We start from the raw sequence: 72,089 nt of genomic DNA on the forward strand, positions 1-72,089 counted from the left end.
TTTTGTCGCAATGTGCAACGATAGCTACTTTCGTCACAAACCCATAAGCGCTAGAACTCCCATCCAATTAATTGGGTATGCGACTAGAGTCCAATTTGTCGCAAAGTAGTCTGTGTCAAATGTAGTTTTCAGCGCATCCTGCAACGTATTTCGCTGTTGTTACAAATATTATGCGATGATATAATTTTTCATCATATAACGTCTACTACGATTTGTGTTAATCTTCGCGTTTTGCGACTTATTATCGTTTTGTTTTATAGGTAGAGATGAAAATTGTAGTTTGTCACTAATGATGCGACAATTATGACGTCGCTAATAATTCGTCGCTAAAGGCTTGATTTCTTGTAGTGATTCTACTCACATCTTTCAAGAGAGGTTCCCACAAACTAGATTCTTGCTAGAGTCATAACGAGTAAGATCTCAAGGAAATGGAAGACTTTAAGGAGGAGACTACTAGTTTGAGCAGAATTTTTTCTGTAGTTACATATCGGCAATGATATGATGTTTAACATTATTTTAGTTTTTTTTCTATTTTTATTTCTTTCAAAAAAATCAAAGAACGTAATTCCATTACTTTCGTTGCGAGATCGAAGCGTTTCACCCTTCATAAAACACTCTACTTCAACAAAGAATTTAGATTGAGTTATATATATACACACATGTATATAAGTATGTATGTATATGTATAATAAAAGAAACTAACACTTAAGTGAAAATATATCTGTAATTAGGTGCCTTCTGATTTAGGAAAAAATGGAGGCCTAGCTCAAAAGATTTTGAAAGTCGAATTATAGCTTTCAAGTGGGCAATTTTATAATATCATTGATATTATATAAACATGTGGGCCAATATGTCCAATGCATGCAATATCTATAATTTGGTTTTACCAAACGTCTTATTTTCTTTTTATTATTATTTTTTTTTGGGATATGAAATTGGATGAGATGGATGTATATTGTGTTAAACTACAAACTCTTATGTTATTGATGGTTTGAAGATTATTTCACTAAAAAGTGACTATTTTATATTATTGATACGTTTATATATTTTTGTGATAGTACCCACATACGGTTGGTGTTGGTGTTAGGAAAAATTTTCCAATACTACTTTATGAATAAGCAAAAAAATAACAGAAAAATTAAAAAAAAAATAACGAAATAAGAATCACAAGAATTTACATAAATAACTCCCAAACTGGGAGAAAACCATGAGCCATTAAAAGGAAATCCACTATGTAAAAAATTATTACAATCTCATAGAATAATTATTCCCTCATCTCAATTATAAAAGCATTCTCTCAAAACTTTTATATCACTTAAACCTGAAGTAAATGTTATCCAACACACAATAAAGCTTGTTACACATGATGTTACAACATTTCCAGAAATATCATAGATAAATGTAGAAAACTAAAGCCAGAACGAAACATAGAGTTTGGTGCAATACCGCCTATGCTTGGGGGGCAATGTGCCCTTGGAAAAATATATTCACTAATATAAAGTTAAACAATTACAACGATGTACTTATCTATAAATAAACGAAAAATTACAATGACACCCGAATAACCCAACTTAGAGAATGATCACTTATGCGCCCACTAAGTGTGAGACTCTCTCTCAATGAAACTTAGACTCTCTCTAAGTATGAGATCCCCTCACCTTAAACATACTTAGGCTCCCCCTAAATATAAGAATATTAATGAATGATCATTTAAGCTCCCCTAAGTACGAGGGTCCTTCTCAAATGTAATCTTCCACCTTCTAGTGAATGCACATTCACTTGAAAAACTTAGGCTCCCCCTAAGTTAGAGAAATCCTTCTCGAGTAATGATGACTTAGGTTTCTCCTAAGATAAAGAATCTCTTCTCAAGTAATGATGACTTAGACTCCCTCTAAGACTGAGACAATCTTCTTTTGAAGAAAGCTTCAATGATGATTTGGAACAATAACTTCAAGATCAATGATAATTCAAAATCGAAATTGCAACATTCAGCCACCACAAAAAACAAAAGGTTTCAACAAAAATTATTCAAAAGAAGCCAACACTAAAATTTAACAGCAATATATATATGGCTAGTTTCAGGAAGATATTCGATGAAGGAATAAGTCATCTTCCTAGAAAAAAATAAGCAGATCACAAAATTTCATAACAATCTTGACAAATAAGGAAAAATATTCTGCAGAATTTTCTATCTGTCACGTTACAATGTCCTTAACAATGTCACACATGTTGTAAGATATGTCACTCATGTTACAGATATATTGTTACAGTTTTGCCTGTAACAAATAAACCAATCATACTGCAATGAAAAACACCCTAACAAAACTATTTTCTCAATCTCAATAGCTAGATAATACATAAAAGGAATTAAATTAAAGTTAATACACAGAGCTTAAAAATGTTTCTTAATAGGACGACTTGAAACCAAAGTCAACCCTCCTTTTATAGTGTTTGAAGCTTATCACTTCCTTGAATATTTCCAATATAGTACGATCACTATCTAATATTTTACCAAAACCTCAATTTCACCTTAGCAAGATATTTGAAGAATCCATGGTTTCCGTTGCGTCTAATAATTTCACCAACAATCATAATTCTCTATCCTGGTAAAATAGACATATTATAAGGATGAATTTTGACTTTTTCAGAGGTAGTCATTGTCTCTTATGATGAGAATGACAACATCAACATCCGATCCAAAGCCATTTGATGAATCTATTCTTTAGGATAATCCTTTTTTCATGTGACAAGTTTGTCAATAAGTCCAACAACCTTTCTTCTTAGAGAATCTACTAGCATTACTTTTAAGCTCCATTGAACTCTCATCACTGCTTAACTCTTGAGAAATACCATTGCTCGATCTTCCATCTAGTCCCTTGTGTAACCTAGGTTGCATTAGTATGACCTTGATTTGCATTTGCCACTAGTCGAAGTTCATCCTTCTTCCATCAAATCCTCCACATTAAGCATTTATTGAACTCATAACACTTGAAACATCAACTTCATTCCTTTCAAATTTGCAAAATAGTGAACAAAACCCACAATATTAACAAACACCATAATACGTTTCAAGAGTTTCTTTCAGATGTGGAAGTAGGGTGTATAATAGCATTGAAAATATGCTATCTTGCTTCACTTAACTCGAGGTCATTTCTACATTTATGTGCTTATTTGATGATTTTATAGGTTTCGTGCACCTTTGACAAAATAAAGCTAAAAAAACCCAAAATGAAGCTTAAATCCGTCAACCAGAGTAGAAGAGGTAAAAATTACGATTTTGCCCCTACATTAGAGCACGAGGTGCCGTAAGACAAAATGTCCCATTTTCATGCAAGTGAGCACTGGCACAGTGCTCCGAAGTCTCCCAGCATGCAACTTTCCGTCAATGCTATGGCGTCATGGCGATTTTTATAAAAGTAGGTTAAATCGGATACCATTCCAACTGAATTCTATGAGTTCTCTCTACTTCCTTCTATATTTTGAGTCATTTAGATTGTAATCATCAACATTGGACCTCAATTGTGGCTAAGATGATTTGATTTTGCTAGCTTAGAGAAAAACCTATTTTTGAAGATTGTGAGATTTTGTTCTTCACTAAACTGATTTATACTTCTCGTTCTTTTAGTTTTCATCTTAATTAAATTGATTATTGATCATGTTTCTTGGATTATTTGACAAACTCTTCTTAATTGTGTGATTAGTAGCTTTAAATTGGCATATAATACATGACATGTAATTATATATTAATCTCTAAGAAGCAACATGTTAGATTATCTTGTGAAACTGTAAATCGATAATAATTAGCATCGTGTAATCAATCTAGAGGAAACTATGTTAAATTTCTATTTAGGCAATTCCTATAAAAAATTTACCTTAGCGTAATCTCTAAAACTTAATGCTATTAGACCACTTAAATTAGGATGTGTTTCATCTAATCAATTAGCTAATTAGATAATTAGGATCGTTGGTTACTGTTTCTAATCAATTGGGTTAGGCATAGATAAGAAGTTAAAATCAATACTATTGGGAGTTCCTATGATCAATCGAACAAATGGGTGGATCTTATCTCCTAGGCTAGGTTGTTCCTTTTATTTGTTTGCACTTTTATTTTCTGCAATTTATAATTCCCCATTTTTATTTTCCTCTCCTAAATTCTCTACGCCACACTAACCCCTTCCCCCTTCCACCCAAATTACCTCTTTAGCTAGAAACTTGACTCGTTGAAACTAATCTTCGTACTTCCCTGTGGATTGTCCCGATCTTGCCATTATTGCCACTCCTTTGTAGAAGTTGTATAGATCGATAATTATAAATTTATTTGATTGATTCTTTTGGAAGCATCACCAAAAAGCCTACATCGAATTGACGCCATTGCCGGGGAAGCCAATTAATTTCTTATTTTTCTAGTTAAAGTTTTCTTTTGCTTTGATTTTGTTTTCTTTGAGTCTTTGTTCTAGTATGGCAGATGAGGCTTTGCATCAGTATTATGCATTGTATGCATGGTATGCCACTCAACGAGAACAAGCTGAGATAAGGAAGCTTAATGAGATTAGAAGTTGTATTTTTTAGCGTACCTCTATTATTCGAGTTTTGGTTGCTAGGGAATTATAGAATTTGAAGGTATGTAGAGTCTGTTCGCTTTAAGGTCAAACTTTCAAAGCATGTCCTCAGCTGCAACGTACCTTTGTGCATGATGCCTCCCCCTTATAGGAGTTTCCTAGCCTGTACCTCTCTTATGGTGATTCTTATGCATACCATCATGGATAGAAGGATCGACCTGGGATGTGCTGTGGAGGTCAAGATGAGTAGCCAATTCCTTAAGCTTCAAACAAGGTATGACATTAAAACAAATGATTTTTGAACTTGCTAAAAACTCTTTTTAGTTTCAGTAGGAGCATATTTAGTCTCAGAAGAAGATCTAGGTTGAGTTGCAAAGCTCAATTGAATTCATTGCCAAGCTAATTGACTTAATGCTGAGGTTGAAAAGAGAAAAAGAGCATCCTATCATCTATACCACTGGGGCGAGTTCCTTGCAAAGTATCCATTCAATAGTGACAATGATGCATACTCCCTGCCATGCCAAGAACAAGTATGTAAGGTTGAGTATGAACCTAAGTTTCATCTTGAGAAATCCTAAGTAATAGAGTTAGAGGTTACAAATCCTCATTTGTTCTTCACTCTGGTTTCTCTCTTAATTTTTAATATTGCTCTTCCCATCCTTATGAGTTCGAGTTTTTATTTTTAGTTAAGTCAGTTCTTAAGTATTTTATTTTATTTCCCCTTTCTTTTATAAATTTAAAAATCCAGAAAGACTTGTTTGGTGCCTTTCAAATGCAGAAGCGATTGTTGGCCTTTGAAAGCTATATTGACTTAAGCAAGAAGGGACCAAAGAAACACAAGAATTTTTATGTGCCTGAATCTCGTCGAGCATAGCGATGTTAAATATGTTGCGCTACCTATAGGCAACCAGAATTTTAAATTTATTTACTTTCTTGATTTAGATTTTTTAAAGTTATTTTTAATTTTGATTGAACTTAATTTTTTCCACCTTTCTTGATATTTAGATTTTTATCACCCACTGAGGAGTTGGAGAGGATTATTTTCATGAGCCAGATATCGTCGCCATCCTTTGGATAAAATTTCAACGAAGTTTTCTGTTTTCCTTATATTTTATCCCATACTTTTATTTCTTTATTACATCAGGGATAATGTAGATTTTTAAGTTTGAGGTGGGGATGTTTGTGTTCTGGCTAGAGTCCTTGAGCATCTGAGCTTGGACTATATCTATATGGTTTATATCATGTTTGTTCATCTTTGTTTGGTTTGTTATGATGATGGTCTATGATGCACTCCCTTGTGATTTTATTTGTATGAAATGATGTTTGAAATGAATAATCATGATTTTAACCATTTTTAAAATTTTTTCTTACCTTTCATGCATGCTTAAATTCTTTGTCTATATACATTAGGGCTTACATGCTTAGAATCATATTATTTAGCTTGTATTCTTGTTATCACTTTGATAGGCCCCACTAGTTAGAAAGTCCCTGCATGATAGGTTGTAATGTAATACTGAAGGAGAAAAAATGATTTATATGTGTACTTAAAAAATTTGTTGATTAAATGTGCTGAAAAGAATGTCAGGGAAAAAAACTTAATCTTGTAATATTTACGCATGACTAGCGGTAGAAAGAGTTGTCTTTATTGTGATTATTTTGGACAATCTAGAGAAAAGAGTGAGTATAATTCCTTCTAGTGATAGTTACTTGAGTATTGATTGAAATACTTCAAATTGAGGGTAAATGGTCAAAAATAGAAAGTTTCATAACTACAATACCTCCTTATTACATTTGTTATACGGGCAATATTCTTGATCTATGAGAATGAGATTGTTGACATTGACCACAATTATATCTTCATAATACATATCGAAAGTTGTTCTAGCAAAGGGACAAGCTAGCCATGTTTGAATTCTCAAGCCATTTGATGTATTCTTTAATGTACAATTCTTAACTCGAATTCCCTCAACTGGTTCTTCAATAGCATCCTTCCTAAATTCCTACACTTATACCATGTCCAAGCCCACATGTTACACCGGTGATTGTTACTTCTTTGCTTCCATCTCCAAGTGAGATATAATCATCTCCAATACCAATATTTTTATATATTTATTATATTAATTCCAATTGAATTCTAATGTGAATTCTGTTAATACTATTTCTTGGTGTATCTATATTTACATTTTTGAATGTAAGGTTATTACAACCCAACACTTGGACATGAAAGTTCTATCACTCACAATTTAATTGTGATAAAGTTGAAATTCAAACTCTGTATATTTTCAAAAAAGAAAAATATTATTAATAATAATAATAGAATAAAAAATACATATTTAGTTGAAAAAAAGAATTATGAATGTTTGGTTTGATATATTAAAATTTTAATCACGATATAGATTACAATTTGATTGATATACACACTAGAAATGAGAAAGACGCTTAAATTGTAAATCAGATAATTTAAGTGTTCTTACCGTGGGAAATCTTGCACAATTAGGGTTTTTATAACAATCATTGTTTCTCCAAGCATCCTGTTAAAAAATTCACTACTTGTTAATGAAAAATTATCGATATATTTGAAATGAATCCAACCTTCACCTATTAAATCTACTGGTGTTTGCAATATCCTTTGTAGTTGAATTTCAATTTTGGACTTTTGTAAGGGCTTATTAACTCGATTGCACTTAATTTGTAAGGAGCCTTTGAATAATTATTGTACTTTGATTTGTTGATGCAACATTTGTTAAAGTCTGTTTATAATATCAAATATAATTAGGCATGATCTATCATGTGTGAGATGTTGTTCCCCTCTCTCAAACAAAAATATATTAAGGCTCCATTTTCGTAACCATTTTTTTATTTATATTTTTAAAAAGCTGTCCTTATTTTCTCACATACACTATATCTATATATGAAGAATAAAAATTAGGTATATATAATCGGGACGGGACAAGGCCAAGGCCGAGGACGGGGGTGGAAAATATAAACCCCATCCCTATCCTTGTTCAGCCAATGGGAAAAAAAAATTTTGCTTCCTCCCTCATTCCCCATCTAATTGAGGGTTTTCCATCACATTCGGGTCAAAATTAGGCTTTGATTTTTTATATATATACTCACATATACACACATATATATAAAACTCATTGTGCACAGTGAGTTTATAATATAAAAGAGTTTTATATATAAATTAAAATTTTAGAATAACATATATACTAAATTATATATAAAGTTAATTATATATATATATATATATAAATAAAAGTAGAGATTATGATATATTGTTATAATATTTTAATTTTAATTTTTTAAAATTGTGAAAATCAAACACTTTAATTATAGGTTTGTCACATATGAGTCAGACATTTAACTATTTAAATAAAAAATATTGGTATACTGATTTAGTTAATTTTTTTGTAAAAAATCCCAACGAATTTTTTTTTGGGAATTCGATCCTCGAGAATTCTCTGTGAAGAATTTGGCGGGGATAAAGAATGAAATGGGTAGTGGAGACAAGGGACGGGAAAGTCATCCCCGATCCCACTCCACCCCGTGAACATCTCTATTTGTAAACTAATTATATTATAAAAATAAATTATAATAATCAAAATAGTTATTCAACGAGGTCAAAATATTTAGTTTTTATTGAGTTATATCGCCATTATGCATAGCACCATAATTTATCACATAAAAAATGCTATCACTAGATTGGGCTTTCCCACATCACTATCTGAATTATATTTCTTTTTCTTTCATACTTTTCCTTTAAAATGAACCAATTAAATAAAAATTGATTTCATAAATAATATTTTCCTTTAAAATAATAAAAAAAAAGTTTTTGCAAAAGAATTTTTACTAATATCTTTTTATGAAGTAAAGTTTAGGTTGATTCTCTAATATTCTTGAATTGATCAATTTATTTTGGAAGACCAACTTAAATTTAAATAAAATTTTCTAATGGTCTTTGACCATTCATGATTGTTGTTCATTATTTATTTTAATGGTGATCAATAAAATATGGGACATTAAAAAATCAACATAAAAACCATGTTTTTCTACCAATGTCATTTTCTTTAAATTAACACACAAAAAATAAACTCGGTTAGTGTTATGGGGTGCTAATATCTTCTCCGTACACAAAAGACCCCGAACCTTTGATCTTTCTTTACAACCGTTTTAGCATATTTTTGAGTGTTCAATCACATCCTTTAAATCAAGATTAGTGGTGATTCTATTTTTCTCCTCTCCAAGATAAAGTCAACCGTTCCACGTCACAAACTTATAGTGATATATATAAATTAGCATTTCGTAAATTTCAGCCGTAAACCTTAAAAAGTACCCTTATTGAGTAAATAATGTTAATTTATTGTGATTAATCATAATGATTAAATAGGACCTAGTATGTCTAAATTTGCAGAGGTTTTTCTTGTTGATAATTTTTATTCTTGAATAATTATTTAAAATATTATATCATTTATGTTTTCAACTTAAAGTAATATATTTTGTTTACTCTAGATTATTTAATACTTTTTTTTCTCTAGATTATTTTTTAAATATAAGAGAAACATATGTGTAATTTTTTACGTAAAATGATACGATTTATTTAAAAAAAACAATTGGTGACAATAAACTAAACAATTTGAAAATTTAGGACATAGAATTTAGTGGTGTGAGGAATATACTAAATATAAAAAATATCAATTTTAATTCATATGAATAAAAGTGAAAATTTATTAGGAAGTAATTGTATCAATTCTACTTTTAAAAAAGTAATAAAAAATAATTTTAAAAACTATGAAAATGAATGTGATCGTCATTTTTTATCATATTCATTCATACATAATCAATCTAATGAGTAGTTAAGATTTTTACATGAAAAATACTTAGGTGCAACCATCTATTGTGTAACTTCTATTTCATCCAATTAAATAATAAATTTAAAAAAGGAATTATTTATTTTATTTTTCAAACGAAAGGAAACATGAAATTAAATGCACTAATAATTGCTCTTTTTATATAATCATTTTAACACATTAAAAAAAGAGAGAGAAAAGAATAGCCCATAAGATAATAATGCCCCCCACACCTATTTCCTTGTTATTTACATTATTCATCGCAATCCTTCCAACGTCTTGCACTTCTAAGTCATTGATATATCCTCAATCTGCACTATAACAACTAAAGGTGGCATTTCTAGCACAACACTCATATTGTAGTATACTATTCGTAAGCATAATTTGCTCATGGATATTTAAGAAGGTCCATCATCAGTATTTATACTTCTTGTTGAATGTAACACATTGGAATCGTTGAATATTGACTTAGCTTTATTACTTAGAAAGACCACAGATTACTATACTGTTCATATATATTAAATTACCTATTGATCCAAAAGCTTAAAGTTAATGGATGAAAGTAACTTTAATATTATATCTACACTTTAACACAATATACATCATATTTAATTAGGAGATAACTTGGAATCAAATTCTTTATTTGAGATCTAGTTAGCACGTTATTTAATACATAAGAAAAAGAATTTTGCTTTTGGGTCTCATGGAAAACGTAAGGAAAATAAATGAAACAAAGGGAGACAAAAGAAAACATTTGAATTTTGCCATGGCATCCATCTGATAGAGCCCGAGCCTCCCTTTTAAATGACCAATTTTCATGACATACTTGTCATGACGCTTTTGACACACAACTATGCATTAGGTCCCTCTAACTCACATAATATAATCACATGGCCGCACACCAAAATAAATTTTCTTTTGCTCGTATTGATTGTGGAGAATTAGTAATATGATGATAAATTTGCTTTCACATGCATCGAGTATCTAACATTAAGCATTACAATAATCATTAACACACACAATTTTATCAAACACTTCAGATCCAGATATCGTTATCAAAACAACCACTTATATGGAATTAAAATTTCAGTAATTAGTAAAATTATCCACAAAATCACGTTTGGTCTAATCGACTCGTGTCCATCCTAATAGAGAATTCAAGGTTATAACAAAGTGAGCAATCCAAAAATTAATTCTAATCTATAATTTTCCTTGAATCTAATTTAATCAAATTACTTAAGCAAGTTGAAATTCAAGGTAGACTTCAATTTAGGGCATTACGGAGATTTGGTTCTTTGTTGACCCTTTTGTGGTGAAAGATGGTAAATTGGATATAAATTTTTCTTGCCACCCCATATGAAGACGCCCAAACGTTTTATAGACACAAAATTTCAACTTTGCCCTTATTTTATTTTGAAATTTTTTCTCATATTTTAGCATAACCACAACGAAAGTTTGTCCCCTAATTTACGTTCTATTTAATAATCGTTTGATTTTTTATTTTTATTTTTTTAAAATTAAGGTATAGACACTATTTCCACATCAAGATCTATTCCTTTTAAATATTTATTTTTGTTTTTGAAATTTGACTAAGAATTCAACTATCATAATTAAGAAAGATGCAGAGTGAATATACTTAATTTTCAAAAATAAAAAACAAAAAACAAAATGATTACCAAAGAGTTCTAATGTTTTATCCATTAATTGTGTGCTGTACTTATGAAAACAGTAGAGAAGTAAAACAAAAATTGTAAAGAGATAAAATTATGGGACTTTTTTAAATATAAAAAAATATTTAAAAATATTCACACTTCAGTAAGAAGTTCCAAGATTGTTTATCAACGACAAGAAAAAAAAAAAAAAAAAGAATTAAAAAAATTTATGAGGGATTTGCACAAACAAATCCCAATACCTAACTATGCAATAAGATTTGCACCCAATACCTACCAATCTTTCGAAACATAGATGGGTTAAATAGTATGCCATGAGAATTAACAGTGAACGATTCTAAAAACGGATTTTAGATTTAAAAAAGTTCTAGAATTTTATTCTAAAAAATCTATTGATAACAAATTCAACCTTTTAAGTTAAAAAATGACATTTTAAATGAAAAAAAAAAAAAAAAAAAACAACAACAACAACAACAAAGGGAAAGAGCACCAATTAGTTATTAAAAAAAATACCCTAAAAAATATATGAAATGCATCCATGTTATCCAGGATAACATTGTAGGACAAAAATTTTAGTTACAAGATTGTTTGGTATAATTGATAAACGAATATTGAAGGAAGAAATGTCTCTTCATTTAAAAATTCAAAAGATGGAAAGCCTACGTTCTCTCCAAGTTTATTCTATAGAATTTGAGTGCTTAAACAATGTGCACATACAAAATTCTCTGCTTTTTTAACCAACAAAATTCTCTTACATCATATAGACTAATAAATAAATAAATAACATTAAAAAAATTGTATTCAATGGTCATCTTTGTAGAAATAGCCTAAGCTGGTGGTGAAGAATTGGGAGCAAGGGAAGAACAGGCCGGAGGATTTTGCTTTCCAGAAATAATAGGCTTCACATTTGCACATTGAGATGAAATAAGACCTTCTCTTCCATTGTAAGTAAGGCCAATGTCAGCTAGCTCTACAGTTTTACATGGAACACTAGAACTACAAACAAGTTTTACTGCAAGTGCATTACTAGAAGTACCTCTAATATTCTTGAAACTAACTTTACTAATCTTGACTTTAGATGGAATCTGAAAAGTAAGAAATAAAGCATGGTTACTTGAGTTTTGACTGAGATAATTCAAATTGAGGGGAAAAAAAGTCTCATAATTACATACCTCCTTATTACATTTGTTGTACGGACAATATTCTTGATCTATGAGAATGAGATTACTGACATTGACCATAATTATATCTTCGTAACGCATATCAGAAGTTGTTCCAGCAAAGGGAGAAGCTGGCCATGTTTTAATTCTCAAGCCATTTGTGTATTCATCAATGTACAATTCTTAACTCGAATTCCCTCAACTGGTTCTTCAACAACATATCTTCCTAAACTTCCTACACTAATACCATGTCTAGGCCCACAAGTCACATTAGTAATGGTTACTTCTTTGCTTCCGTCTCCAAGGAGATACAATCGTCTCCAGTGCCAATGTTTGTATTAATGATATTAATTCCAATAGAACGTCCAATGTGAATTCCATCAGTGTTAATACTACTGCCTGGTGCATTTATATTTACATTTTGAAGGGTAAGGTTATTACAACCCAATACTTGGACATGAAAGTTCTTGCTATCTTTAGAAGTTATGTCACTCACAATTGAGTTTTTGATAAAACTGAACATTAAACTCTGCATATTACCAAAATATATATATATATATATTAATAATAATAAAATAAACATGAAAAAAAACTATATATGAATGTTTAGTTTGATACAGTTAAAATTCTAATCACAATATATAACGTAATTCGATTGATATATACACTAAAAATGAGAAAGCCACTAAAATTGTTAATTAGATAATTTAAATATACTTACCATGGAAATTCTTGCGCAATTAGGGTTTTTGTCACAATCATTGCTTTCCCAAGCTTGTTTTCTTTGTCCGTCAAAAATTCCACCACTTGTTAATGAAAAATGATCGATATATTTAAAATGAACCCAATCTTCACCTGTCAGATCTGTTGGTGCTTGCAATGTCCCTTGGAATTGAATTCTGATTGAACTATTGTAAGGGCCTACTAACTGGATCGCACTTAACTTGTAACTCCCGTTTGGAATAATTACTGTACTTTGACTTGTTGATGCACAAGCATCCTTCCATGCATTTGTTAGGGCCTATTTAAAATATAATTAGGCATGATATATCACATGTAGGGTGTTTTTTCCCTCTTGAACATTGATATATTAAATATTCGTTTTTATAATAATTTATTTTTTTTGTCTTCTTAAAAATTGTTATGGTTTTCTTACACTTTTACTTTCATAGCTTTTATCGCTATTAAGTAAACAATGGAATTCTAAGTATAATTTCCAAAACAAAAGTAAGTTATTACTTTTCAAAAAAAAAAAAAAAATTACTCATACTTTAAAAACAATCCTAAAAGATAAACAAGATAATAAAGAAATCAATAGATGAAACTAGTGTTTGTAAGCTTACATTTTTTAAAAAAAAAAAATCAAATAGTTATCAAATAGATCTAAACATTTGGTTTTTACCTGAGTTATATCACCATTAAGTATAACACCATACTTTGTCACATCAAAAATAGCATCATTAGATTGAACTTTCATAATAGAAACATATAATAGTATGAAGGTTAGAGTCACCAAGTTCAACTTGTTGGTACTCATCTTGTTCTGCTTCTTCCTTGTATTCTTTTCTGATCTGTTTGTGAGTATTTTTTGAAAGTGTTTGAATGTTCTATCTTCATTTTAAAGTATTTATAAACTAAGGGAGAAATCACACACCATTCAGAAGTTTCTATTATTAGCTTGCTCCATTGCTCCAATTATTCATAACTAATTATGCTAATTGTTCTCTTAAATAATAATAATAATAAATAAATAAATCTCATTTAACAATCTTCAAATCTAATTTATCCCAAATTAGATTTCGGCCAACATTTCAATTAACCCAATTGAATCCAAAAATTAACTCCAATCAATAATTTTTCTTAAATCTCATTTAATCAAATTACTTACCAGGATGAAATGTAAAGTAAACTTCGGTTGACAAAAACATATGAAAATGTAGGATATTGTTAATTTGGTTATTTGTTGACCCTTTTGTGGTGAAAGATTGGTAATTGGACATAATTTCTTCTTGCCACCCTTATAGTCACAAAATTTTAACTTTGCCCTTGTTTTATTTTGAAAAGAATAATCTTCTCTTGAGATTCTTCTAACCAAAACCAAAGTTGTCCCACGGTTTAATGTTTTATCTATTGATGTTGTGAAATTTCAAAAACGTTTATGCGAGATATGTGGGTACACATTATACAAACAAGACCAATACTTAACTATGTCTGGCCGACTAAATCTAGTGCAAATATCCTACAGATCTTTTAAGCATAGATAGATTAAGTAGTATGCGATAAGAATAGATTTAAAAATTTCTAGAATTTATCCTAAAAATTCATTGATAACTAAACAAAATTCGATTTTTTAAGTACCAAAAAGAATCGACGTTAAAGAGAAAAATAAAGAAAAAGAACGCCAATTATTTGTTATAAAAAATACCCTACAAAATATATGGAATGCATCCATGTTATCCCAGGATTTTGTGAGAAAAATTTGAGTTACAAGATTATTTGGTATAACTAATAAACCAAAAGAATACTTAAAAGGAAAGAAATGTCTTCATTTAAAAAATTCAAAATAGGATATGTTCACTCCAAGTTTTTTGTATAAGAACTTGAGTGCTAAAACAATATGCAAATACAAAATTCTCTCTCTCTTTAACAAACAAACTTCCTTAGTATATATGTAAAGAAAATAACATTCAAAATTTTTGTATTAAATGGATCATTGTAGAAATAGCTTAAGCTGGTGGCGAAGAATTGGGAGCAAGAGAAGAACAAGTAGGAGGGTTTTGCTTCCCAGAAACAATGGGTTTCACATTTGCACATTGAGATGAAATAGGGCCTTCGCGTCCATTGTAAGTGAGGTCGATGTCAGCTAGCTCCACAGTTTCACATGGAATACTAGAACTACAAATAAGCTTTACTGCGATTGCATTACCAGAAGTACCTCTAATATTCTTGAAACTAACCTTATTAATCTTCACTTTAGATGGAATCTGAAAAGCAAGAAAGAAACCATGGTTACTTGATTTTGATTGAAATACTTCAACTGAGGGAAAATCGTCAAAAGTAAAAAGTCTCATAACTACATTACCTCCTTATTACATTTGTTGTATGGACAATATTCTTGATCTATGAGAATGGGATTGCTGACATTGACCATAATTATATCTTCATAATGCATATCAGAAGCTGTTCCAGCAGAAGGAGAAGCTGGCCATGTTTTAATTCTCAAACCATTTGATGTATTCATTAATGTACAATTCTTAACTTGAAGTCCCTCAACTGGTTCTTCAACAGCATACCTTCCTAAACTTCCTACACTGATACCATGTCCAGGCCCACAAGTCACATTGGTAATTGTTACTTTTTTGCTTCCATCTCCAAGTGAGATACAATCATCTCCAGTGCCAATGTTTGAATTGATGATATTAATTCCAATAGAACGTCCAATGTGGATTCCATCAGTGTTAATACTATTTTCTGGTGCATTTATATTTACATTTTGGAGCGTAAGGTTATTACAACCCAATACTTGGACATGAAAGTTCTTGCTATCTTTAGAGGTTATGTCACTCACAATTGAGTTTGTGATAAAACTAAACTTCAAACTCTGCATATTCCCAAAATAAAAATATATATTATAATAATAAAATAAACGTACATATTTAGTTGAAAAAAAGAACTATACATGAATGTTTAGTTTGATATAATTAAAATTCTAATCACAATATAGATTGCAATTGGATTGATATAGACGCTGGAAATGAGAAAGCTACTAAAATTGTTGATTAGATAATTTAAATGTACTTACCATGGGAATTCTTGCGCAATTAGGGTTTTTATCACAATCATTGCTTTCCCAAGCTTGTTTTCCTTGTCCGTCAAAAACTCCACCACTTGTCAATGAAAAATGATCGATATATTTGAAATGAACCCAATCTTCACCTGTCAGATCTATTGGTGCTTGCAATGTCCCTTGGAGTTGAATTCCGATTGAACTATTGCAAGGGCCTACTAACTGGATCGCACTTAACTTGTAACCCGCGTTTGGAATAATTACTGTACTTTGACTCTTTGATGCACAAGCATCCTTCCATGCATTTGTTAGGGCCTATTTAAAATATAATTAGGATGAAATGTCACATGTAGAGTGTTTTTTCTCTCTCAAACATTGATATATTAAAGCTCTATTTCTATAATCATTTGATTTTTTTTTTTTTTGTCTTTTTAAAAAAATTTCTACTTTCTTACACTTTTCTTGCCATGCCTTTTATCATTGTTAAGTAAACAATTGAATTCTAAGTAAAATTTCAAAAATAAAAGTAAGTTATTACTTTTCAAAAAAAAAATACTTATATTTTAAAAACACTCCTAAAAGGTAAACAATAAAACAAAGAAATCAATAGGTCAAACAAGCGTTTGTAAGTTTAATTTTTTTTTAAAAAAAAATCAAATAGTTATCAAACGGGTCTAAACATTTGATTTTTACCTGAGTTATATCACCATTAGGAACAGCACCATACTTTGTCACATCAAAAATAGTATCACTAGATTGGCCTTTCGTTTTAGAAACATATAATAGTATGACGGTTAGAGTCATCAAGTTCAACATCGTACTCATCTTGTTCTTCTTCTTTCTTATATTCTTTTCTGATCTCTTTGTGAGTATTTTTGGAAAGTGTGAATATTCTATCTTCATTTTGAAGTATTTATAAAGTAAGGGAGATATCAAACAACCATGCAAAAGTTTCTATTATTAGCTTTCTCCATTGCTCCCATTATTCATAACTAATTATGCTACTTGTCCTCTTTTTTTTTTTTTTAAAAAAAAAAAAAAAAAAAAAAGCTTTGTGCTACTTGTCAAAACTTTACCAATCTATTGGTGTCTAAGATTAAGCATTTCCCTTCATCAAAGTTTATTCCATAAATTTCTCTATGCACTGAAGATAGGTTTGTGGGACAAATTAAACAAAAACAAGTGGTGGGCATTTGTTAAATCTCATATTTTCTTTATTTATTAAAAAAACATTTAAAATGAAACTTAATAATAAAAATTTGTACTATCCATCATTAAACACTTCCAAATTTAAACCACGTGCAAGTGGTGTAGGGAGTGTTGGAAGGGGATAAGACGGGAAATTTATGATTTAAAGTGTTTGGTTTAATTTTTTTTAGTCGTCAATTTTAAACCTGTCATTTTGAAAAAAAAATTAAAGTGTTAGAAACAATTGAAAATAGTATTAGAAGCACTTTCAAAATATATTTTAAATAGTCTTGATGAAAAGAGTTTAAATAAAAATGATTTTTCTAAAATACTTTTTTTCTCTAATCATTCCAAACAGACCTTTAGTTTATTTTTTAAATGTTTTTATTAGTTTATCTTTTTTCTTAAAAAAAGAAGGGTAATTGTTTAAATGGAATGTGGAAATATTTACAAATATAGCAAAACGTTACTATCTATCAGTTATAGACATTGACAGATACTGTCTATAGAGCTCCTTGCTTAACAATCTTTAAGATTGATAGACGATCATGTCGTACGACCACACACCAAAACAAAGACTTCAATTTGAGGACTTAAATCAACAACCCTCGTAAGAAAACTACTTATTCTTACATAACAACAAAGGAAAAAAAAGGAAAACATCCCTATCCAGGATTTGCAACGCATAAATAAGGAAAAAAATCCAAGGGGGATAATAACGCATAATTTTCCAGATAAGGAAAAAAATCTGCAAGATGAACATTCCGAGATTCTATAAGATATTTCCAGAGACAACCAGCAAAACAATTATGATATCAAACGACAACCAACCTTAAATAAATATAGCCACAATCAATTCTTTAACAGACGCCAAAATAAAGACAAGGAAAACACATTCAACCTTCATATATGACAACAACGATAAATTTATAATCTAGGGAAGAGAGAACTTGTAAAAGAAAAAAAAAAAAAGAAAAGAAAGAAAAGAGGCTCTGATGCCAAATTTGTTGGGCTGATATTGAAACAATGTGGGTTTTTTGTGTAGAAAACTCGAGGCCCAAGTAAAGAAAACCAATTGGTCTTTAATGAAATACCAGCTGATTAAAAAATAATGTGCTGAAAGCACAATCCGTGTGAAACAATCTCTTGCCCTACACGTTGACGGCCAAGATTAGAGTCTTGCACTTCACTGATCTGAAGTCTTGAATGACTACTCCAATTTCTTTCATTTTGTTTCAGAGTGCTCAAGAGAAAAGGAGAGAACCGATGGGGAAATGTTGCTGGATTTGCTTGGAAGAGCTGATGAAGATTAAGATCAAAGACAATACAAGAAGAATAATCGAAGAAGAGAAGAAGGAAGACACAAAATTTTTAACGTGGTTCGGCCTCCATATGCCTACATCCACGGAGAAGCTGTATTCAAGTCTTGGAGAATTTCTTGGAGAACTACAGATGAGTTTAGCTAGTTTTTTTCTTTTTCTTTTTTTTTTTTTTTTGTATTTTTAGTACATCTATTTAGTATCTAGCTACATATGTATTTATACAGAAATTTGTTCAAGTGCAACGATTACAACGAACATTGTATAAGTTGATTTCATCATATTTCTTTAACAATCTCCACCTTGAAATTAACTTCAATAAGTTTCTTCCAACTCCTCATTTGCTAACTTTTTTCTTCTTCAACCTTTGTCTCTCAGCTCAAACCCAATGATGTTGAAGCACTTCTGAAGTTTAAGTTGGGTGACAACTTTGGTTAACATGTCGGAGACATTCTCAGAGGTATGAACTTTAAGAACTTCTACTTGTTCTCTATCTGTTCTCGTATGAAATGATACTTAACATCAATGTGTTTAGTTTGGTTATGATATTGTGGATGTTTTGATAAATGTATGGTACTTTGATTGTCCCAGAATAACATTATTGTATCTTGTTTAATACTAAAATCAAATAGGAGTCTTTTTAGACATAATCCTTCCTTTACAGCCTCTGATAATGCTATAAATTCAGCCTCAGTGGTAGAAAGGGCTACCACTGATTGTAATGTTGCCTTCCAACTTAATACAAAACTTCCATATAGGAAGATATAACCAGATAGGGACCTCTTTTTATCTAAGTCGCTTGTGTAGTCAGAGTCAACATAACCTATCAATCTTGGTTCACTGCTTAGAGCTTTTTGATACAGTAGTATGGCACTTAAAGTGCCTTTAAGGTACCTCATGATCCACTTTGTTGCCTCCTAATGCCTCTTACCCGGATTAGCCATGTACCTACTTACCAGACTTGTAACATAGGCAATATCTAGCCTTGTAGAAATCATTAGGTACATGAGACTTTCCACAGTTTGGGAATATGGAATTGTTGACATTAGCTTTAGGTGTTTAATGTCTGTTTCTTTAGGTGAGTTCTCTGCTGAAAGTTTGAAATGATGTGTAGTTGGAGTACTGACTGCTTTAGCTTCTGTCATGTGATATCTTTTGATTAGTTTTTCACAATATTGAGTCTAATCAATACATAGTTTGCATGATTTTCTCTCTCTTCTTATATCAATGCCTAATATTCTGTTTGCACTGCCTATGTCCTTCATTCAAATTATGATTTCAGTAGGTCTTTGACTTGTTTTAAGTCCTTCATAGTAGTTCCTGATAGCAATATATCATCTACATATAGAAGTAGATAGATAGGATGAGCATAGGTTTTAGTGTTTATATAAACACAACTATCATAAGAACTCTTAACAAACCCAGTCTTCTGTATAAAATCATTAAATCTTCTGTTCCAACACCTAGGTGACTGTTTAAGGCCATAAATAGACCTTTTAAGTAGACAGTAATGGTCTTCTTTCCCACTTACTTCATAGCCCTTAGGTTGGCTGATATAAATGGTTTCATCTAGGAAGCCATGTAGGAAAGCTGTTTTGACATCAAGTTGCTCTAGCTCTAGGTCTTGTTGAGCCACAATGGATAGTATGAGTCTGATAGATTTTTGCTTGACTACTGGGGAAAAAAATTTCATTGTAGTCAACACTTTGTCTTTGATTGAATCCCTTTGCAACCAGCCTAGCTTTATATCTAGGTCCTTGACCATTAGGAATACCTTCTTTGTATTTATACATCCATTTGGATGCAATTGGTTTGCACCCTTTAGGTAAGAGAACCAACTCCCACGTGTCATTCTTTAAAAGAGATTCAACCTCTTCATTCATAGCCTCTATCCACATTTAGCTTTAGCACAACTCACTGACTCTTCAAAAGTAAAAGGTTCTAGCTCATTATTCTTAAGCATTTAGAGCTAAGTTGATCATCATATCTTGAAGGTGGCACTATAATTCTTCTTTGTCTGTCTTTTGCTAAGCTATAATCTCTTAGGTCTGGTTCCTCTTGCTCAGGATCAAAAGCAACCTCTTCTACATCTTCTTCATGATGAGGCAATTGATAAGTATGTGAATTTGAGCTTGAGGGATTAGAAGTAGGATTTAGAAAGTGCTCCACCTTAATTGTATCTGTCTTTCCTTGTGGTGCTGAATCATTTGAATAAGGCTTTTGCATAAACATTTCTATCTCTCTTAAAATGATATCTCTGCTTGTTACACACTTTTTCTTAGTAGGATGCAACAATCTAAAGCCTTTCACCCCTTTAGTAAATCCCAAAAACATACATTTTACTGCATGGACAGCTAACTTCCCCTTGTTCTGGTGTATAAAACCTGTGCAACCAAACACCCTTAGGTTATTTAGGTTAGGAGGATGTTTGGTCCACCTTTCTTCTGGGGTAAGCAGATCTAGTGAGGTATGAGGGCATCTGTTGAGAGTATAGACTGTACAGGATGCTGCTTCAGCCTAAAACTTCTCAGGAAGGATGGCATCTGATAAGAGACTCCTGATTCTCTCCATGATTGTTCTGTTTAGTCTCTCTGCCACCCCATTTTGCTGAGGTGTGTACCTCACAGTCTTGTGTCTAATAATCCATTAAACTCTTCTGCACAAAACTCAAGCCCATTATCAGTCCTTAGACACTTTATTTGACAGTTAGTTTGCTTTTCAACCATAATATTCCAATCTGTGAACTTTTCAGACACCAAATCCTTAGTTTTAAGGAAGAATATCCAACATTTCCTAGAAATACCTGGCTTCACTTAAGGATTTAAAAGGTGAAGGGCCCCAAAGGTCTGAATGCACATAATCAAGGATGGCCTTGGTTGTATGCTAAGCCTTGAAAAAACTTTGCCTGGTTGCTTTGCCTATCACATAATGCTCACAGAAGAATAGGCTTTGATGAATTCCTTTAGGTAGAATTCCTTGATTGGCAAGAGTTTGAAGATCTTCGACACTAATGCGAGAGAGTCTTTTGTGCCAAAGATCTCCTTTAGTAGGCTCTTTAGAAGTCATAACTAGGACTGAATGAACTTTCTGAACTCCTTGAACAACATAGACCCCATTTATCTTTACCCTTCTGAAAATAGGCTTACTATTCTTCAATACTTCATAATAGCCTTCCTTTCCTCTGTATTCATAGCCTATTGAGTCAAGCATGCCTAGTGAAATCAAGTTTCTCTTTAATTTAGGCACATGTCTAAAATTTCTTAGTAATTTAACTGTCCCATCTTCTAGCTTAAGTGAGACAGAGCCAATTCCAATCACTGGACATGAGTTATTGTTACCCATGTATACTGAACCTCCATCCAGATCTTTATATGTGCTGAACCAGTCTTTGTGAGTTGTCATATGAAAAGAACACCCTAAGTCTAGAACCCAATCTAAGTTCTTAGCTGGTCCAACATCATCAGCCCTTTGATTTGATGTAGCTAGGGCATCTGAATAGAAAAAAGAGTCCTCCCAGACTGATTGACTTGACTGGCCTTTCTGTTGTGGTTGTGGTTGTTGTTGTTTGTTCTTCTGTTCATTTTTCAATTTCAAGGTTCTGCAATCCTTGATTAGATGCCCCAACTTCTTACAATACTTGCATCTAACCTTGGATTTTTCTTTACCTTCTTCTGTAGAATTGTGCTTGCCTTTTTCTTTATTGTTTTGCTTAGTTTTCCCTTTAAATATCCTCAACACTGGGTTTCTCTTTTGTTGGTTAGAAGCTCCATTTCTCCGATCTTTAGAGCTGAAATGATTATATCAGTTGATATTGAACCTCTTCCATAATTTAAAGTTGTCTTAACATCCTTGTAAGAGTCTGGAAGTGAATTAAGAAGCACAAAAGCTTCATTGTCAGCCCCAATCTCTTCACCTTGAGTCTTAAACTTTGTTGTAATTCTTTTAAATTCATCAAGCTTTTTTGTTAGTGTCTTTGAGGAGCTCATCTTGAATGAGAGAAAACTTTCTCTCAAGAAGAGTTGTTCAACAAGTTCTTTGTTTCATAAAATTCATTCAACTTAGTCCACATCTTGAAGGCTGTTTATTGATCAATGACCTGTCTTAGTACACTGTCTGATAGGTTTAGGACCAAAGTACCATTTGCAATTAGCTCCATATTCTCCCTTTCTTCTTCTATTGCAGTGGTAGGTAATTTAGTTGGGTCTTCAAGGCTTTGTGGGCCCTTTGTTGCCCCAAAATCGCCTTAATCTTGGCTTTCCACAAGCTAAAATCTCCTTTCCCATCAAATTTCTCAATGTCATATCTTGTTACTGCCATCTTTAGTTTTCTTTAAGATTCTGAATGCTCCAAGATCTTCTTTCTTTGGTTCTTGACTGATCTTGAAGATTTCTTGCAGGCTCTGATACCACTTTGTTGGGTTGATATTGAAACAATGTGGGCTTTTTGTGTGGAAAACTGGAGGCCCAAGTAAAGATAACTAATTGGTCTTTAATGAAATGTCAGCTGATTAAAAAACAATGTGTTGAAAGCACAATCCGTGTGAAACAATCTCCTGCCCTACACGTTGATGGCCAAGATTAGAGTCTTGCACTTCACTGATCTGAAGTCTTGAATGGCTACTCCAATTTCTTTCGTTTTGTTTCAGAGTGCTCAAGAGAAATGGAGAGAACCAATTGGAAAATGTTACCGGATTTACTTGGGAGAGCTGATGAAGATGAAGATCAAAGACAATACAAGAAGAATAATCGAAGAAGAGAAGAAGGAAGACATAAAATTTTTAACGTGGTTCGGGCTCAATATGCCTACATCCACGGAGGAGTTGTATTCAAGTCTTGGAGATTTTCTTGGAGAACTACAGATGAGTTTAGCTAGTTTTTTTTTTTTTTTTTTTTTTGTATTTTTCAGTACATCTATTTAGTATCTGGCTACATATGTATTTATATAGAAATTTTTTTCAAGTGAAACGGTTACAACAAACATTGTATAAGTTGATTTCATTATATTTCTTTAACAAAATTCATAGACAAAGAACTATGGAATGGAGATGAAGTCTAAAATTTAAGTTCTAGATTCATATCAAGTTATCTCATATGAAGTTATAATAATGTATTTAAATTGAGAAAGACTAGAAGTTTACCTAGTCCTCGGCCTAGGATTAGGATGAGATGGATTTTTCTTTACCGTACATACAGTAGGATTAATTCTGATTGGATCAATAATTAGTTGGCACTTAGACCCAACTTATGCAGTCTCAAGTCCACTCTATCTTAGATTTATCTTTCCTCATTCTTTTTCTGACTTTTTGCCTATTTCATCAAATCTAAATTCACCCATAACACTTATATTAATTCATGTGAATTAAACTATTAAATCATTACATGTACTCGAAGGAGCAATTGCAAGAACCAAGACAAAGAAGATTCAAGTGGCTTTTACACTACATCTTCAAAGACTAGCAACTTCATAAGAATCGACAAATAATTTTGAGCCCAAATTATATAGAATGTTAGTTCAATGAGTCAAGAAGAGAATGACATAAAGATGGCACGAGAAAAATCCTATAGTTTTGAAGCTGACATGGAGATAAAAAAAAAATGTGTAGATTTTGTGAAGAAAATGCTATTAAGTGAGTGTTTGCAAGCATCCTAGAAGGACCTCTAGCTTTACATCCAATGAACATTGCAGGCACTTCTCATTAATAAGTAGGTCGTGTTAAGGAAGCACACTGATTTGGCCTCTTTTACATTTATTTTTCCTCAATGTAAGCCCATGTTATAAGGGCTCAATATTAACAAAATTTGTTATTCTTTAGTCATTTTGTTACACGAGGAATTATCTTGTGTGTTTAGAGCAAGAGTTTTTCCTCCCAGCCTTTATATATATTGTGCCTCTGATTTTTATAAATATATACAAAAGCTAGGATTTTCTCTTGCACAATTATCTCTCTAATGGCCTTCCTCTTTTTGTTCTCTTATTGCCTTTCATTTTGTTAAGATGGTATAAGAGCTACCGTCAAACGATTGGGGGCCTTCAATTTTTTCCTTCTTTTGTCGTCTTCCTCTTATTGCTATAGTCCAGTTTATGAGCACTCAATCGTTCATATTAGGAACTGAGGAATCACAGGCGTCGACTTCATCTTTTCCACAGATGTTTGGGTCGGGTAACAAGATTTCCATTGTCAAGCTTAGTAATGATAACTTCGTTTTCTGGAAATTCAAGTTACAACTACTTTATAAGCGTATAATCTTGAATAGTAGCTCCAATCAGAACCTCCTTCTGAATTTCTCACCATCGAAGAAAAGATGGATATGGTTTCGTCCTCATCCATTCGAACTCATATTACCAATCCTGCGTAAAAAAATGGAAGCGTCGGGATCACCTTATTTCCTCATGGCTGCTTAGATCAATGAACGAAGATGTGTTGAATCAAATGTTGAGCTACCGTTTAACCAAAGATATTTGGTCCACTGTTCAAGGTATCTACTCTGCCCGATGTCTTGCTCAAGCTATACAGTTCAAAAGCAAACTTCACAACATGAAGAAGGGAGCTAAGCCTCTAAAAGAATACTTATGGCGATTCAACAATGTGTGGATGCTCTTGTATCCGTTGGTAAGCCCGTATCCAAGGATGATCAGATATTACATTCTGGCTAGGTTAGGTTTTGATTATAAATCCATGATCTCTGTTATTTCTGCTAGAACTGATTTCCCTCTCTATCCAAGATATCACCTCTTTGTTGCTTACTCAGGAATTTAGAAATGAAAGTAAGATTAGTCCTGAAGGAGCTTTGCCATAAGCTAATCTTATGTCACATAACTCAGAAAAGGATGATGAACAGCCCACGAAGATAAATGCTTCTCATTAATCTGGTCCCAATAGTCCGAGGGGCCATGGAAGTGGTCAAAACAGAGGGGGATGCTCCAATTGGAATGGTCAAAACAAGCCTCAATGCCAAATTTGTTCTAAATTTGGGCATATTGCAGACAGATGCTTTATTCGATACCTTCGTCCTCGGGTAACCTTGTCATCATCAAGTTATTCTAATAATGACGTCTCTTCAACTTCTGCTAATAATTTCTCTCCTATGTTAGCTATGTTTGCCTCTCTTGAACTGAATGGGGATAGTAACTGGTATCCTGACTCTGATGCTACAAATCATCAAACAAACAACCTCAATAACCTATTTACAAGATCTACATATGGAGGCGAAAGTCAAATCTATCTAGTAAATGGATCAGGTTTGTCGATTCTTCTTTATGGTTCTGATTCTTTTCTTTCCTCAAATTCATCTAATTGGTCCTTACCTTTGAATAATCTACTTCATGTTCCTTTAATTACGAAAAATCTAATTAGTATTTCTTAATTTGCGAAAGATAATAATGTTTATTTTGAGTTTCAACCTATTTTTTTATTTTGTGAAGGTTCATCTTCTGGCCAAATTCTTCTCCAAGGGTTGTTCCATGATGTTTTGTACCATTTTAATTAATCTATGTCTCCTTTTACCTTCCCAAAGCCTGCCTCACCATCTCTCCCTTCTCAAGTGTTGAACGCAGTCTTCACTTTATCTTTTGTTAATGTTTCTTCTAATTTATTGATATTTGGCATAAACGATTAGGCCATCCTCATTTCTCTGTTATTCAATCTGTTCTTAAAAATTTCAAGCATTCGGATGGAAGTATGAATAAAATAAGCTTTTGTGATGCTTGCATTTTGGGTAAACATCATGCTTTTCCTTTTACATCTTCTACTACTACATATACTCAACCATTGCAACTTGTTATCTATGATCTGTAGGGCCTCGCTCACACTTTATCTTGCAAGGGCTTTCGATAATACATTAGCTTCATGGACGTTGATAATAATTATACATGGATCTACTTCTTCAGACAAAATCTGATGTTTTTTCTACATTCATGGAGTTTAAAATTCTAGTTGAAAAATTATTGGGTCGCTCTCTATTAAGACTTCAAAGTAATGAGGGTGGAGAGTTTAAACCTTTCATTCTTTTTTTAGCACAACATGGCATAGAACATCGTATTACCTATTCCTATACATCCCAATAAAATGACATCATTAAAAGAAAGCATAGACATATAATGGACATGAGACTCACATTTTTATCTCAAGCTTTTCTTTGCCTCTTAAGTTTTGGGATGAAGCTTTTTCTATGTCTGTTTATCTCATAAATCGTCTTCCTAGCTTGTTCTTAATCGTGTTAGTCTCTTGGAAAATCTTTTTGGTCTTAAGCCAAATTATCCTTCCCTTCGAACTTTTGGTTGTAAATGTTTTCCATATTTGCGCCCTTATCAAACTCACGGACTATCTATTCGCTCCGTTCATTGTACATTTATTGGTTATAGTAACTACCACAAGGGATATAAATGTTTATTTCCTGATTGTCGTCTGTATATTTCTCGTCATGTCTTATTCGATGAATTGTATTTTCCATATGCACCACCATCGACAACCCACACTTCAACCTCACATATCTTTGACACAACATTTGTTTCTCCTATGTCATTTATTCTTGATTCACGCTCACAGAACTATAATAATATTTTCTTTGGTGGGTACCTCGTTACTTAGGGTTCCAAGAAGCAGTCAATTATATCTCGTTCCAACATGGAGGTCGAGTACCAGTGTTGCCCTTATGGCTAATGAAATGGTATGGATTCATTCCCTTTTAATGGAATTTTGTATTAATTTATCCCACCCTCCTATTTTATGGTGTAACAATCTCAATTCAGTTCATTTAAGTGTGAATCCTGTCTTACACTCTAAGACAAAACATGTTAAACTTGATGTATATTATGTTCGTGATCTGGTTTTCAAGCAAAAGATTCAGATTCGTCACTTTCCTATATCTGAATAAATAGTTGATGCTCTTACCAAACTGTTTTCCGCTGCTATCTTTTTCACACTAATGAGCAAGATAACTATTTTCATTGCACCCGCCATCATCTTGCAAGGGTGTTAAGGAAGCCCACTAATTTCGCCCCTTTTACATTTATTTTTACTCAATGTAAGCTCATGTTATACGGGTCCAATATTAACAACATTTGGTATTATTTATTCATTCTATTACACCGATGAATTATCTTGTGTGTGCTTAGAGCAAGAGTTTTTCCTCCCAGCCTTTATATATATTCTCATAAATATATACAAAAGCTTGGGTTTTCTCTTACACCAATTATCTCTCTAATAGCCTTCATTTTCTCGTTCTCCTATTGTCTTTCATTTTGTTAAAGGTCGTATATATTTTGACACCTTGAATCAAGCTATATATGTGAAACTCTTATTCAAGAGAACCATTGAGCAGAAGCAAGATCGTTCCAAACCCATTGTGAAAGAATAAAGCATTTACAAATATACAAGAACAGTTATGCATCATAGAGTAAATTATAGCATGCTTTTAATTAAAACAAAGGGAATCGAGTGACATACCTTTGAAGAACTCTTCTTCAAGTATTCCCTCGATCTACACCAGTCATGCATCCCAGCAAACTCGATCATGAGCACGAACGCAACGAACAACCAGTGTAATTCCACAAACTGTGAGATCCTCGAACCCAATCGAGTAATACTCGATCCTCGACCCTCGAACAACAACACTCGACATTACCACTCGGTTGCCTTGGTATTCTTGGTGTGAAAATCCATGAGGTGTAGGCTCTGTGTGAATTTGGTAGAGAGAAGGAGGAAGTATACGATCGAGTAAGTGGGAGAAATAGAACGTCTATCGATAGACATGGTACTCGATCGTCTAGTGAACGAGGGCTATCATCTAGTAAACTCGATCGTCATTCACTCTCCCAAAGGGCTATCGTATAGCTCTTCTTTTCTTTCAATCAAAATGTGATGTGATCATGAAAATGAAAACAGTTTTCACTTTTATTCATCAGTTATTAAAACTGAAAGAAACTTCCCATTTAAACACGGTTAAAGGAGAATAAATAACCAACCAACAATTATCTAATAATTATTTTTATTATAAATAAATATAATAACTAATTTATCATATTATATTTATAACCTTTAGTTTTAATATCACATCATATGTAATATATAAACCATAGTTCATTTCTCCTTTTTGACATTTAATATAAATCATATTTATATTAATTTCTCCAGTCAATGTATCGAATACATTAAATCAATTATATCACATATAATTGAAATAATTTGATTATATCATATATAATCAAATTCCCTCTTGTTAATTTGAACATTTCAAACTAACTCAAAAACTGATTCTCAACTTAAATCCATTGAGCTACCAAGGGGACTTTATGGACCTGTAGCTTGAAGCTCCAACAATACATGAATAACTGAATAAACTTTTTAATCATGATATCCACCATCCATTAACTGTCAGACATTCTACTAAAAACAGACAGCTGCACTCTTCTCACTACAAATATATTTCTGTGTCCATTGGATATAATTAATCAATAGTACGATGACCCTTCACAAATTGCTCGTAAGTACAGCTGAACCAATTTACCGTTTTACTCCTGTCGTTACATCTAACTCCTTAAGTACCACTGAATTCTCTAATGAACAATACATCATAGTCCTATTATCAGTGAACACTTCTCGAGCCATGAGAAGGTGTGGCGTCACATAGTTCAAGCCCCGGAATTAGCCTTTAAAAGAGTAATCTATCTTCTTACCCCTGCTTCGGGAAATGAGTGAATTCTGTCTTGTGTAGCTGAGTTCCCAGCTCCCCAATCAGACGTATCCCCAAAGTGGTAGGTTTTAGTCGTAGATCTAACCACTTGCACCCATACAAATCAAAGAACCGCCCTCATAGACAGGAGTTCCCAACTCACTCATGATTAAAGTCATGTTACCTATGGTCATCTTAGTGGAATGAAAGTCTCTGTCATGAACATCGTTATATAAAAAGACTAAACATTTCATGGTCCGGTCTTATACAAACTCCTTTCTATAGGATACCCCCGCTTGCATGTCTCTACATGAATGATCAGGATCAGACCATCTGTAGCACTTTACAACACTTGTAACATCTACAAAGCGAGTCGTATCCGTAGTATCACCAGGATAAGGTTTCCCTCCTTTATCCAATACTATAGACCATTTAAGTTATCACTTAAGACATGATCCACTTGTATGTCTCCACGTACATGCTTCAGTTAGAACAATAACCAGGGATCTTAGTTTATTGGTTTGTGGTTAATGCAACTAAAATATCTCATATTTTATAGACAATAATGAAGAAAATATCTCATATTATTACATCACAAATGTTTGTTCATACATGTGTTTACAAAATACAGTACCCTACGAGATTTAGGGCATCAACCCCAACAATATGTGTATTGCATCTCTCACTTCACTAATTTTAAATGGTAAAGACCTACACAAAAAATGAAAAAATAACATGTTACTTATGCCACGAGTTCTACTCAAAATTCCTATTTATAGAGACTTGAAGCATAATTGTTGTAAAAATTAAATAATATATTTTTTAATAACTTATGTTAGGAAATTGAGGAGCACAACGAAAATATGGATATGGAAAAATATACTACAATAATATTTTTATTTAATAATAATAAATAAATAAAAACTAAAACTATAAAATTGGACAATGGAAAATTTTAGTGGAATTTGGTTTGGATTTCTTACTAATGAGTATATCATTTTAAGATCCACCAAATGCCACTATTTATAGGCAAAGTGACAAGTAAGATGTGGACTTATATGGACACCAAGCATGAATTACTACAAGGCACATGGACAACACGAATGGTGACACATGGCCTTTGGGACACTAAGCACTGGGCATCTATTTTTATTATAATATTTATAATACTCCCCCTTAGATGCTCATATATATATATGAAATATGCCTCGTTAAAACCTTACTAGGAAAAACCTAATGGGGAAAAACCCTAGTGAAGGAAAAAGATTACATATTTCATATAATACATACTCCTAAAAGAATACAATATATTTACTCCCCCTCATGAAAACATTACTTAAGATCTCTGAGTCGCCGCATTCCAATGTTGTGCACCAATTTTTCAAAAGTTGTGGTTGGTAATGTCTTTGTAAATAAATGTGTCAGATTATCCTTCGAACAAATTTGTTGTACACTGATATCGTCATTTTCTTCAAGATCATGAGTGTAGAAAAGCTTCGGCGAAATATGCTTTGTTCTATCTCCTTTAATATATGCTCCTTTGATTTGGGTTATGCAAATTGTGTTGTCTCAGTATAATATTGTTGGAAGATTTTTATTAGAAGACAAGTCACACGTTTCACGAATGTGCTAAGTCATTGACCTTAGCTATACACATTTTTAACTAGCCCCGTGAATTGCAAGAATTTCAGCATAATTTGAGAAAGTGGTTGTTAAAGTCTATTCACCGATTGCCATGATATAGCAGTTCCTCCATATGTGAACAGATAACCTGTTTGAGATCTAGCTTTGTGTGGATCAGATAAATATCCAGAATTTGCATAACCAACTAGATCAAAATTTGATTTATTTGAATAAAACAAACCCATATCGATTGTTTCTCGGAGATAACGGAGTATATGCTTAATTCCATTCCAATATCTTTTTGTAGGAGGAACTATATCTAGCTAATAAATTTATTGAAAATGCAATATCTGGTCTTGTGTTATTAGCAAGATATATAAGTGTACCAATTGCACTAAGATGGTACTTCAGAACCAAGAATTTCTTTATTATCTTCTCGAGGTCAAAATATATCTTTTTTTATATCCAATGAACGATCTTCCATTAGAATATTTAATGGATCTTTCTTTAGCGGAAGCTTCTCGTGTGAGATCGCCTTGGATCCCGCGATTCAATTTTTACAATAAAAAAATCGTTATACTAAACTGAATGAATAAACACGTAAATTAGCATGCTATTGGGAAATCCGTTAGAACGATTCTTACCTTTGTAGATTCCTCAAGTGCCTTGAACAATCCTCTCCAAGGTTCCAACGAACAGATCTCCAAACAGTCATGATCACAAACATCTCCTTGAGCGATCTCAAACACTCCTAGGTGAATTACCTTGTTATTCTCTAGGATTCCAATAGAGGGAAAGGTGGTATCCAACTATTGGGAGGGGGAGAAGAGAAAAGTGTTATGGCGAGTTGAGAGGATTTATGGCTTAGAGAAAATTTTGCACAATAATACTAAGGAGTTGTGTTTGTCAGAGTTTTTTTGGCAACCAAAATGTGTGTTGCCAAAGGGCCATAGGGAGGTCTTTATATAGATAAGAGCCAAACATTTTTTCCAATATATTTTTCTTTTATATAATTAATTAAATAACATTTATTTAATTAATTAGTTCATTTAATTAAACAACACTTATTTAATCAATTAGCCTAATTAAATAACACTTATTTAATATGAACAATTAAATAACACTTATTTAATTTTTTATTTGCACAATAATTAAATAACTACTTATACATTAAACCTAATTTAATATATACATTTAATTATCATATACATCCTATGTCTTTGTGCAAAACCTCTCTATTAATTCACCTGAATTAATTTGAATCTTATTCAAATATTTCTCTCCAATTTAATTATAGATCATATCTACAATTAATTATATATTAATCTCATTAATATATAGTTTCCTCAAATTAATTTGAACAGTTCAAATATCCCTCTTAAGTGTCCTCTAGTGAGCTAACGAGGGGACCTAGTGGACCTGTAGATCAGAAGCTCTAATCATATGAGATTAATTGGTTAAACTCATTAACCAAGTTAATCAATATTCGTTAATTGTGGGTACATTTAATTAAAGATCCACAACTGCACTCTTCTCACTACAGATATATTTCTATGTCCACGGATATAGACCAATACCAACAAGTTAGTCTTTCACGAGTGTTCGCAATTCCAACTAGGTCAAATTATCGTTTTACCTTGGGTTACTTATGAATCCTTAAATATCAGTGCTCCTCTAGTGAACAACCTGTTTATGGTCCAATCAATAAACAGAAACCTCTCTCGGGCTAATGGGAGGATAGGTCTCTTTGTTCAAGTCTCGGAGACTCCACTTAAGGGAACACTAATCTACTCACCCTCAAGGAGGGAATGAGTGAATTCCATCTTATATTATTATGTTCCCAGCTCTCCACTCGGTCTCGTCTCGAAAATGGTAGGCATATTGGGTCAACGAACTGACCACCCTTACCCATTCAAATCAATGGAAAATTCCTCTTGAACAGGAGTTCATAATATAATCAAAATTAAGACTAAGTCGCCTAAGTCATCATATTAAAATAGAAACCTAACTAGTCAATAATATTACATATAGTGGTTACTATTTTGCGGTCCAGTCTTATGCAAACTCATTACATAGGATACCCCCACTCGCGTGTCACCTACACAAACACTTTGGATCATTACGTATGTATCAAATATAAAGTGGGTCGTACTCATAGCGTTACCAGGATAAGGTATCCCGCCTTATCCTTATACTATAGACCCTATAGGTTGTATCTTGAACATTGATCCCTGTATGTCTCCACATACAGTTCAAGATTCACAAGGCAGCCTTGGATGTTAATTTATTGGATTTAGGGTTATTTAGAAAAAATAGACAACAATACAAACAATAACATTTATTGATTTATTGTCTATAACTCTTTATTGATGACGGTCAATTAATAACATTTACTATCTACGAGTTTTAGGGCATAAAACCCAACAATCTTACCACCCTTTTTAACGAGCTACAGACTTACAAGTCCTTGATAAAAGTTAAAGGACAATACGAGGAGGCAAATGTTGGCAGTTCCTCAAAAAATTTCTACAGGGTTCTACCTCTAAGACTAAGTTCGCGCCTTCTTCCGCTGGCTCTAAGAAATAGAAGAAGAAGAAAGGTGGTGAGGGAAAGAATAAAGTTGTCTCACCTGCTACTGCCCAAAAGGGCAAAAAGTTCAAGGTTGCAAAGGGAACTTGTTTTCATTACAACTAGAATGGGCACTAGAAACGTAACTGCTCAAAGTACTTGGCTGAAAAGAAGAAGGCAAAAAAAGGTAAATATGATTTACTGGTTTTAGAAACGTGTTTAGTGAAAAATGATAATAATATATGGATATTTGAGTCAAGAACCACTAACCATATTTGTACTTCTTCACAAAAAACTAGTTCTTGGAAGCAACTTGAGGCTGAAAAGGTGACTCTATGGGTTCGAACAGGGGAGGTCCTCTCGGCGATTGCAGATGGGAGCTTAAAGTTATTTTTGAATTCAAAGTCTATATTGTTGGACAATCTTTACTATGTTTCTAATTTTAAGAGGAAACATGGTTGAAGAACATGGTTGTGGGACTGAATTTTTAGTAAAAGATAGGATGCAAAAACTCTTCTTGCATGGCCGCCTCAAACTCCATTAGCATGAAAAATTAGGTGTTAAGTTTTGTATGAAACAGTTCATAACCCACTTAGTTAGTGGGAAAATCCAATAATTGAATTTTTCCACTAACTAATTTTTTATTAAAATAAATTTATAATAAATCAATTTTTTTTACAAAGTATTAAATACATTTTTCATATTTTAGAAATTATTTAATTAAATAAAAATAAAAATTTAATATCACATATTAAATTGTCTTTGACACCTAATTGTGATTAATCACATTAATCAACTTTTAAAATACTTTCATGCTAATATTTTATTTAATATCTTATATCAAATATACTATCCAAAAATAAATAATTAATTATTTAATTGTAAATTATATCTCATATAAAATACAATTTTCTCTAAAGGTCGAATTTGAACATTTCAAATTTTCACTTCGCCTAGTTCTTCAATTTTATCCGTAGTGAGCTAGCAAGGAGACCCAATGAACCTATAGATCATGGACCCCAAGGATCCGAGACTAACCAATCAAAATCTTTAACCTAGTTAATCAACATTCGTTAACTCACAGGACTGTTCATTATAGCCTGCAGTTACACTCCCCTCACTATAGATATATTTTGTGTCCATTCCATATAATCGTCATCAATAAGTTGATCCTTCACAGGTTGTTTGTAACATCAGCTAGGTCAATTACCATTTTACCCCTGAGGTTCATCTTTTCTCCTTAATTGTCCCTCTAATGAAAAATTGATTTATGATCTTAATCACGAAATACATTCCCTCTCAGGCCAGCGAGAGGATGGGGCCCCTTGTTCAAGACCCGGGATCAGCCCTTAAGAGAACAACCTTTCTACTATTCCTAAAATGGGTAGGAGTGAATTTCATCTTGTAAATTCTATGTCCTCAGCTATCTACCTGATCTTATCCCTGAAATGGGAGGCATATTGAGCAGTGCTGCTGAGCTTACCCACACCTATGCAGATTATGGGACAATCCCAAATAAACAGGAGTTCATAGACATCTTAGGATTCAGATCAAGTTATCTAGGTCATAAAGAAGTGAAATTAACCAATGTTAACAGTAAACGGTGTTAATACGTAACAGTGATTATTTCATGGTCAGTCTTACACAATCTCATCGTGTAGAACACCCCCGCTCATATGTCTTTACATGAAGGAACTGATCACATCGTTTATGATACTTTATAACATTTGTAACAATCATAAAGTGGGTCGTATTCAATGTTATCTCCAGAAATAGGTACCCAACTTAATCCAAGTACTATAGACTGTTTAGGCTATTTTACTCAAACTTGATCCAGTTTATGTCTCCACATAAAGTCCAAGTATTCATGACAATAGTCAAGGGTTCATAGTTTATTGGATTTAGAGTTATTAAACAATCAATTCATTTTCATTTAACAATATTTGTCTGAATAAACTTCATATATGTTTATTGTTTACAAAGTACAAGTTTTAGGACATACAACTCAACAAACTCCCATTTGGACTAAAACTCCTAGTGGGTTACAAAAAAGTTGAGTATTGTGAGAGAAATCTAAATACAATAAACTAGGGCATCTTATACCCACTATTTCTCACACTTGCCCTATTTATTCTACCCGTAATCCTAAATTCTTCAGATGACCCTCAAAATTCTTAACCTTTTTGTAAACAGATCAACAATATTGTACTCATATGCTATTTATCTCACAATAACGTCTCCTCTTAGCATGATCTCTCTGATGAGATGATATTTGCGCTCAATATGTTTTTCGCGCTTATGGCTTCTAGGTTCTTTGGAGTTTGCTACTGCCCCACTGTTATCGCAATACAAAATGATTAGCATATGCATGTTTAGAACAACTTCCAAATCAGTTAGAAACTTCCTAAGCTATACTACTTCTTTGGCTGCTTCACATACAGCAACATATTCTGCTTCCATTGTGGAGTTTGTAATGCAGCTTTGCTTAATACTTCTCCATACTATTACTCCTTCATTTAGAGTGAACATCGATCCCGAAGTAGATCTCTTAGAGTCTATATTGATCTGAAAATCGGAGTCAGTATATCCTGTAAGGATCAAATCCTTATTTCCATATACAAGCATGTAGTTTCTCGTTCTCCTAAGATACTTAAAGACATTCTTAACAGAAGTTCAATGTGCATAACCAGGATTGGGTTGATACCTACTGACAATCCCTACTGCAAAGCATATGTCTGGACGAGTATATAACATTGCATACATTAGACTTCCGACTGCTGATGCATAGGGAACCTGCCTCATATCCTCAACTTCTTAAGGTATCTTAGGACATTATTCCTTTGACAAATGTATTCCATTCCTAAAAGGTAAAAGACCTCTTCTGAAATCCTGCATCTTAAACCTAGACAATAACTTGTCTATATAAAATGTTTGAGACATAGTTAGCATTCTATTCTTTCGGTTTCGAACTATTTGAATCCCAAGAACATACTGCGCTTCTCCAAGATCTTTCATCTGAAATTGGGTTGCTAGCCAATTTTTTATGTCAGTTAGGCATCCTACATTATTCCCAATAAGCAGGATATCATCTACATACAAAACTAAAAATGCTACAGTGGAGTTGATGATCTTTTTATATACACACGGTTCATCAACGTTCTGTTCAAAGCCATAAGATTTGACCGCAGCATCAAATCTTATATTCTAGGATTTGGATGCCTGTTTCAATCTATAAATAGATCTCCTCAATTTCCAAACCTTTTTCTCCTGACCCTGTTCAATGAACCTTTTTGGTTGGACCATATAAATACTTTCTTCAAGATTGCCATTTAGAAAGACAGTTTTGACATCCATTTGCCAAATTTCATAATTATAAAAAATGGCAATGGACAAGAGTATCCTTATTGATTTAATCACAGCAACAGGTGAGAAGGTTTCTTCATAGTTTACCCCTCAACCTGGGTATAACCCTTTGCTACTAATCGGGCTTTATAGATCTATACCTTCCCGTACGGTCTCTTTTATGCTTATAGATCCACTTAAAACCAATAGGTCTTACCTCATCAAGTTTATCTACAAGTTCCCAGACTGAATTAAAGTACATAGACTCTATTTCAAGGTTCATAGCTTTGATCCACTGATCTCGATCAACATCATCTATTGCTTATTTATATGTTAATGGATCCTCTAAGCCATCATCAGGTATGGTGACTACGGTTTCAATTAAACTCATATAACAGTCAGGCTGTCTCATAACCCTCCTACTATATCAAGGCTCTCTCAACTTTTGAGTAAGATGTGATGGACCAAATGTCCTTGATCTATCAACAATTCTTATTGATGAGCGAGCCTGGTCAACAACTTTTGTTGATCCGTCTGTAGCATCTTTTGAAATCTCTTCCAATATCAGTTTACTGTGGGGTTTATGATCTTGTATGTGGTCTACCTCTAGGAATGTGACATTTGTCGATATAATTATCTCTCATTCCTTTAGGGTAACCCACAAACAGACATAATTTTAAACGATGTTCCAATTTCTTAGGATTTTGCACCAACACGTGTGTCGGGAAACCTCAGATCCGAAAATGGTGTAAACAAGCTTTACACCCTATCTATAACTCATAAGGTGTTTCTAAAACACTCTTAGAGGGAACATTATTCAAAATGTAAGTTGCAATCTCTACTGCATACCCCCAGAACAAGTTAGACAATTGAGCATAACTCATAATGGACCGAACCATGTCTAACAAGGTTCTGTTGCTTCGTTCAGATATATCGTTCTGCTGAAGCATTCTCGGTGCATAGAGTTGTTACTGAATCCCATTTTCTATCTTATAGTCCTGGATTTTCAAGTCCAAATACTCCCCACGTCGATCTGATCGAAGTGTCTTAATAGATTTACCTAATTGGTTTTCAACCTCGGTCTTAAATTCCTGGAACTTTTCAAGAGCTTCATACTTATAATGAATTAGATAAATGTAATCGTACCTTGAATAATCATCAATAAAGCTAATGAAATATTCATAACCTCTCTGTGCTTTAACATTCATCGGTTCACAAAGGTCTGAATGCACGAGCTCAAAGGTTTCTTTAACTCGAAGACCTTTTCCAAAAAAAGATCTTTTTGTCATTTTCCTTCGAGACATGACTCATACGGCGGCAAAGAGTTATCTTCTAACTTGTTTAGAAGTTCACTTTTAACCAATCTCTCAATCCTATTGAGATTAATGTGATCAAATCTCAAGTGCCAAAGATAGGTACTTTGAGAAATGTGTTGCCTTTTTCTTTGAGTTTCAGATATTTTACACATTTATGTATTATATACAGCTTCAACTTTAGATGGTTTTAACTTGTATATGTTATTTTCTAAGTTTGCAGAACAGATTTGTACACATCTTTTTATAGTGAAGGCTTCATTATAACTAAAATTTACATTGTACAAACGTTCCAACAAATAGGGAATAGATATCAAATTTCTTTTACAAGAAGTTACATAAAGAACATTTTCTAAATATAGATATCTTTCCAAAAGTTAACTTAACTGCTCCCTCTACTTTTGCTAAGATGTGCTCCCATGATCCAACCCGGAGAGTAATCTCATCATCTTCAAGCTGCCCCCAAGAACTAGTTTCTTAAGAAGAAAAACAAACATGATTAGTAGCCCTTGATTCCAATATCCAGGTAGAATCTTCATTCTTCACTATACATGTGTCAATAACTAGTAAATATAATTTACTTTGTTTTTCTTTTTCAGCTTTCTGTGTAGATGGAGCCTTCCCCTTCCCAGATTCCTTCTTTTTCTTTTGAACACCTTTATTCTTGAAGAAAGAAGGGCCAGATTTACTCCCAGAAGACGATTCTTTCTAAGGTTTTCTCTTTGACGTTGAAGCAACATTTGCTTCTACCTCTGAACCTTTATTTTTCAATAAAGATTCATAAATCTGGATTTCATTAAGAAGAGTCATTAGGTTGTACTCTATCTTATTCATCATACCATTTATTTTGAATTGAAAAAAGCTCTTCGGAAGAGATTGCATGATGAATCCAACTTGACTCTTCTCATTCATGAAGTCTACGTTCACTTCTGCAATATTGAAGTAAACCATCACGTTCAAAACATGTTCCCTTATGGAGGTTTCTTCCTTCATTCTGTAGTTGCAAATGAATTTAATTGTGTCATGCATGACAGATGTGGATGATTGTCCAAACAGGCCCTTCAAAGAGTCTATAATCTCTCTTGCAGTAGCTAACTTTTCGTGTTTCTTAGATAGTACATCAGATATATTGGCTAAACTATAAACCTGAGCCTTCTCATTAGCTTTGACCCATCTGTCATACGCATCCCAAACTGTTTGATTTGTGTTGGGTCTAGGGGTTTGAGGACACTTCTCCATTAACATGAATCGAAGATCATCTATTACTAGTATTGTGTTGATATTTGATTTCCTAGTTCCGTATTTATCACCGTTAGGTTTTTTTGAAGTTAGCAATTGTATAATTGATGTTGTGACTGCTGAAAAGTAAACAAGTTATCAGTGAATTAATTAACTCTCATTTTTAATCCATTTTATTGAGCAAATAATAATGTACCCATTTTTATTATTCTTTTACTACAATACTTCAGTGAGTCAGAATAGCCCCCACCGAAGGGCAGTCGACTACTCCTTCACTGAATCAAGACGTTCTTGACTAAATACTAATACCATAGCTGTTGGGGTTGATACCCTAAATCTCATAGGGTCATGTAGTTTGTAAACACTTGTATGAACAAACATTATGTGATTTATAATATGCGATATTTTATTCACATTGTCTATGAAATATTTGATATTTTAGTTGCATTAACCACAAACCAATAAACTAAGATCCATGATTATCGTTGTAACTTAAACATGTATGTGGAGACATACAAATAGATCGTACTTTAAGTGATAACCTAAATGGTCTGTAGTATATGGATAAGGTTGGGTACCTTATCCAGGTGACATTACGAGTATGACCCGCTTTATAGATGTTACAAATATTGTAAAGCGTTACAAATGATCTAATCCTGATCATTCATGTATTAGACATGCGGACAGGGATATTCTATACAAAGGAGTTTGGATTAGACCGGACCACGAAATGCTTAGTCTCGTTATATATTGTCGTTCATAATTGAGACTTTCATTTCACTAGGATGACCGAAGGTAACATGACCTTAATCCTGATGAGTTGTGAACTTCTGCCTATGAGGGCGGTCCTTTGATTTGCATGGTGACAGTGGCTAGATCGCCAACTCAACAAGACTACCATTTTGGGGATTCGTCTGATTGGGGAATTGGGAACTCAGCTACACAAGATGGAATTCACTCCTTCCTCGAAGCAGGGGTATGTAGATAAATTGCTCCTTTAAAGGTTGATTCCGAGTCTTGAACAATGTGGTGTCACACCTTCTCTTGGCCCAAGAAAGGTTTAGTCATAGTGGGACTATGATCTATTATTCATTAGAGGGATCAGTAGTATTTAAGGACTTAGATGTAACTACAAGGAAAACACAGTAGTTTGGCCCAGCTATACTTACGAGTGATTTGTGAAGAGTCATCGTACTGTTGATTGGTTATATCCAATGAACACAGAAACATATTTGTAGTGCGAAGAGTGCAGTTGTCGGTCTTTAATGGAGTGTCTGGCAATTAACGGATGGTGGATAATGTGATTAAAGAGTTTAATCAGTTATTCACATACCTTGGAGCTTCAAGCTACAGGTCCTTAAGGTCCCCTTGGTAGCTCAATGGATTTAAGTTGAGAATTAGTTTTTGGTATTAATTTAAAATGTTCAAATAAATAAGAGGGAGTTTGATTAGATATGATATAACTAAATTAATTCAATTATATATGATATACTTGATATAATGTTTGATACATTATTGTTTGATTGGAGGAATTAATATTTGAATATGATTCAAATATATTTTCTATGAATAAGATTCATAGTTATTAAATTTAATATAAATATGATTTATATTAAATGCCATAAAATAGAGAAAAAGATCTATGGTTTATATATTGTATTTGATGCAATATTAAAACTATAGGTTATAAATACAATATGATAAGTTAGTTATCATATTTATTTATTAATTATTAGATAATTAACTTTTTTTCTCTCCATAACCACCCTTAGTGGGTAATTATTTGGTTTTATGAAGAAAGTGGGATAAAATGAAAATAGTTTTCTAATAATTCAACAAGATATCAGATATACTATCAAGTTACTATACGATAGCTTCAGAGACTATACAATAGTCTTCTTATCTAAACGATCGAGCAAGTTGTCTATGAAATAGACTTTGTCGTCAACTCGATCTTCTTCCTCTTCAAACTTTAAACCTTTCCTCTAACCAAAATAAGCCAGAGACCGCCACTTCTGGATTCTCACACCGAGAATACCAAGGTAACCTAGTGATAATGTCCGGTTGCTGTTTGTTGCTGTTCGAGGGTGTTGAATAAGAAATTTTGAACCAATCACAAGTCACCACGTCGTTTGCTAAATTAACGACGAAGTTCTAAATCATTGACTTTGGGTCCAATTAAAAGTTGACATATGTCCCGAATTGAATTGAAGACAAGTTTTAATAATGTCACGCGAATGAATAAGATGAGATTAAATTGGTCCAATTTGATATTACTATTTGGGCTTAAAGTCCAAACTACAAAACAAGTTGAATTGGACCCAAATTCCAGATCAGGCTAAAACCAACTAATTGGGCCCAAGGGTCAAGCCCATGGACTAACCAAGCCCACGAAGCCCACCTGAGAACTCTATAAATAGAGAAGTTCTCTTCATTTGTAGGGCCAATATTTTCTACATTCAGAAGACCCAAAGAGAATTCACTAACAAGCAGAGGACTCCTGAAGACTCCTGGAGCTGCACTCCAATAAGGCAGAAACCTTTGAAGACACAAATACTCTTCCAAGACTTCTACTTAGAGCTGCCAAGACTTCTGAAGCTGCACTCCTATAAGGCAGAAGACCTTTGAAGACACAAATACTCTTCCAAGATTTCTACTCCAAGCTTCCAAAACTCCTAAAGCTGCACTCCTATAAGGCAGAAGACCTTTGAAGACATAAATACTCTTCTAAGACTTCTACTCCAAGCTTCCAAGACGTCTACTTCAAGAACGTTCGGTGCTTTCCTTCTCCAAGTCAAGCATATTCACCCAACTGAGAGAGAATCAGAGGATCAAATATTAGAGGTCGAACCACATCGCATAATATCAACTCCAACACCAACACCAACTCAAGTTCAACTCCACGATACGTTTCTCCGGAAACCTCGTGCGAATAAATTGGCACGCCTGGTGGGACATCTCTACCTCTCATCTCTCTCTAGTCATTCGAGACAAGAAGTCTACAAATGGCACCAAAGAAAGTTGCATCCAAAGCTACCATCGCAAGCAACACTTACATAAGCCTTGTCATCACGAAGGAAATTTGGGACCAGCTGATGGAATCTCCTAAATGAGGGATCGTCATCAGAAAAAATCCCTTGTTCGACAACTATGTTTCTGTTACTGATCTATCAGAGAAAGAATCACATCTTGATGTAGTGTCTGTCATGATGACTGACGTAACGACTAAGTCCACCATGGCAAAGATGGAGGTAAAGATAAACCTCCTAATGAAGGTTGTAGAGGAGCGAGATCATGAAATCGCTGCTTTAAGAGATCAAATACAAGCTCGAGATACTGCTGAATCAAGTCAATCCCCAGCTACAAAAGCCAATGACAAAGGAAATATTGTCTTGCAGGAAAGTCAGCCACCACAATCCACCTCTGTAGCCTCTCTGTCAGTATAACAGCTCTAGGATATGATCACAAACTCCATAAGAGCTCAGTACAGAGGATCGTTGTAAACTTACTTTATGTACTCGAAGCCATACACCAATAGAATTGAAAACCTAAGAATGCCAGCTGGGTATCAACCTCCAAAGTTCCAACAGTTTGATGGAAAGGGCAATCCAAAATAACATGTTGCACACTTTATTGAAACCTGCGTAAATGCAGGAACCAGAGGAGACCAGCTAGTCAAGCAGTTCGTCCGTACCTTGAAAGGAAATGCTTTCGATTGGTATACTGATTTGGAGCGAGAAGTGATTGACAGTTAGGAACAGCTAGAAAGGGAGTTCCTAAACCGCTTCTACAGTACAAGGCGTATTGTTAGCATGATGGAGCTATCAAACACCAAACAGTGGAAGGGAGAGACAGTCATCGATTACATCAACCGATGGAGAGCTTTAAGTCTGGATTGTAAAGATAGACTTACTGAATTATCTGCAGTGGAGATGTGCACTCAAGGCATACACTGGGAGCTTCTCTACATCCTACAAGGGATAAAACCTCATATGTTTGAGGAGCTGGCAAACGCGCTCATGATATGGAGTTGAGCATTGCCAATAGGGGAACTAAAGATTTCCTAGTCTCTGAAGGGAGAAAATACAAAAAAAATGTCAAGGGCACTGAAAAGATCGTGGGTAGTGCCACAAAAGAATCTATGGTCGTTCATGTGACCCTGCTGAAATTTTCCTTCAAGAGAAAACAAACAAAATTTGAAAGAAGGCACAATGAGGGCGAGAAGAGTCGTCCAACTCTTAAAGAACGACAAGAGAAGGTTTATCCATTCCCTGACTCTGATGTGGCAGATATGTTGGAGCAACTACTAAAGAAGCAACTTATTCAGAATCGGAATGCAAGCGACCGGAACAAGAAGGAAAAATAGATAATCCTAACTACTGCAAGTATCATCGGGTCATTAGTCACTCAGTTGAAAGGTGCTTCGTACTAAAGGAACGAATTATGAAGTTGGCTCGTAAAAGGAAGATTGAGCTAAATTTGGATGAAGCAGCTTAGACAAATCACGCTACAGTAGCGGTGACTTCAAATGTTCCAATACTGTCTGTGTCCCATGCTCAAAGACAAGGTCTGATCCAGTTTGGAGAATTCGAGCCTATAATTGTTCGGTTCCAACAAGAGATTCAAACAGCAAATTCCGAAAAGAAAGATGAGCTTTTTGAAGATGACAACGAATGGTGGATAATAGTGACTCATCGAAAGAGAAGACAACCAAACTCCACCCAAAAAGAGTCGCGTTCCTATCGAAGCTATAGAAGAAGAAACAAGACTCATAAAAAGAAAGGCAAAAAGATGACATGGAAGCCTAAGCCTGCTAAGAAAGAAGATAAGAACTTCCCTCAATTCTGACGGCCGGCAACTTCGGTAGAATTTCTCCCAAGAAGCTTTCTCAATAATCATCTAGAGAAAATATTAGAAGTTATTGCATGTCACACTGTCGGCAGTGGAAGTCGACAACAATCATGTAACTGCTGAAGAAGTCAAAGACTCAGAAGAAATGAAGTAAAGAACTTCTGTCTTCAATCGTATTAAACCTTCAAGTGCTCGATCTTCAGTCTTTCAAAGATTGAGTATGGCCACGGTAGGAGAAGAAGACCAATGTCCAACGACTACTTCTGCTCGAACTTCATCCTTCAAAAGACTAAGTATATCCACATCAAAGAAAGATCAACCTCCAGCATCTGCTTTCAATCATCTTAAGATAACAAGCGATCAACGTAAAGGAAGGATGAAAATCTTGAAGCCAACATCATTTCATGAAGAAAACAATGACGAAAAGATTCACAGTCGTGTCCCTTCATGCATGAAGAGGAAATTTTCAATTGACATAAGTACAGAAGGTTCCTTGATAGTGAAGCCAAAACTCATCATATTGACGAATCCTACAAATGAAGAGGATAATCAAAACCATGATGAAATAAGAGCTTCTGAAGTTTAAATGAAAAAGCTCCTTATCGCAAGAGCCTAAACTACATGATGCTCCTAGCCCGCATGAGCTTAAAATGTGAACGGCACAAAAAAAAATTATATGAACTACGTTACGACTTGATCCCTTTCATTATAAAGGGTACGTAGGCAACTTAAAGAAATTTAAGTTCAGTCGCGCATAAAAAGAAAAAAGATTCTCTTCGAACTACATTATGACTTGATCCTTATCATTAAAAAGGGTATGTAGGCAGCTTGAAAGAAACTTCAAGTTCAGTTCAGTAAAAAAAAAAAAAAAAAAAAAAAAAAAAAAAAACTTGAACTATGTCATGATTCGATCCCTTTCTTTCAAGGTACGAAGGAAACTTAAAGAAATTTAAGTTTAGTCCATCAGAAGAGGTACCACAACCACCTACGTATAATACTACAAGATTGATGCTGATCATCCCCGTGAAAGAATGACACTTCAGATTGAAGATGTTCATCCCTATTGGGGGCAACACAATGGGTTAAAGATGTTCATCCCTCGTAATGAGCCAACACAGTAAATAAAAGGAACACACGTGGAATGCGCTTCGTTTCCTCTTTAAAAGTAAACTTATATGCTCCTCCATCTTCAAGTTTAGAGGCTCCATCGATGCTCCATTTTCACGCTCAAAGTTGCAAAGTCGAGCTCAATGTGAAAATTCATCGATGCTTCATCACACTCAAATGCAGAGGATTTATCGATGCTTTGTCAAACTCAAATGTGAAGGTCCCGTCGATGCTTCTCCATCTTCAAGTTTAAGGTTGGTGTGCATGGCTCGGCTCCATCTTCAATGACTCGGTCTACAAAATCATGACGTAGTTTCGCTTTATCTCCAAAGTCGTGGTGCGGTTTCGTTTCTTCTCCAAAATGTTGGCGCGACTTCGCTTCATCCTCAAAGTCGTGGCGTGGCTTCGTTTCATCTTCGAACTAATGACACGGTTTTACTTCATCTCCAAACTGATGACGCGGCTTCACTCCATCTTCAAAGTCGTGGTGCGGTTTCATTTCCTCTCCAAAATATTGGTACAACTTCACCCCTTCTCCAAAATTGGTGTAGCTTTGCTTCCTCTCCAAAAATGTGGGTGTGGTTTCACTTCATATGCGAGATTAAGTTTGGTTTGCCTAGCTCTACCTTATATGCGAGGAAAACTCTTACCGTCTGGCTCTGCCTTGTACGCGAGATCGACTCTAGCCAACCTGACTCCGTTCAAAATCTTGATGGCACATTCTTCTCATCTTCAAGGTTTGATGACATATCTGCCTCATCTTCAAATACTCAATGGCATATTTCCCTTATCTTCAAATTTTGATCAAGGAGTAAGGTAACAAGGCAAACCTTTCGACGATCCTCCCTAGGGTGATCGAATGGGAGAGTTGTGTGCCTTTGCGGAGCCCCTTCCCATGACGATCAGGATACACGAGCGGCGCTACAAGGTAGACCTTTTCGAGATCCTCCCGAGGGTGATCGAATGGGAGAGTTGTAAGCCTTTGCGAGGCCCCTCCCATGACGATCAGGATACACGAGTGGCGCTACAAGGTAGAACTTTCTGAGATCCTCCCTAGGGTGATCGAATGGGAGAGTTGTAAGCCTTTGCGGGGCCTCTCCCATGATGAACAGGATACACGAGCGCACCAAAGACGGGTCGATGAGATTAAAAAAAAAAAAACTTGTTTTGTTGTGCTCCTTTGGTTGCACCGGAACTTCTACAAAAAAAAGTAGGGGGCAAGTTAGTAAAAAAATAATAATGATAAATAATAATAATAAAAAAAGAGAGAAAAAAAAGAAAAAAAAGAAAAAAAGAAAAAAGAAAAAAATATATATGAAAACAAAAAAGGAAGGGAATCCCTAATTCCCCATCTTTCCTTCTTTCTTCTTTCTCCTCACTTACAGTTTCCTACTGCAATTCAAAGCTGATTTGCAATCCGAGTCCGATTGACAAAGGATGTAAAGAAGGTAAGATCGAAAGAGAAACACAATTCAAACTGCAAAGGACGTAAGAACAAAGGAGATCACACTACAAAATGAAGAAGAGCATGCGTCCTACCGGTATTTATATAGCTAAGTTCGATGGGATTTTTTTCTACTAATCAGTTGAAATCTGATAAAATCACGGGTTACTCGAACTGAATACTGTTTCTTTTGTTGTGGAACTCCGATTCTTGCTTAAATTAGTTAAGAGTCAACAAAAAAGATCATGCTCGATTGGAGGCTGCCTGAATTAGGGGTCACGGTGGAGTTTTGAATCCCTAGATTCAACGGTGAGGAGTTTTAAGCTTAAGACTTGAGAGAATCTGGCATAAGCCAACAGTATGGAGAAGGAAATCTCGCTAAGGCTGGTATCGCTAGCCACAAAGCAGACGACTGCCTGAGATAAAAAAAAAAAAAAAAAAATTATTAATAAAAAATAATAATAATAATAATAAGGGAGAATCTCGCTCGAAATCCTCTTGCTGGTGTCGCTCTCTCCCACAATCTCGCTCGAAATTCTCTCGCTCTCTCCCACGATCTCACTCTCTCCAGTGTCGCTCTCTCCAAGATCTCGCTCTCTCTCACTTTCTCGCTCACAATCTCACTCTCTCCCACGATCTCGCTCTCGCTCTCTCTCACTTTCTCTCCCACAATCTCACTCTCTCCCACGATCTTCTACTTCAAGCTTCCAAGACTCCTGAAGCTGCACTCCTATAAGGCAGAAGACCTTTGAAGACACAAATACTCTTCCAAGACTTCTACTCCAAGCTTCCAAGACTTCTACTTCAAGAACGTTCGGTGTTTTCCTTCTCCGAGTCAAGCATATTCACCAACCTGAGAGAGAATCAGAGGATCAAATATTAGAGATCGAACCACATCGCATAATATCAACTCCAACACCAACACCAACTCAAGTTCAACTCCACGAAACACGTTTCTCCGGAAATTTCGTGCGAATAGAGGGTGTTCAAGTTGTTCGTTGCGTTCGTGAACAAATTTGATTGAAGGGTTTACTTGAAAAATGGTTCTTCAAAAGTATAATCTCTCATCTTTTGTTTTTATTTCTGAAGCATGTTGTAATTTATGTTTTGTGCATAATATATTATGTATGATTGTAAATGTATGTGTTCATTCACAATGGGGTTTGGACGATCCCCTTCCGCTCAAAGATTCTCTGTAAAAAGAGTTCCTTCAAGAATAATTCTCATCCTTATAGTACTTAGTTACTGTTTATTTAGTCAAGAAATTTACTAACACTTAGTAAGTTTTGTAATTGTAAACCCGCCATTTTCGAATTACAGAGATCGGAATCAAACAAGCCCTCGAAGTAGAAACAACTGTTTGAAAATAGACCTAAGTAACTTTATCCATTTCTGGAGTTCACAATGTTCTATATCCTATGTTACAACCCTCCGAAGGGATCGTCGTGATTAACGACTAGCTAGTACCGCCTAAAAACGATAGTAGGTGCAACATAGAAATCTCACTGTATGACCTAATGGAAGAGACCGTAGGACGTGTTGACACACACCCTTCACCCACTTACTATGAACTACTTCCCCTATTCACATTGGTATTGACCCATGCAAACACTTTCCGAAGGGAGGTTGCCCAAATAGTAACTCGATGTCGAGCATGGACCTCACAGTGTGAACTCTTAGGGACGTGAGAGCTAGAAATAATATATCTCATATATTATCAAACTCCCACTGAAGTGTTCTAATTTATAAAATTGGGTATTGATTTGATTATTGACTGGCTAATTTTATACAACCTAAGTCTAGGTAATTTTTCCTAGTATAACTTTTATTGGGATTTAACCTATGATGTCTAGGTGATAAATCAATTTTATTACCTTACATCACTCATGAATGCTCATAAAACTAGGGTTATTGACGTAGATGCCAGTTTAATCTCTAGGTAGGATGTATTCCGTAGACCGTCAATTTAAGTACCCCCAACCTTAGACAAGATTTCCTCGGGTAAGTAAACAACTCTTGTTTTATAAGTAATCGACCTATTTTAACTCTTAAAAAATCTATTGAATTGCACCGGCTAACCCTAGGTGAGCATGAAATTTATCTCTGTTATAGATTTTAAAAGTCTAGGTTATTTTATAATAATTATAAAATAAAATATAACAATTATAAGCCTCGAACATTCATCTATAACATTGTTCATTCTTCGTGATGTGCGCTAAAGTGTATTATGAATAAAGATGTAAGGCAAGATTGAGGTGAATGAAGATGAATGGTGAATCAATTCTCTAAGTGAGAAGATTGGATGATGTGTTGAGATGCGTTACACTCTGTATAATGCGTACAAGCTTTTCTTAAGTCAGATCCAAGTATAAATCTAATTTAAGTTCCTGGTAAGTCCAAGATCGAACACAGAAATTTATGCTAGACTAACGCAGACCTTGCGCTGCAACAGTTGCAGAAGGGTTCTAAATTAACGTGAGAGAAGTTTATCTACATTAATCTTACTACATACATACAAGAAGACACAAGAGTTCAAGTGAAACACGGGGCTTAAGAATGAATGGTGCTAAGTGCTAGGGGTATGTGTTGATCCAAGTGTTCAGAAGTGTGGGTAAAGATGAAGATGAGATATGCTACAAACCAAATGTATGTAGATGCGTTAGGTTTCTATTTATCTGATCTTGTTATTCAACACTTCTCAATGTGAATGCCACATATGTTCCTATTTCTAGGATGCACGTGTTGGTTACAAAAAGCAGTGAAACATAAGTATTTTTATCTCTAAATCTACTGTGCGTTCTGACTCAATGCGTTTCTAGCTATCCTATTCTTTCGAATGGTTTTAGCTGAGATAACTTCAACCAGATAATCAAAATGATTAAAGCTTTAGAAATTAAGCATGCAACAATTCACAAAAGCATCTATCACACAATAGAATGTAAGCAGAGGCAAAAGTGATGGATCAAATGCGCGATTTAATAAAGAACGAAATTGTCTTTACAATGATAACACTTAATCGCATGAGATGAAAAATGGAAATGAAGTGAAATGAAAAGAGTTAAGCCGTAGAGTTCAATCTCTTATCCTCTTTGGTTTGATCTAAATACGTGTACAACCAACTTGGTGAAGAAGTGAAGAAAAATTCTCTCTCGAGCTTGGACTTCTACAATTCTCCTTGATCAACGATGACAATGGTTCTTTCCCTCCTATGTTCTTTTTGCTGTAGTAAAGTAACTATCATCTAAGTTCTAAAGTTTTCTACCTGATTATGGTATGTGATCTATGATATCTTCCTTGGTTGCAAGTCTTCTAATTTATAGGTGTTTTTCTCAGCAACTGGTGATATGATAGCATTAATTTCCATGCCTTGGTCAGCCGCCTGCCAGTTCAGTTGTTTTTGAGACGCCGACAGTCAGATACCCAAACTTGCAAGTGGTGATTTGATAAGAACAATACGAACCAATGTGTCTTCTTTGCGTTGGCAACTTTTGGATGCATGACTTTGCGTTAGTGAAGCAGTTATATAAAAAAGAATGTTTTCTTAAAGACTAGTACTATTTGAGGAATTCCATGTGTTTTTCCTTTAAGACAAATGTGTTTTTTTCATTAAGAATCCTGATTGTTCTAACTTTTGAGAGACAATAACTTGTATTTCTATAAGTTATCAAACATGCTTCTTTAAAATAACACCATGCTTAAATATAATACTTATATTAAATTATGAAAATATAAACATGCATACTATATACATTATAACACATATAACATATAACAAATGAAAGTCACATGCTTATCCTACGATGGGGTTTTTTTTTTTAAAAAAAAAAAAACTATATGGCATACTTTATGCACACATATTAAAAAAAAATATCATAGCATCACATGCATAATAATTAAACAACACTAAAGTGGACCAATTTTGGCATTAAAACAAACAAACTAAAAAAAAATACAAAAATGGTTAAAAATGGGCTTCAACTTGAAACAAGACCGCTCGACCTGACCTGAACCACCCGAACCGGCTCTCCAATGCTCCAAATAAGGCTGAACCGAACCGTAGGAGGATGAACCGAACCAGAAACCAGCAAAATTGGTCGAACCGGCTCCATCCGTGCGAACTGGCTCATGAACACGCGCCTTTCTGGACTGGAATGAACAGCGTCGCAACGCTTCATCCCAATGTTGCAACACCATGGGTTTTATGAAGAACAACGTTGCAATGCTATCTGGCCAACGTCGCAACGCTGCCTAGCAGAAGCTTCGAATCTAGTTTTCTTCTGCTGACCTTGCTTGCTTCAAACTTCGATTACAACCTAATTCAACTCTATTGACTCCAGAAAAAATACAAACCCTTTGCAACATATTAATGCTCATATACATATGAACAATTACAATTTAAACAACAAAATTAATGAGAAAGCTGATGCCAAAATCGCAATATATCCACTTTAGCCCACAAAGCATTCATCATATGAAAAACACCCACTAAATGCAATAGAACGTTATAAGCATGCTTTGATACCAATTGATGGATAAAAACAACATGCACAGCAGAAGAAATTGAACAATAACGCTCTAATTACATTAATGAACTAGGGTTATACATGTAAAAGAGTTAGAAATATAACCTTTGTAGTTTCCACAAGAATCTTCCTCTCCATGAACAATCGGTACCACCAACGGTAAATCCTCGCTATTCTCTGATTCAAGAACACGGTTGTGGGACTGAACTTTTAGTGAAAGATAGGAAATTTCACTTAATAATTTAGAGAGTAAAAGAGATTTTGTGGAAGATAATGATCAAAAATCAAAGAAGCATTAGTTTTTAGTATTTGAAAAAAAAACTATTTACAAACCAAAACACATGAAAAAAACTCTTCTTGCATGACTTTCACCTCAAACTCCATTAGCTTGAAAAATTAGGTGTCAAGTTTTGCATGAAACACTTCATAACCCATTTAGTTAGTGGGAAAATCCAACAATTGGACTTTTCACTAACTAATTTTTTATTAAAATAAATTTATAATAAATCAATTTTTTTGACAAAATATGAAATACATTTTTCATATTTTAGAAATTATTTAATTAAAAAAAATTAATCAAATAAAAATAAAAATAATTTAATATCACATATTAAATTTCCTTTAACACCTAATTTTAATAAATCATATTAACCAATTTTTAAAACACTTTCATGTTAATATTTTATTTAATATCTTATATAAAATATATTCTCCAAAGATAATTATTTAATTATTTAATTGTAAATTATATCTTATATAAAATACAATTTTCTCTAAAGGTCGAATTTGAACATTTCAAATTCTTACTTCACCTAGTTCTTCAATTTTATCTGTAGTGAGCTAGCGAGGAGACCCGATGGACCTACAGATCATGGGCTCCAACGTTCCGAGACTAACCGGTTAAATTCTTTAACCTAGTTAATCAACATGCGTTAACTAACAAGACTGTCCACTATAGCCTATAGTTGCATTCCCCTCACTGTAGATATATTTTGTGTCTATTTGATATAATCGTCATCGATAAGTTCATCCTTCACAGGTTATTCGTAACCTCAGCTAGATCAATTACCGTTTTAGCCTTGAGTTACATATTTTCTCCTTAATTGTCCCTCTAATGAACAATTGATTTATGATCCAAATCACTAAATCCATTCCTTTTAAGGCCAACGAGAGGATGGGGCCCCTTGTTCAAGACTCGGGATTAGCTCTTAGAGAAACAACCTTTCTACTATCCCTAAAATGGGTAGGAGTGAATTTCATCTTGAAAATTCTATGTTCTCAGCTATCTTCCCAGTCTTATCCCTGAAATGGGAGGCATATTGAGTAGCACTGCTGAGCTTACCCTCACCTATGCAGATTAAGGGACAATCCCGAATAAACAGGAGTTCATAGACAGCTCAAGATTCAGATCAAGTTATCTAGGTCATCAAGAAGTGAAATTAATCAGTGTTAACAGTAAAGATGTTAATACATAACAGTGATTATTTCATAGTCAATCTTACATAATCTCATTATGTAGAACACCCCCACTCACATGTCTCTACATGAACGAACTAATCACATCGTTTACGACACTTTACAACATTTGTAACAATCACAAAACAGGTCGTATTCAATAGTATCTCCAAAAATAGGTACCAAACCTAATCCAAGTATTATAGATTGTTAGGCTATTTTACTCAAACTTGATCCAGTTTATGTCTCCACTTAAAGTCCAAGTATTCATGACAATAGCCAAGGGTTCGTACTTTATTGGATTTAGAGTTATTAAAAAATCAATTTATTTTCATTTAACAACATTTAACTAAATAAACTTCATATATGTTTATTGTTTACAAACTACGAGTTTTAGGACATACAACCCAACACAGACAATATGAACCATATTGTTCATGTGGAGACATGTGAGTGGAAATAGGCGAAATAATTGGTTTCTTTTTATAACACCGTTACTTGAAGAAACCAATATTTCACTAGGATGACCATATATGACTTGACCTTAATCCTGAGTGAGTTATGAACTCCTCTTTATGAGAGAAATCGTTTGATCTATATTAGTGAGAGCGGCCTTGTTAGCCGACTTAACAAGCCTACCATTTGGGAGATTTGTCCGGGTAGGGAGCTGGGAATACACCTGCACAAAAAGGAATTCACTCTTTCTAGATCATAGGGAAAGTAGATAAATTGCTCTCTTAACAGCTGATTCTAGATCTTGAACAATGAGGCATCAAGCTCTCATTGGCCCAAGAGGTGTTAGTTTATGGTTTGACTATAAACTATTTGTTCATTAGAGGAATTAGTGGTACTTAAGAAGTTAGATGTAACTACAAGGGTAAAACATATTTTGACCTAGCTGTAGTTATGAGCAACTTATGAATGATTGACTCATTGTTGATTGGTTATATCCATGGACACAGAAAAACGTCTACAATGCGAAGAGTGCAGCTATCAGTCTTTAATGGAGTGACTGATAGTTAATGAATATTGATTAATTTTATTAAAGAGTTTAATTAATTAATTTTATATCATTGGAGTTTCTAATCTATAGCTTGCTAAGGATAGTAATGAAGAATAATTTGATTGTTCAAATTACTTAAAAAAATTTTATATTAATATGATTAATATATAGTGTATTTTGATACATTATAGAATATGGTTAATTATAAATATGATTTATAATCCTAGAGCATAACAGGGAAACGTGGCAGTGTCTTTGTTCATTGAGAGGTTCGAGTTTGTTCGTGACCAAACGAGAGGAAAACGTGAAGAAGGGGAATCTTCAAGGGTGAGTTCTCTTCTTCCCTTTCTTCCTCATTAGAAGTATGCTTAGGTTTGTTTAATGTTTATCCTAAGTTTGTATGATTTAGTTAACTAATTTTGTATTTTATAAAATATATTTTCAAATTGTACGACGATCACACACTTCTGCGGGAATTCGATTCCCTTTAAATTATGCATGATGTATGTGGTTTTTTGTGAAATAGATAGTTTCGGGTTTAGCACTGTTAGATTGTTATTTAGCTTAAATTGTTGATGTAAGGGCCCATTTTTTTGGGCATTTAAATTCAACAATTAAGTCTGTAAGCCTGTGTCAATCGTGGAGCAAGAGTTGCTGAGGAGATTGATAAAAAACGAAGTAGAAACAGATCAGATCGAAGCAGAAAATAGCTTCCTGTGTTGGAGTATAATAGAGCATTATGATGCTATGCTCTACACTGTAGCACAGAAGGCCCAGTGTCGCAACGCTGATGCCTATCGGAGCATTGTTGTGCCCCAACAATGTAGCTACACTCTCCTAGAGCGTCACTACGCTCCAAAGCCTACATGGGCGCACTCCAGACATCTAGAACGTGGGTTAGATTCCTATGAATGGCGGTTTTTGCAGCAGTTTTTATATTATCTTGAAAATTATCGTATGTTTTAAATTAAATCAATATAATATGATTATATTAATTTGATTAATTTTTTATGGGTGCCAAATTTGGTCTATTTTCGCTATGTAATTTAATTTAATGCATCCTGATGTATGAGTACATTATTATATGTTGCATAATATATGTCATATAATTTAAAGTCTTCACCTTAGGATAAACATAACTATGTATCGTATTTAATACAAAAGTTATATTATATGATTGTATGATATTGTAAGTATACACATGCATCTTATTTAATATAAATGTTCTATTATATAGTTGCATGTATTAATAAGCATATCAATGCATCACATTTTAATATAAGTGTTATGTTAAATGATGGATATGTATGATTTTCATTATAGATTAATATAATTGTTATATTATATGATGAAAATTGAGATGCATTGAGCATAGAGACTTTGATTTGAATCTGATACCAATGGGTATCATCCCTCCTAGAATAACGTTTTCTTTTAGACCTTTCAACTAGGAGAGTAGCTTTTGCTAAAACTCGAGTTGTTTCTTGAAAACTTGCTTTGGATATGCAAAAATGAGTATTTAGAATTACTTAGTAAATATAATAGTTATGTTTAACTAATGTCATTAGAATGCATGTTATAGGTCTTAATAATTCATTAGAATATAAGTGTTATATGTATAATGAGATAAATTAAGACCTATAACATAGAGTTGCATAAAAACATAAGATTTTAATTAATTTTAAATGGTTTAAAATAAATTCACTTAGATTTATGTTAAAATATTTCTAATATGATTAGAAATAGGTTAATCTTTTATTTTTTGTTTTAATAAAATTATAATGAAAGCATAAAAAAATAGATTTATAAAACATTTGCCTATAAGTGACCTTTATCTAAGGAACGTTCTATCTAAGATTGGGGTTATTTAAGTTGATGGAAAGAGAATACCCCTACTTAGGAACCGACCTAGATGGTGAAGTAGCCAAATATTTTATAAGCATGCAATAGATTATTAGAATTTAGTAAAGTGTTTAATAAATGATAATCATACATTGTTAAACTATCCAATATAAGAGTTATATTAGATAAATTTAACAATACTTCGATAAATTTTTCAACCAAATTTACCTAAGTAATAAATCCTAGGTTTTAAAATAGGAAAAAAATATATATATGATATGTCGTTTTTCCGTTCACGCTCTCTCTTAAAGTTCACACCGTGAGTCTCACTCTATCCAATATGATTTATAATTAATACTATATATAAGAGAAGCAAATATTTGAATAAGATTCAAATTAATATAATGTGTACATCATAATATAAAGTTAATTTTGAATGAGATTCAAAACTAAACTTTACTATATGATAGTAATATATTTGAATGAGATTCAAGTATTAATTGTATGGATAAGATTCATATGATTACTATGGTTAAAATTAATATGAATGAGTTTCATATTAAAATTATAGGTCATGTGAGAGGATATTATTTGAATATGATTCTAATGAAATTTAAATTTATTAATTTATTAATTGTTAATTAATTAATATTTATTTAATATATATTAAATAAATTAAATTTAGAATAACTCCCAAAGGTAGTTATCTTACGGTTGACTGGAGGGGAATTGTAACTCCCGCTCCACCCATTACTCTCATATAATGATTTTTGTAGAGAATTTTTTGAAAAAGACGTGTAAGTGTTGTTGATGAACACACTAGAGATCTCTCTGCAAAATGAAAACTCTCTCAAGCATAGTCTCCTCTGTTTCAAGAACTCTTTCCCATCCAAAAGAATCCCACAATTTTGTATATCTTGCCTAAGAATAGCGAGGAAACCCAAGTGATGGTGTCAAAAGAGGTTTCTCGTTCATGTTTTTGGAGGAAACTTTGTAGTACGAGAAGTTCGTGATTGTTGGTGAGATCGATACAAGGAGAAGAATTCTGTTGAAGAAGGTCTTCAAGGATAAGTCTCTTTGTCCATAAAGCATGCTTAAGTTAGATTTACTCATCATATATCTCTTTGTTTTCTCTACATTTCAAGTTTCCAAAATGAATAACAGTGACACATGCGTTCACACGCTTCTGTTAAGGAATTCAACTCCTTCAGATGTAGCCTAAGAATGACTAAAGAGATAATTATCCAAGAATAAAATCAAATGTCTATAATGAATAAAAAATTATGAATACAAGAAGATAATTCTCAAATTGGATAAATACTAATCATAATCTTTATTTTTGTAAAAGAAAATTATAATCTTGATTAATTAAGAAAATTTATCCTAATCATAATCGATTAAGGATTCGACCCAAATATATTAATCCTACCTCTTCAGACACTACATAGAACTATGTAGTTGTTTAGTGGTAGTTTTTGCTTATATAAATATATATATATATATATTTTGAGAGTCTTTGACGTTATACTTTTAAATTTTATTCCTAAACTACACTTTTAAATATATGAAAAAAAACATAAATAATATCCTAATAAATCATTTTAAAGATTCGTTATATAATTAGACCCTACTACTATATAATTGATTGGAGATGTTTTTCTCAAATTAAAAGTGAAGCATGTCATAAGATTAAACAAACAAAAAAAAAAAAAAAAAAAAAGACCAGTTATCGTTTTTTAAAAGGTACTTTAAAACCATTTTTAGAATTTTATCTTAAAAAATCAATTGAGAACCAAAAAAATTCGACTTTTAAAAAATTATGAACAAATAAAAAAAAAACAACAGTTGCTTAAAAAAAAAAAGAGAGATTGTTTGGTAGAATTCATAAGCCAACATAATACTTAAGCAAGAAATGTCTCTTCATTTGAAAATTCAAAAAAGGAAAAGCCTATCTTCACTCCAAAGAACTTGAGTGTTGAAACAATGTGCAATTACAAAATTCTCTAGTACCCCTAAACCCTAAAAAAATAAATAAAAAGACCCAAATGTTCTATCCAATGGTCATCCTTTAAGAATAGTTTAAACTGGTGGAGAAGAATTGGAAGGAGGGGAAGAACAAGCAAGAGGGTTTTGCTTTCCAGAAACAATGGGCTTTACCTTTGTACTTTGAGATGAAATAGGGCCTTCACTTCCATTGTAAGTGAGGTCAATGTCAGCCAGCTCCACAACGTCACATGGAACACTAGAACCACAAACAAGTTTTACTGTGACTGCATTACCAGAAGTACCTCAAATATTCTTGAAACTAACCTTACTAATCTTCACTTTAGATGGAATCTGAAAAGCAAAAAAATAAACCATGGTTACTTGAATTTTGATTGAAATACTTCAAATTGAGGAAAAATTGTCAAAAGTAAAAAGTTTCATAACTACAGTACCTCCTTATTACATTTATTGTACGGACAATACTCTTGATCTATGAGAATGGGATTGCTGACGTTGATCATAATTATATCTTCGTAATGCAAATTGAAAGAAGTTCCAATACATGGAGAAGTTGACCATGTTTTAATTCTCAAGTCATTTGATGTATTCGTTAATGTACAATTCTTAACTCGAATTCCTTCCTAGACTTCCTACACTGATACCATGTCCAAGCCCACAAGTCACATTGGTAATTGTTACTTCTTTGCTTCCATCTCCAAGTGAGATACAATCGTCTCCGGTACCAGTGTTTGTATTGATGATATTAATTCCAATAGAACGTCCAATGTGAATTCCATCAGTGTTAATACTATTTCCTGGTGCATGTATATTTACATTTTGAGGGTAAGATTATTACAACCTAATACTTGGATATGAAAGTTCTTGCTATCTTTATAGGTTATATCACTCACAATTGAGTTTGTGATAAAGTTAAATTTCAAACTTTGCATATTTAAAAAAATATATATTGTAATCATGATATTAGATTATTAATTTGATTGATGTACTCTAGAAATGAGAAAAGTACTAAAATTGTTAATTAGATAATTTAAGTGGGCTTACCATGGCTATTCTTGCGCAGTTAAGGTTTTTATCTCAATCATTACTTTTCCAAGCTTGTTTTCCTTGTCCGTCAAAAACTCCACCACTTGTAATGAAAAATGATTAATATATTTGAAATGAATCCAATCTTCACTTGTCAGATCTGTTGGTGCTTGCAATTCCCTTGGAGTTGAATTTCAATTGAACTATTGCAAGGGCCTGCTAACTAGATTATACTTAACTTGTAACCCGCATTTGGAATAATTACTGTACTTTGACTTGTTGATGCACAAGCATCCTTCCATGCATTTGTTAGGGTCTATTTAACATATAATTAGGCATGATATATCACGTATAGGGTGTTTTTCCCTCTCAAACATTGATATATTAAATCTCCTTTTTTTATAATAATTTGATTTTTTTTTTTTTTGTCTTTTTAAAAATTGTTATGGTTTTCTTACACTTTTGTTGTCATAGCTTTTATCACCGTTAAGTAAACAATTGAATTCTAAGTATAATTTCAAAAACAAAAGTAAGTTATTACTTTTAGAAAAAAAAATTACTCATACATCAAAAACACTCCTAAAAGGTAAACAAGAAAACAAAGAAATCAATGGGTAAAATTAGTGTTTATAAGCTTAATTTTAAAAAAAAAATCAAATAATTATCAAACGGGTCTAAACATTTGTTTTTACCTAAGTTATATCACCATTAGGTATAGTACCATATTTGTCACATCAAAAATAGCATCACTAGATTGAGCTTTCGTAATAGAAACATATAATAATATGAAGGTTTGAGTCATCAAGTTCAACTTGTTGGTACTCATCTTGTTCTGCTTCTTCCTTATATTCTTTTCTTATCTCTTTGTGAGTATTTTTTGGAAAGTGTTTGAATGTTCCATCTTCATTTTGAAGTATTCGTAAACTAAGGGAGAAATCAAACAACCATTCAAAAGTTTTCTATTATTAGCTTTCTCCATTGCTCCAATTATTCATAACTAATTATGCTAATTGTTTTCTTAAAAATAATAATAATATTAAATAAATAAATAAATTGTGCTACTTGTCAGAACTATAGCAACCTATTGGTGTCTAAGTGTCACACCCCTCCCAGATTACCCTTTTATGGATATGACTGTGGTAGTTACTAGCCCTACTGCCAGCACTCACCACCTAAGCATTCTAATCTAAATACCAACCTATTCATCAATATGTAATATACGCAAACAGCTAACCTCCCTTAAGGTTCTACAAAGATTACATAAATACATGCATACAGCCAAGACATTACTTTTATAGAAAAATATTCACAAGTGGCCCAAACATTCCTACAGAAGCCCTAGTCCCTCACAAAACATGTGTACATAAACAGATCATCAACCTAAGTCCTTTAATAAGCCGAGTCTTTCGGTGGCAAGCAGCAGCAGGATCAACCTTGAGGAAACTGACCGCTATCTGAGAAGGGAAAACACAGAAATTCTGTGAGTTAAAAGCTCAGTGAGTGACTATAGAATCGTAAAGCAACAAACGTAGCATCACTATAAACATGTAAATATACCAATGAGTAAATTCAAGCAATTGTTTCTAAATGTAGCTATAAACCATTCTCAGACATCATTAAACATTATTATTCCCTAGTTGAGGATGAGCCTAAACGCTCTAGCTCCCAAACGTTTATTACCGACCAAGAGACCCATACTTCGGTCTCTCATTCATAACTGCCTACGTGCACGTGGCCACACTAAATACCATCATATTTTAGGTACTTCCGCTCAGATACCTTCTCAAATTTGTCCTTCAGTATCGAGCTACTATGATACCTTCTCATATGTCCTTTGGTATCAAATTGGTCAGATACCTTCTCAAATGTCCTTCGGTATCAAATTGGTCAGGTACCTTCTCAAATGTCCTTCGATACCAAATTGGTTAGATACCTTCTCACCGTCCTTCGGTATCAAATGTGTATTTTGTAACATCAAATTAAGTTCCATTGCCTAGTATTTACACAAGAGTTGTTCCATTGCCACTCATTTACACAAGAACTCACTCTCTCATAGCCTTCCTCTAGGAAGCATATATCAAAATCAGAAACATAACTTTTGTAATGGTTACACGACATACCTTGGCCTGTGTTACACACATACAAGCCGGAAAACATGCATTAAGTAATTCTCCAACCATTTGTTGCTTGAGGAAGTATAAATACATCATTAATGTCATTGTGCTTTACTTGATCATATATGCATGAGTATTGGAAACCTTAAATTTACTTAGTCACTCATAGTCCGTCAGGCTCTTATTGGTTTATACGCTTCCCCTAGCTCTTCTTCGCTTGAAAATATATAATTCCCGATTAAACTACTTAGAATTCCTAGTAAAATACCTCAAATAATTCATTTATTAAAGGAACTTCCATAATACAGATAGCTTTACTGGCGAGATCCCCCTAAGCGAGGTCAGCAAGATCCCCCTAAGCGATGCTAGCGAGATCCTCTAGAGCGATGCCAGCGAGATCCTCCAGAGCGAGATCAAGCTTTTCCTATCAAATCTTAGCGATACTCACCTCAATTCCTAGCGAGATTTCCCCCTAGAGCAAGATCCTCCTTACAAAATCAACGAGATTTCCTTTATAAGCGAGATCCTCTTGCCCAAATCTCACTATAATTCTCCACGATGAACTGCTTGGTTGTTCCTCACAAGCAGCTGTCTGCTTATGCACCAATTCCCTGTTATAATTTCAAAAATTCATAACTCAAAATCCAGAGATTTTTTCAAGAAACTTCCTTCTACAAACTTGTTAAGAAGGGTGAGAATGGGTAAGGGATAAACAACCATTGTTTGGTACAAGTTTTGTAGCTTTAGACATCTTTTATACCCATACCCATCTAAAAGGGTAGGTTTTCTTCACGTCCACTCTCTCTACTCTTTTAATACATTTTTTTATTCTTTTTTTATATATTATTAAAATTAATTATGAATTGTTTTTAAATATAGAAAAATGTACCAAAATATTTACAAATAACAGCAAAATGTCACCGTTTATTTGTGATAGACAGCGATAGACTATTATTTGTGTCTATCATAACACAAATAAACACAGATAGTAGTGTATTGTTGTCTATCATAAATGGACGATGATATTTTGCTATTATGTGTAAATATTTTTAGCAGTTTTGTTATTTAAAATAATTTTTCATAAATTAATTGAAATTAATTATCATATGAAAATTAAATTTATAGTTTATAAAATTATATTAAAATTTAAATTAACCCAACAACCCAAACGATTACCCAACCCAAAATATAAGGGTTGGATTAAGATAGTTTTCTTCTTGGATTGGGTTGAGTTAAACTTTTTATATTTTTGTTAGGTTGGGTAAATTTTATATATATTAATAATATATATTTCTCTTTGTTTAAAGTTAGATTACTTTGTAGGGATTAATTTATGAATTTTTAATATTTTTTAAAAATTGTTATGATCTTTGTCTTTGTTGAAGAAAGTTTACAATAAATATCATAGATATTTAGTATTTAGCATTTGAATTTTATGAGATTTTAGTTATTAGTCATGTGTTGTATATAAATTTACATATTTTTAATTAAAAAAAAATTATAACCCAACAACTCAATCCAACCCAACATCCTAAAAATACCTTCAACCTAACCCATGTACACCCCTATATATGCACATATATACCTATACTCATTTTTCAATAAACGGTAAAGAATTGATGTATTAAAATTATCAATTAATTAAATAATTAATTAATTAAATTTGTAGTTAGTTAATGATCATTGTAATTAATATAATATGAATTTATTTTTTAATGATTATAATTAATTTATCAATTATTAATTAGAATTCATTAATTAATACACCATAATTTAATAAATTCATCGAATTGATTTCATAATCCAACATCTTTAATTATAAATTATTCATTTTACAAATACTTGTAATAATACTTTAATTAATATTATTATTTGATTGTTAATTAATTAATTTTTCTCAAAACTTGGATTGAATTTATTTTTTATCAATTACTTTATTAAAATTTTATAGAGTTTTCAAGATTAATTTTACGAATTAAATACAAAACTAATTTATTCTCATAAAATTTTGATAACATTTTCACGCACAACATACAGTAATCCTTAATTCCAACCATCTTATTTTCAGTCCCTCTTAATTTCTGAACAACAATAAAACATTAAACCAAACTATCCTAAAAACCGTATGTTAATTTATAATCAATCTAATCAACCACTTAAAAGCTATTAAGATTTTTATATAATCATTTTAACACGCTAAAAAAAGTGAGATTAAAAATAATAATAATAATAAACAATATAGGCCCACATATGCTATAATAATAATAATAAATGGATAAGTATGATTATTCTGTCATTTTCATGGTTAAAAGACAATAATGCCCCCACACGTGTTTCCTTGTTAATCACATTCATTCCAATCCTTCCAACTTCTTGCACTTCTAGATCAATGATATATCTTCAATCTGCACTACAACACCTAAAGGCATTTCTAGTTCAACACTCATATTCTAATACACTATTTATAAGCAAGATTTTGCTCATGAATATTTTGGAGTTTCATCCATTAATGCTATTACACATTATGGAATGGTCGAATATTGACCAAACTTGTTAATTTAAACGACCATAATCAATACATTGTTTATATACATGTTAAATCACCTATTTATCCAAAAAATTAAAGTTAATAGATAAAGGTATAATATTATATTAATACTTTAATAATATACATAATATTTAATTAGGAGATAACTTCCAATCGAATTCTTTATTTGGATTCTTGGTTAACATGTTATTTAATATATAAGAAAAAGAATTTAGCTTTGGATTCTCATAAAAAAACGTAAGGAATATAAATAAAATAAAGCGAGATTTAAAAGAAAATACTTGAATTTTGCCAAGGCATCCATTCGGCAGAGTCCGAACCTCTCCCCCCAACACAAGCTCTCAACCTTTAAATGAGCAATTTTTATGACACACTTGTCATGACGCACGTGACACACAACTATGTATAAGGTCCCTCTAGTTTGCATAATATAATCACATGCATGCACACTATAATAAATATATTTGTTTTCACACGCTTTGAATGTCTAGCATTAACACATGTATGAGCATCGCAATAATCATATAGCACATACAATGTGTTGAACAATTTATCTATTAATTAGCCTCATAATCATTAAATATGATTTTCAAACAATATACTTTATATCCAATAGATCCAAATATCGTCAAAGAACAACCACTTATATTGAATTAAAATTTCAGCAATTAGAAAAATCACTTACACAAAATCATGTTTAGTCTGATCCATCGATTCGTGTCCATACTAAGAAAGGATTTCGGGTTAATATATACTAAGATATTAAATTAAAAATATATGGATTTAAGACTTAAAGATAAATCTCTAACTCGAAAATTTTGAAAACCCCCTCATTTAACAATCTTCAAATCTAATTTATCCCAAATTAGATTTCGGCCAACATTTCAATAAACTCAATTGAATCCAAAAATTAACTCCAATCAATAATTTTTCTTAAATCTCATTTAATCAAATTACTTAATCAGGATGAAATGTAAAGTAAACTTCAGTTGACAAAAACCTACGAAAATGTAGGGCATTATTAATTTGTTATTTGTTGACCCTTCTACGGTGAAAGATTGGTAATTGGACATAATTTCTTCTTGCCACCGTCATACGATGACGCCCAAACATTTTATAGACACAAAATTTCAACTTTGCCCTTGTTTTATTTTGAAAAGAAAAATCTTCTCTTGAAATTCTTCTCATGTTTAGCATAACCAAAACCAAAGTTGCCCCACAGTTTAATGTTTTATCCATTGATGTTGTGAAATTTCAAAAACATTTATGCGAGATTTGTACCCACATTGCACAAACAAGACCAATACTTAACTATGTTTGGCTGACTCAATCTAATACAAATATCCTACAAATCTTTTGAGCATAGATGGATTAAGTAGTATGCGATAAGAATAGATTTAAAAAATTCTAAAATTTTGTCCTAAAAATTCATTAATAACTAAACAAAATTCGATTTTTTAAGTACCAAAAAGAATCGACATTAAAGAGAAAAAATAAAGAAAAAGAACACCAATTATTTATTATAAGAAATACCCTACAAAATATATGGAATGCATCCATGTTTTTCCAGGATTTTGCGACAAAATTTTGAATTACAAGATTATTTGGTATAACTAATAAACCAAAAGAATACTTAAAGGAAAGAAATGTCTTCATTTAAAAAATTCAAAATAGGATATATTCACTCCAAGTTTTTTGTATAAGAACTTGAGTGCTAAAACAATATGCAAATACAAAATTCTCTCTCTTTAACAAACAAAATTCCCTTGTACCATATAGACTAAATACTTAGTATATATGTAAAGAAAATAACATTCAAAATTTTTGTATTAAATGGATCATTGTAGAAGTAGCTTAAGCTGGTGGCGAAGAATTGGGAGCAAGAGAAGAACAAGCAGGAGGGTTTTGCTTCCCATAAACAATGGGTTTCACATTTGCACATTGAGATGAAATAGGGCCTTCGCGTCCATTGTAAGTGAGATCAATGTCAGCTAGCTCCACAGTTTCACATGGAATACTAGAACTACAAATAAGCTTTACTGCAATTGCATTACCAGAAGTACCTCTAATATTCTTGAAACTAACCTTATTAATCTTCACTTTAGATGGAATCTGAAAAGCAAGAAAGAAACCATGGTTACTTGAGTTTTGATTGAAATACTTCAACTGAGGGAAAATCGTCAAAAGTAAAAAGTCTCATAACTACATTACCTCCTTATTACATTTGTTGTATGGACAATATTCTTGATCTATGAGAATGGGATTGCTGACATTGACCATAATTATATCTTCATAATGCATATCAGAAGCTGTTCCAGCAGAAGGAGAAGCTGGCCATGTTTTAATTCTCAAACCATTTGATGTATTCATTAATGTACAATTCTTAACTTGAAGTCCCTCAACTGGTTCTTCAACAGCATACCTTCCTAAACTTCCTACACTGATACCATGTCCAGGCCCACAAGTCACATTGGTAATTGTTACTTTTTTGCTTCCATCTCCAAGTGAGATACAATCATCTCCAGTGCCAATGTTTGAATTGATGATATTAATTCCAATAGAACGTCCAATGTGGATTCCATCAGTGTTAATACTATTTTCTGGTGCATTTATATTTACATTTTGGAGCGTAAGGTTATTACAACCCAATACTTGGACATGAAAGTTCTTGCTATCTTTAGAGGTTATGTCACTCACAATTGAGTTTGTGATAAAACTAAACTTCAAACTCTGCATATTCCCAAAATAAAAATATATATTAATAATAATAAAATAAACGTACACATTTAGTTGAAAAAAAGAACTATACATGAATGTTTAGTTTGATATAATTAAAATTCTAATCACAATATAGATTGCAATTGGATTGGTATAGACGCTGGAAATGAGAAAGCTACTAAAATTGTTAATTAGATAATTTAAATGTACTTACCATGGGAATTCTTGCGCAATTAGGGTTTTTATCACAATCATTGCTTTCCCAAGCTTGTTTTCCTTGTCCGTCAAAAACTCCACCACTTGTCAATGAAAAATGATCGATATATTTGAAATGAACCCAATCTTCACCTGTCAGATCTATTGGTGCTTGCAATGTCCCTTGGAGTTGAATTCCGATTGAACTATTGCAAGGGCCTACTAACTGGATCGCACTTAACTTGTAACCCGCGTTTGGAATAATTACTGTACTTTGACTCTTTGATGCACAAGCATCCTTCCATGCATTTGTTAGGGCCTATTTAAAATATAATTAGGATGAAATGTCACGTGTAGAGTTTTTTTTCTCTCTCAAATATTGATATATTAAAGCTCTATTTTTATAATCATTTGATTTTTTTTTTTTTTGTCTTTTTAAAAAAATTTCTAGTTTCTTACACTTTTCTTGCCATGCCTTTTATCATTGTTAAGTAAACAATTGAATTCTAAGTAAAATTTCAAAAATAAAAGTAAGTTATTATTTTTCAAAAAAAAAATATTTATATTTTAAAAACACTCCTAAAAGGTAAACAATAAAACAAAGAAATCAATAGGTCAAACAAGCGTTTGTAAGTTTAATTTTTTTTTTTAAAAAAAATCAAATAGTTATCAAACGGGTCTAAACATTTGATTTTTACCTGAGTTATATCACCATTAGGAACAGCACCATACTTTGTCACATCAAAAATAGTATCACTAGATTGGCCTTTCGTTTTAGAAACATATAATAGTATGACGGTTAGAGTCATCAAGTTCAACATCGTACTCATCTTGTTGTTCTTCTTTCTTATATTCTTTTCTGATCTCTTTGTGAGTATTTTTGGAAAGTGTGAATATTCTATCTTCATTTTGAAGTATTTATAAAGTAAGGGAGATATCAAACAACCATGCAAAAGTTTCTATTATTAGCTTTCTCCATTGCTCCAATTATTCATAACTAATTGTGCTACTTGTCAAAACCTACATCAATCTATTGGTGTCTAAGATTAAGCATTTCCCTTTACCCAAGTTTATTCCATAAACTTCTCTATGCACCGAAAATAGCTTTGTGGGAGCAAACTAAACAAAAATAAGTGGTCATTTGCTCAATCTCCTTTTTTTTTTTATTTATTTAAAAAAGGGTCATTTAAAGTAAGGCTTGGAAATTAAAACTTGTCTATTTATTATAAATATCATAATATATGTGCAAAGTAGACATCCATTTTTAGTGTTGAAGGACTAATTGATATTTGCCCATTAATCGATGTACACTTACTGTTCATGTAATCCACCACCTACTTGCTAAATTACTTATAAATAATGACATTTAGTGGGTTTTGTAATATATGTACATTGGTGAGAAAAGAAAAGAAAGGAATGGAGGATTTTAAATTTTCATAGATTTCCATATTTTCTATTTACATGATATTTTTTATATTTTTTTATTTTATTTTATTTTATTTTATCATTCATTACTATATATATTTTCTCCATATTCATGTTGTCGGGATGCACCATTTCGCTCTTCACTCTTACAACATGTTATCAACACGAGTTTCTATCGATTCCTCAGATGAAGGTAGGTCTTAAAGGTAGGTCATTTTTCTCCTCTTTATTATAATTAATAAATTAAATATTATTTTTCATATATTGAATTTCTAATATAAATACAATATTTTGTCATTAATGTCAAGGGTTGCGAGTTTTAATTTCTTAAGGTTTGTCATGGGTGATCGACGCCAAAATCCACCTAGATGCTATGAACCTTAGGGAAACAATTAAAGACGGAAATACGACATCCAGTCAGGACAAAGAAAAAGTTATAATTTTTCTCCATCGTCATCTTCATGAAGAATTGAAAATGAACTATCTTACAATAAAAGATCCTTGTATCTTGAAAGATAGGTATGATAACTAAAAACAGTTATTCTTCCTAAAACTCATTATGAGTGGATGCATGGAGGCTACAAGATTTTAAATCAATAGGTGATTACAACTTCACATTATTTAAAATCAGTTCAGAATTTTTGTTATGCGGAGAGAAAATGACTAATACTGGTATGTTAGAAAAGACTTTTTTTACATTTCATGTTTCAAATATGCTCCTACAGCAATATCGAGAGAAATGTTTTAAACAGTATTTTGAGTTATTGAACTGATGATCATAAAGGAAAAGCTTAACAAGATAAAAGTTCAAGAAATATTGAATAGAAATGCTTTCGATGTGATGTGACTGGTCATTAGGCACGTATATGTTGTACAACAAAATATTTAGTTGATAGTTATCAAGCTTCTCTGAAGGAAAAAAGGAAAAATGTAGAAGCAAATTTTGCATACTAGAATAATGATATATTTGACCATCCCATATGACAAATTTGAATGTGGTGGACTTTTTTGAATCTCCTGAAAAGAAAATTAGCAATAGTGGTGGCATAACGAGTGTTTCTTTTGATTTTAAGAATATTTAGAGTTAATGTTGTCTGTTTTTTTCTATCTTCATTTTTTTCTTAGTTAATGTTAACTTTTGTATATTCCAAGTGTTGTTTTTCTTATTGTAATTATTTTCTTTTAATGAAGTAACATAGATCATTTTCATATATTTGATTATTAAAAAATGAGCAAAGAAGATCTATGTCTAGCAGACAATGCAACTATATACACAATACTTACAAGTAAAAATATTTTGCAAAAGCCAATACGGTATCAGATTCTGTAAATTTAATTAAGGGTTGGAAAAGAAAATATTATTTTTCCTAGAGGAATAAAATTTACAATTGACAATGAATTATCCTCTAGTTAATCAAAGTGAAATCTTCTAAGTTTTAAAGATATACATTGCAATGGTTATCAAATTGAGACTGATAAAAAAGATAAGATCGAATATCTTTATATTATATCTATTATCTCACATGAAAAGATGATACTAGAAAAGTTGTCTGCTTTATCATCCGGATATATTATACTCATACACGAGTAATTGAAACATATGCAACAATGAGCTTGAAGTTCATCAATCCAAGCATATTTACAATTTGGCATGACCGATTGGGTTATCCACGATCTATAATGATGAGAAGAATTATTGAGAATTCACATGGACATTCATTAAAGAGCTAGAAGATTCTTCAATCTAATGAATTGTGCATGATACTTACTTTGAAGGTAAATTAATCATTAGACCATCACCATCTTAAATGGGAATTGAATCACCTGCATTTTTAAAACGAATTCATAGTGATATATGTAGATCTATTACCCCACCAAGTAGACCATTTAGATATTTTATAGTATTAATAGATGCATCTAATAGATGGTCCCACATGTGTTTATTATCAAGTCAAAATATTACATTTGCAAGATTACTTGCTCAAATAAGTAAGTTAAAAGCATAATTTTCTAATTATATAATTAAGATCATCCGTCTTGATAATGCTCGTGAATTTACATTTCAAGCTTTTAATAATTATTGTAGATCAATTAGGATAAGTGTTGAATATCCTGTAGCTCATGTTCATACACAAAATAGTTTAGCAGAATCATTATTAAAACGTTTGCGAGCGTTAAACTTTTTACATCTATATAGGGTCATGTTATTTTTGCATGCTACGTCTTTTATATGTATTAAGCCAGTAGTTTATCATAAGTACTCGCAATTACAATTAGCTTACAGCCTTGAGCCAAATATTTTTCATCTGAGAATTTTTGGATATGCAGTATATGTTCTAATTGCTCCACCACAACGTACTAAGATGGATCCTCAAAGGAGGTTAGGAATATATATTGGATATGATTCTCCATCAATTATTAAATATCTTAAACCCCTGCATGCGATTTATTTACTGCACAATTTGCTGATTATCATTTTAATGAGACAGATTTTCCAAAATTAAAGGGATGAATTATGAAGTTGGAAGAAGAAATTACATGGAATACATCGTTGTTATCTTATTTAGATCCCCGTACAGATCATTGTTAACTTGAAGTTCAAAAGATAATTCATTTCAAAATGTAGCAAATCAGTTACCAAATGTATTTATAGATGTAAAGTAAGTAACTAAGTCACATATACCAACTATATATGTTCCATTGAAAATTGATATCCCAACATAGCAAGTTGTCACTAATGAGTTTGGAACATGCTAGAAGTATGGTAGACCACTGGGGTCCAAAAATAAAAATCCTCGAAAAAGAAAAATAGTTGATAGTCAAAAAGACCTGGTTAATAATGTAAATATCCATAAAAAAATCTTGAACACGACTGATAGTCAAATTAATTAAGAAGGTGAAATACCTAAAGATAATAATGAGATTTCAATAAACTATGTTATGACAGGAAAAAGATGAAATCAAACTAATGTAGTTATTGACAACATTTGTGCGTATAATGTTGCTCTTGATATTATATCTAAAATGAGGATTCTGAGCTAAAATCTATTGAAGAATGTCGACATAGAAAAGATTGGCTTTAGTGGAAAGAAGTAATCGAGGCAGAATTAAACTTACTTTCAAAACATCAAATTTTTAGACCAATAAACCCAACACTAGAATGTGTCAAATCTGTGGGATACAAATGGATATTTGTGAGAAAAAGAAATTAAAATAATGAGGTCACAAAATATAAAGTAAGAATAGTTGCACAAGATTTTTCATAAAGACTTGACATTAATTATGAGGAGACATATTCTCCAGTGATGAATGAAATTACACTAAGATATTTAATTGGTCTGACTTTGTATGAAAGTTTGGATATAGATCTTATGGATGTATTCACAACGTATTTATATGGATCTCTTGATAATGATATTTATATGAGAATCCTAGAAGGATTTAAGGTACCTAAAACATATAAATCAAAATTTTTAGAATTGTATTCAATAAAGTTACAGAGATCACTATATGGATTGAAACAATCAGAACGAATGTGGTACAATTGCATGAGTGGATATTTGTTGAAAGAATGATATCAAAATAATCCAATATGTCCGTGTGTTTTGTTAAACAAATGGCAGTCATAATTTGCTATAATAACTGTATAGTTAATTATTTAAATATAATTGAAACTCTTCAAGAGCTTTCAAAGGCAATAGAATATCTTGATAAAGAACTTGAGATAAAAAATCTTTAAAAAAACAAAATTAACCCTTGGTTTGCAAATTGAGCATTTAGCATATGGGATATTTGTTCATTAGTCAACTTATACAGGAAAAATTTTGAAAAGGTTTTATATAGACAAAGCACATCCATTAAACATTCCAGTGGAAGTCCATTCATTAGATGTGAAGAAAGATATATTTCGAGCCTGAGATGATTATGAAGAAATACTTGGACCCGAAGTACTATATCTTAGTGCAATTGGTGCACTTATGTATCTTGCTAATAATACAAGACCAGACATTGCATTTTCAGTAAATTTATTAGTTAACATAGTTCTTCTCCAAAAAAAAGACATTAGAATGGAATTAAGCATATACCCTGTTATCTCCAAGAATGATCGATGTGGTTTTTTTTTCAAATATATCAAACTTTGATCTAGTTGATTGTGTATATTTTGGATTTTATCTAATCCACACAAAGCTAGATCTCAAACAAGTTATCTATTCACATGTGGATGAACTGCTATATCACGACGATCAGTGGAATAAACCATAATGGTCACTTCCTCAAATCATGCTGAAATTCTTGCAATTCTTGTCGAGAATGTGTATGGTTAAGATCAATAAATCAACACATTCGTAGAACATGTGGCTCGTCTTCTAGTAAATCTTCCAACTATATTATACGAAGACAATACAGCATGTATAGTCCAAATCAAAGGAGGATATATTAAAGGAAATGGAACAAAGCATATTTCACCCAAGCTTTTCTACACTCGTGATCTTGAAGAAAATGGTGACATTACTGTACAACAAATTTGTTCGAAAGATAATCTAGC

At 32.7% G+C, this 72,089-nt stretch overlaps 2 protein-coding genes and 3 pseudogenes across 2 annotated transcripts; 1 reads left to right on the forward strand and 4 right to left on the reverse strand.

Annotated features, from left to right (window-relative positions):
• Positions 1-11,906: 11,906 nt before the first annotated feature.
• LOC150035331 (exopolygalacturonase-like) lies at positions 11,907-13,776 on the reverse strand (annotated as a pseudogene).
• Positions 13,777-14,965: 1,189 nt separating this feature from the next.
• LOC120079889 (exopolygalacturonase-like) lies at positions 14,966-16,851 on the reverse strand. The gene is made up of 4 exons (XM_090314747.1): positions 16,720-16,851; positions 16,042-16,341; positions 15,322-15,840; positions 14,966-15,223 (listed from the first exon to the last, which is right to left on the reverse strand). The coding sequence occupies exons 1-4, from the start codon at positions 16,849-16,851 to the stop codon at positions 14,966-14,968; spliced, it is 1,209 nt and encodes a 402-aa protein (XP_090170873.1).
• Positions 16,852-24,614: 7,763 nt separating this feature from the next.
• LOC150035332 (uncharacterized) lies at positions 24,615-42,734 on the forward strand (annotated as a pseudogene).
• Positions 42,735-57,592: 14,858 nt separating this feature from the next.
• LOC150035333 (exopolygalacturonase-like) lies at positions 57,593-59,369 on the reverse strand (annotated as a pseudogene).
• Positions 59,370-65,059: 5,690 nt separating this feature from the next.
• On the reverse strand, positions 65,060-66,948 carry LOC120079891 (exopolygalacturonase-like). The gene is made up of 4 exons (XM_090314749.1): positions 66,817-66,948; positions 66,138-66,437; positions 65,417-65,935; positions 65,060-65,317 (listed from the first exon to the last, which is right to left on the reverse strand). Exons 1-4 carry the CDS (start codon positions 66,946-66,948, stop codon positions 65,060-65,062), a joined length of 1,209 nt encoding a protein of 402 aa, XP_090170875.1.
• Positions 66,949-72,089: the final 5,141 nt, after the last annotated feature.

Source organism: Benincasa hispida, chromosome 6, assembly GCF_027475165.1.
Source record: "Benincasa hispida cultivar pf3 chromosome 6, pf3_genome.v1.1, whole genome shotgun sequence".
In the NCBI taxonomy this organism is placed as follows: Eukaryota; Viridiplantae; Streptophyta; class Magnoliopsida; order Cucurbitales; family Cucurbitaceae; genus Benincasa; species Benincasa hispida.

What these genes read in the sequence shown, in the direction of transcription:
- LOC120079891 (XM_090314749.1), bottom strand. Translation starts at nt 66,948, where the DNA reads ATGAGTACGATGTTGAACTTGATGACTCTAACCGTCATACTATTATAT. An exon ending in CTAATGGTGATATAACTCAG is followed by an intron (nt 66,438 to 66,816) that starts GTAAAAATCAAA and finishes TATTTTAAATAG; the next exon opens with GCCCTAACAAATGCATGGAA. An exon ending in ACAACAAATGTAATAAGGAG is followed by an intron (nt 65,318 to 65,416) that starts GTAATGTAGTTA and finishes CTTGCTTTTCAG; the next exon opens with ATTCCATCTAAAGTGAAGAT.
- LOC120079889 (XM_090314747.1), bottom strand. Translation starts at nt 16,851, where the DNA reads ATGAGTACGATGTTGAACTTGATGACTCTAACCGTCATACTATTATAT. An exon ending in CTAATGGTGATATAACTCAG is followed by an intron (nt 16,342 to 16,719) that starts GTAAAAATCAAA and finishes TATTTTAAATAG; the next exon opens with GCCCTAACAAATGCATGGAA. An exon ending in ATTGCGCAAGAATTCCCATG is followed by an intron (nt 15,841 to 16,041) that starts GTAAGTACATTT and finishes GGGAATATGCAG; the next exon opens with AGTTTGAAGTTTAGTTTTAT.